The sequence below is a fragment of the Hibiscus syriacus genome, unplaced genomic scaffold (assembly GCF_006381635.1).
Source record: "Hibiscus syriacus cultivar Baekdansim isolate YM2019G1 unplaced genomic scaffold, ASM638163v2 tig00016004_pilon, whole genome shotgun sequence".
NCBI lineage: Eukaryota > Viridiplantae > Streptophyta > Magnoliopsida > Malvales > Malvaceae > Hibiscus > Hibiscus syriacus.
In genome coordinates this window covers 210954-279603 of record NW_024062379.1, presented here as the reverse complement: position 1 = coordinate 279603, position 68650 = coordinate 210954, and the positions used below count along the sequence as shown (strand labels likewise).

At 35.7% G+C, this 68650-nt stretch overlaps 1 pseudogene; it reads right to left on the bottom strand.

The window, feature by feature from the left end:
- Positions 1-11915: 11915 nt before the first annotated feature.
- Positions 11916-15022, bottom strand: LOC120208183 (annotated as a pseudogene).
- Positions 15023-68650: the final 53628 nt, after the last annotated feature.

Below are 68650 nucleotides of genomic sequence, written 5' to 3'. Positions count from 1 at the left end.
AACTTTGACCGGCAACTCACTGGTAGATCATATCAGCAAAAAAAATACAAACCCTGATCTCTTTTCCATAAGAGAATAACCTCAGTGATCGAAAATTCCTTATAATATACGATTTTGGCCAACTTTTTTTCGATTTGCCAAAATGACCAACAAAATCGCAACACGATCTCCAGTATCGCAAATCAATTTCCAGATTCGCAACGCGATTTTAGAAAATCACAATGCAAATATATAAATCGCAACGGGGTTCTGACTATCGCAACGCGATAATACATAATCGCAACGCGATTCTGACTATCGCAGCGCGATAATACATAATCGCAACGCGATTCTAACTATCGCAACGCGATAATACATAATCGCAACGCGATAATACATAATCGCAACTCGATTCTGACTATCGCAACACGATTCTGACTATCGTAACGTGATTCTGACTGTCGCAACACTGAATTTCAAATTCGCAACAGGTTTTAGTTTCGCAACACAAATGTTTTGGGTATATAACTACGCAGCAGCAGCAACTCATAACCTAAATCCCTAAATCACAACTCATTCCATATCCATCTATCACTCTCTCCGGCGACATCCGTTCCTATATCCAACGACATCCTTCCCCATCCGGCAACAAGTTTTAGTTTCGCAGCTCGTTTGTTTAGTAAATTAATTTACAATAATGAAATCATTTAATGTTGATCACGTTTAGATAGATTTTTGTTTTGGAGGGTCATGGGAGAATGTTCATGGTGTTTTACAATATATGCCTTTACCCATGAATCTTCAACTAAAACTGTCATTAAAAAAGTTAACTTATGAAACTCTAATGTTACGTGTTGCAAATAAATTGAATTTAGAGCCCCTAAGTGGATTTAGGCTATCTTATCAGAAAAAAGGTAAAGTTTATTTGTTAACCGACAATGAAGATGTTGAACGATTCATTTATTACATTAGTGTTTCGCAAGATGATGTTACATTGTATGTTGTTGAACCTAGAAGTAGTGAAGTTGGGTCAGTAGCGGGTAGTAATCAACTAAGTTTTTCAACCCCAGTTTTGGTGCTCAAAATTTAATGGTTCCACCATAATTTCATCACCAAGCAAATTTTGTTTCATCACATTTCTAATACCAATCACAATCTCAAAACCCACAGAAAAAATTTCGGTTTTCGTATTGATCAGTTAGACGATGATGAGCCAACAGAAAAATTGTGAGTACTAGTCAGTATTCGAAATTTGATCTTGGTCAATACCCGGACTTTGATCTTGGTCAATACTTGGATTTTGATGATGTTTCAGAAGAAGAAACAGACCCTGCGTGTAATGATTTTGATATTGGTCAATATCCGAATTTTGATGATGAAACAGCCACTGTCGAGGAAGATGTTGTTGATGATAATGAGGAGGAAGTTACGACTATGAATGAACATGTTGAACATCCATTCTGTAATTCATATAACCCTGAAGAAGAAAAAGAAGAAGAAGAAATCCCCGAAGAAAAGTCCCCGAAGAAAATGCCACGGGAGTATAACTGGAATATGCCAGAATTACTTCAGATACCGGAAGAAGAGTTAGTAAAGATAACAGTTGATTGTTACACAAAAATTATTCGTATCAAGAAAGATGATTTTTTGATACAAAGGAAGACTTGAAGATAGCTTTGTATACGAAATGTGTGGAAGATGGCTATCAACTAAAAGTTAACAAATCAAGAAAAGATCGTTTCAAAACAAGGTGTATGATTGACAAAAACTGTACGTGGCGTATGATTGCAAAGAGGATAAAAGATTGCGAAATGTTTCAAGTTAGGACTTTTATTGATAAACATACACGTTCAAGAACCCAAGTTTTTCTTCACCATAGACAGGCAAACAAAAAGGTGTTGGGTGGTTTTCTAGCTGAGTTAATGTTTTTGAATGGCAGGGTATATCGGGGACATGAAATTATGACTGACATGAATGCTCGGTTCAAGATTAGTATCTCATATTCTCAAGCTTGGAGAGCCAAATGTTATGCCTTGGAATTGTTGAGGGGGTCGCCAGAAGCATCGTTTGCCCAACTGTCGGCTTATTGTCACAATTTAAAGCTGAAAAATCCTGGGTCAGTAACTCATATCAAAACAGATAGAGATGGATGCTTTGAGTTACTGTTTATCGCCATTGGTGATGCGGTTAGTAAATCAATGTAATTTGTTGACTCATTTTTGTTAGTTACATGCATTTCACATTTAAATGATTATATTTTTTGTGTATATTATTTTGTAGATTCGTTTGTTTATTACTTGCATGCGCCCAGTTATTATAGTTGGCGGAGAACATTTGAAAGGTCGATACCTTAGAGTAAACTTATTAGCAGTAGTCATGGATGCTAATAATGGGATATTGCCAATAGCTTACGGGGTTGGCAAATCTGAAACCTCTGATTCATTGACATGGTTTATGGGGCATCTTAGGGATTGCATAGGTCCTATTAGCAATCTGACAATCATATCCGATAGGGCAAACTCAATTGACAACGCTATTAGAAGGTGTTTCCCAGATGTTTTTCATGGATTTTGTGGTGTCCATTTGTATAGAAATCTAAAATCAAGGTCTGCTGGTATAAAAAATCACAAATGGACATACTGGAAGGCTGTAAAAGCTTATCGGGAAGTGGATTTTAATAAGCATATAAATTGTTTAAGATGTGTTTTGCCTCAGTGTGCTCAAACACTAGAAGATGTCGGGTTTGAAAGATGGTCAAGAGTACATCAACTTGGAGTAAGATATGGTTTCATGACGTCTAATAGTGCAGAATCAATCAACGCTCTAAGTCGTCATTCCCGAAAATTACCCATTACTATGTTAATGGAGTTTTTTCGAGCCTCTATTCAACAGTGGTACTATAAGAAAAGAAACCATGCATGTATTATTTCTTTAAATTCGTAACTTATCATATATTTTACTAAGTATTATTTATTTAAATTTACAGGAACATTGGAACATCGTGTTACACCATGGACTCAAAAAAAGATAACGAAACGTGTTGTGAAGTCAACGTCATGGAGAGTTGAACCATGTTCAAACACTTTGTTTGAAGTACTGGATAATAACTTAAATGGGCTTGTCGATCTAAATGCAAAGACGTGTAGTTGTATGAAATGGAAAACATCTGGTTATCCGTGTGGCCATGTTATAAAAGTTGCTCCTCATCTAAACCAAGATGATTCAAGCGCATACGCTATGGATTGCTACACTACAGAAGTATATCGACAGACATGCCAAGATTATCTACCCTATTCCACATCCTTCTGAGTGGGAAATACCAGATGACTTACAAACATTTTTGCCACCAGCCATGGATAGAAGGCTACCTGGCCGACCAAAAAGTCATGATCGTATACCGTCTAAGGGTGAAGAGAAGAAGAGATCGACATGTAGTCGGTGCAAGGAAAGTGGTCATACAAGGTTGACATGTGGATCACCAGTGCCATCACAATCATCTTTTACTCTACCAAAATATGGATCCTCATCAAAATCCAAAGCTCATATGCTGTCAAGCAAAAGGCAATCAAAATCACAATCAAAATCAAAATCCCAATCACAACCGGCTTCACCTTTTGGGACTATTAACTTAGGTGATTTTTAAATGAAAACGTTGTATTATGTGTATTTTATGTGCAAACTTTTAACATTTTCAGTTAGGCATGTATTAGTAACTTGAGTTTGAACATTTCTATGATCTGTTCAGTTGTTATCAATTATTACACATTCATTTGAATATCGCAACGCGAATTTGACTATTATGTGTATTTTATGTATATACTTTTAACATTTTCAGTTAGGCATGTATTAGTAACTTGAGTTTGAACATTGCTATGTTCTGTTCAGTTGTTATCACTTGTTACACATTCATTTGAATATCGCAACGTGAATTTGACTATCGCAACGCGAATATGACTATCGCAACGCAAAAATCGCAACGCGAATTTAACTATCGCAACGCGAATTTGACTATCGCAACGCGAATTTGACTATCGCAACGTGAATTTGATTATCGCAATGGGAATTTGACTATCGTAACGAGAAAATTGCAAAGCGTATTAGACTATCGCAACGCGAATTGACTTTCGCGTTGCGATTTTGGCTTTCGCATTGCGATTTTGACTTTCACATTGCTATTTTGAGTTTAGTGTTGCGAAAGGGTATCTTCAATAGGTCTTTTTCCTTCAATATGATGCAGATTGAAATCAACAAATCAACTTTTACATTTCAATCAATTAAACAAGCACAAATAAGAATTATTTACACATCAATTAAACAAATCAACTTTTAAAAATCAACTTTTACAAATCAATTAAACAAGCAAAAAATAATAATAATTCTTATTTTCCTCATCAATTAAACAAATCTGACTTTTAAGAATCAATTAAACAATAAAAAAAAGTGTACCCCAGACAGTTGTTTATGCACCCATACATCAATTTCACGCATCTCACTTCAGGATTAACCTGCAGAAACCAAACATTTGCTCAAACAACACTTTCTACACATCTAAAACCAACAAACAACAAATTATTGAATTCTAGGTACTTAACAACACTTGCATTTGACTTACCAATTGTTTATGGACACTTTCATAACGCGGATGCAGGTAGGCAGCGTCTCGCATATATCACTCTAGCCATAAAATGCCGAAACCACAAGCCTACTTCACCTCTATCTCTATCGGTAGGAGGTAGAAACTGTGTACTTCCTGTCATCAAACGCTCCAAGCACATGCATACAAGAGGAACACAATCCCCTGTGGCTTCCTGCGTTTGTTGTGGCGCGGTCTCGTCTATGATAACTGTAACATTCTTTGGCTTCTTGTTTCCAGAATAAGTCCAATAATTAATCGCATCCAAGAATTTAGCCAAATGAGAACTCCATCCCTTAATAATATCTCTCAAATCAGACAATGATATGTAATTTATCATGCTGTCATATACTATTATCTTCAGGGATGGGAGCTGAGGCTCGACGAGAAGCCAATGAGTACGTTCCAAAATAGGGATAAACACCTGCAATCATAAGTAATAATTCAATTGCGCACTTATTTATGAACACCTTTAAAATATTTAAAAAATAAATACTAACCTTATCGACCTCCTACCATGCAGGATAAAGTTTAGCTTGTCCATTAGCCAACACATATGATTCCTGTCGTTGATTCTTCAAGTGAACTACGTGAAAAAACGTCGGCATAATTGTATATCACATATTTTTTTTTCCTCATTTTCCTTATCATTAGAAGACATGACACCCATGCATCAATATGTTGTTTTACAAAAAAAAGACATATATTAGTGAATTACATAAATTTAAAAAAAAATTAATCAAAATGAAATATAAGAAAAATATAAGACTTACCCCCCATCGAAATAGCCTTTTCTTCAACCCCTAATAACACACCCCACCAAGACCGATCAATCAACAAATGCATATCATCGTTGAGTTTGTATATGTCAGCGTAACACCCCTGGCTCCGCTCATGTAGATAAAAATCAACTGCGGTCTTAGCCCAAAGGGTATTATCCAGAATTGTTTCCGGTAGTTTTCTCCTCTCCACTTCATCTGCCGGAATGGTATTGGACGGTAACTCATACGAAAGCCAACAGTCATCCATCATGTCCAACACGTGAGAGGGTTTCTCAATAATTCAACATATTACGCCGTGTGAATCGGGCTCTTGAATGGTAGGAGGGACCTCTTCAACGATGACAAGGGCCTCTTGAACGGTGAGAGGGGACTCTTGAGGAATGATAGGGGCCTCTTGAACGATAGGAGAGACCGCTTGAACGATGATAGGTGAGTCGGGCTTCTTCTTACGGAGTCTTCGCACTATTGGGGTGAACGGACCTGTCGTGCAAGAAAAACCCGACGTAAAGCATCCACCTTATCGAGCCGCTAAAAATAAATTAATACATAAATCAGTAAATAAACAGACATAATATTAAACAGTGAAAACAAAGAAAAATATTTTTCAAACTTGCACGGTATTCACCCAAGTCATTATTCTATCATAGTTCACAAAATGCATCAGATAACATTCTAGAAGTAAGCACTTATATAAACATTTAAAAGGACAACATATAGGTTTAGTGCATGTTCAAGGACAACATAAAGAGTAGTAGTTTATTCTTGAAACTTAAATTTGCAACACTGTGAAGTTAGTATTTGTCTTTGTCTTTTGGTTGAAGTAATGCAATCCATTCAAGTTTCAATTTGCAGAAGAAGAATAGTTTCTGAAACTTAATCGCAACACGAAATTTAAAATTGCAACGCGAAAATGACTATCGCAATGCGGAAATGACTATCGCAACGCGAATTTGACTATCGCAACAAGATAGTCGCAATGCGAAATAAAAATCGCAACGAGAAACTAAATTCGCGTTGCGATTTTCATTTTCGCATTGAGATTTTCACGTTGCTATTTTTATTTCACATTGCGATTATCCTATTGCGATAGTTAAATTTGCATTGCGATAGTCATTTCCGCGTTGCGATTTTAAGTTTCGTGTTGCGACTATTCTTCTTCTGCAAATTGAAACTTGAATGGATTGCATTACTTCAACCAAAAGACAAAACAAAGACAAATACTAACTTCACAGGGTTATTTTAGAACTGTTTAGCAGTATTGACAACAATCGAATGAATTTACTAAGCAATCTAAGTGAAATGGTTAATCTAAGTGAAATTACGAGTAAATCAAGTTACATATGAAAAATCTTAAACTTACCTCGTTGCGTAGAGTATGAACCTCATTATGCAACGATGCTACCATCTCACGTAGAGTCGCTACCTCACCACGTAAAGTAGATACCTCATCACGCCATGCACCATTGTCATCGCGTAAAGTACCGACCTCCTCACGCAAGGCATTGACCTCATCACATAACTCCCCTAACTCATCCCGTGGAGGTGGAGAACAGGGAGATAAATGTCGTGACATATTTGCCGGTCGCCTATCATGTGGTGATGGTAGAGAAGAGGCTCGATGATGTGACAGAATAGGTGATGGCTCTCGTTGTAGAGGTGTATAGTGTGGTCGATCAGGTGATGGCTCTGGGTGAGGTGATGGCTATAGAAGTGAAGGTTGCTCATCATCCGTGTCATCAAAAAAATGCTTACTAGCTTGCCACCAACCAGTTAAACGTGTCAGCCTCTGTAATGGAGTGTTGGCCTCCTAACAATATAAAAGCTCAAACAAAGTTAAACGTGTACTAGTAATAACTTGTTTATATATGGTAGTATTTGTGTTAACTTACATCATTTATTGTCGTATACCGTAGTAACTCTTCCCAAATCAACAGCCGTTGTTTCCTCTTCCAGAAAATAACCCTAGGAATATCATTTGAAGTTTTTAATGCATATCTCTGCCTAAAAAGCCGGCATGCAAAAGTACTAAAAGGCATACTCGGACAACATCGACGTCATCCATCCGAGTAAAACCATCTTTCTTATTAAATAATCTCGTCAAGTCGTCGACGTGTAAATTCGGCTTCTCCATTGACAGCTCAGGAAAAACCTGGGATAACCATGATGGTCGGGTAATATGACTAGTGTATCGACCTACATCATCGTGTCCGAAGCGTAGACCAGTGATTAAGCAAAACTCCTCCCGCCCAAAATACATATACGCCGATGGAAAATGAAATCATATATCTTCATTACCATGTTTTATACTCTCGGGTAGATCGCTAGTCATGGTCTAAAGCCACAAATGGGTCAAAATAGCATCTCCACCCGGATGTTGTACTTTCAGCCATGGCCCGAAGTAAGTATCCTCAAACAATTTTCTTTGTACAGGTGAAAGCTTCGACGCAATTTGTAGTGACTAGGCTTATTTTATTCCTTAAGGTCAATTGAGCCAAAAAAAAGTTCTACAAAAACAATAAACATACCAAGTTAGATATACCAAAAACTACACTGTGAAGATATACAAAAAACAATAATAAATATAAAGAGTAGTAGTAGTTTATTCTTGAAAATTAAAATTGTAACACTGTGAATTTCGTATTTGTCTTTGCTTTTTGGTTGAAGTAATGCAATTCATTCAAGTTTCAATTTGCAGAAGAAGAATAGTTTCTGAAACTTAAAATCGCAACACGAAAATGAAAATCGCAACACGAAAATGACTATCGCAACGCGAAATGAAAATCGCGTTGCGATTTTGTCGTTGCGATTTTCATTTCGCGTTGCGATCCTCGGTTTCAAATAGTCATTGTCTAAAATTGCAACTTGAATGAATTGCATTACTTCAACCAAAAGATAAAACAAAGACAAATACTAACTTCACAGGGTTAAAGACTAAACAGTTTAGCAGTATTGGCAGCAATCGAATGAATTTAATAAGCAACCTAAGTGAAATGGTTAATCTATTATTGAAATTACCAGTAAACTTATCATCAATTTCAATATGAAAAACCTAATAATAATGCAAAAATTTCAAAATAAAAATAATTAAAAAAACTAACCCTCGGTGGTTGATTTGGTTGATTTTCCATTTCTGATCGTGAATGATTGTGAGGGTGGCTCTGAGAGATGGAGATAGACGGATTTTACCGAAGATGGGGACGGATTTCGTCGGCGATGGGGACGAATGTCGTCGTAGAGAGTGAGAGATGGAGATGGGACTGAGTTGTGATTTAGGGTTTTAGGTTAAGAGTTGCGATAACAGGATATATTAATATTTGTGTTTGGAATTTGAAAATAAAATACGTGTTGCGATACTAATGGTGCTTTGAAAATCGCATTACGATTTTGTATTATCGCGTTGTGATAGTCAGAATCGCGTTGCGATAGTCAAAATCGCGTTGCGAATCTGGAAACTGATTTGCGATACTGGAGATCGCGTTGCGATTTTGTTGGTCATTTTGGCAAATCAAAAAATGTTGGTCAAAATCGTATATTATAAGGAATTTTCGGTCACTGAGGTTATTTTCTCTTTCCATAATTTACACAACCCTAAAATCTCATACCATGATTTTCGTCAGTCTAGTAAGTGGTTATCGTTGAACAAGCTCCTTTATTTGGTTGTTTTTATTTTTCTTTTTGTAGCAGCTTGTTTAGGGTTTAGAAAGGAGAAAATGATAAAATAAGTGAGTTAGGGTTCCTTTAAATAAGAGACTTTACCCAAAGTTTTTTTATGTGGCATTGTGAGGTGACATTATGTATATCCAACATGGCAAAATGAAAATCATGAAAAATACATGTCATGTGTGTCGTTAATTTTTTAACGACGCGTGGTTTGATTGAATGCATTTAAATAGTTGGGTGACATAATTGAAAATTTTAAAAATGGTGGCCAAAATGTAAAGGGCCAATAGTTAGGTAGTCATTGATATTGTTTTCACTTAAAAATTAATAGTGATGTTGATGTGTCACCATAAGATAGTATCATGTAATCATTGGAAAAATTAAAACATGTTACATTAATAGCATTGTTAATTATTTTAACGACGGGTGACCAAAATGAAATCAAAATGTAATATTAAGTATGATTTTAAAAAACAATAGTTGAGTGACCAAAATGAAACAAAAGTGATAGTTAAAGTACTAAACATTTAGTTTACCCAAAAGTAAAAGATAAGGAGAAAAAGATTAGTTTTATATAAAAGTGTTTATATGTTAGTTTTAAATTTTATTATACTTATAATTTTTTAATTAATAAAGGTATTTATATTAAAAATCTCATTTAATTTATTCAAAATTAACATTTAAAAATTATAAAAAAAACAATTTAATGAAAATTTTATAAAAAATTACCTTTAGTATCTGGATTGTACATCACCTGACACTTCCAATAGGACTGAATATAATAATCATTTTGTGCACAAGTGAATTTTTCAGTATCTGAACAACCTAGATATAATACACTTTGTAAGGTTTTTAAGATATAGGTCGAACTGACATCATTTTATCCAATTGAATCGAAGAATATTTTAAAATATACCTTTGGCTTAATGAAAAAGATAAATGTTTAAATTATAATCTTTGTTCATTTTAGGTGTATAAAGTATTATCTTTAAAGCATATTTTGATAGTTAGATGATTATTTTATAATTTTTAATAATTAGAAGACTCAATAAAGTAATTCTTTATAATCATAGAACTATTTTATAACTTCTAATAGTTGAGAGACTCAACAAAACAATGCCCTATAGTCAAAAAACAATTTTTATACTTTACCCTAAGTTTTATATACTTTAAGTGGTATAATAGAGTAATTGTGTGTCACAATTTTTTTTTTTAAATAATGACGTTCAAAATTATTTTTCAGAAAGGATGTTATAATTTTGTGCTCGGGTCAAGGCTGCAACATTTGTTGAGGAGTTTCAACAACATAAATTATCAAAGTAAAATACTTTATTTTTTTTATGATCATATATATATATATATATATTCATAGAACTCTTATTTATATTTGATATGCAAACTTTATTTTAAAATACTTAATTTTGTATTTTATTAAGTGATGAAACTTCCATTTGTAATAACTGTTACGTTCAATTTGTTATTGTTAAACTATTTTATAAATTATTAATGAAAATATGATGATTTTAAAGTAAAAATGATGTGAAGGATGAAAATAGAGTCAATTTATTAATAAATTCAATCTAATAATAAATACTATAATAAAGTCAACACAAATAAATAATATGAAGGATGAAAATAAAAAAGAATGGAGAATTTATTAATCAAATAATTAAAATATATAATCATCTTCTTACTTTGAATTTTAACCAGCAAAGAACAAATGTTTATAAGAAAATCACAATTAGCTTGCAAGGCTTACACTAACACAAAGGCAGCAACTCTACTGAAGCAAACAAATAAATAAGCAAAAAAATCAAAGTTCTATCAGAATTTTCAAGCATCAACCAAGATCAAGAAATCAGAGAAAGATGGTGATTTTTACTCCATGTGTAAATGTTTCTATGGTTCAGCTGAGGCCAACAATTTAAGCTCCAAGTGTTACAAATCAGAGTTGTTGAAGCCAGAGCTGTCCAAATCGGCCAAAACGAATGACCCTACTACTAGTTCAGAAGCACAAACCGTATCTATTCGGTCTGCTGGATCTGTTACAGTTGATTCTGCGCCGTTTGTTTCTAGTCCTTCAAAACTCAACATCAGGTGTGAAAGCTGCAACAAGAAGCTTGGTTTGATTGGTTTTACATGTCGGTGCTGGTGCGGCAAAGTTTTCTGTCACCTTCATCGTTACCCCACAGAACATTCCTGCAACTATGATTTCAAGAAGGCTGATCAAGTTTTAGCTAAAGAATACACAGTCATAAAGGGTGACAAAATGAAATCCAGGATGAAACTCTTTCTCACTCTTGTATAAATGGCCAGCTTCGTTTTCCATGATCTTGCTTCTTGCAGCAAGTATTAAACTATTACTATTCTATTCAATGGGATATCAAATTTAGATGCTAATATATCTAGTTTGTGGTTAGAAATAGGTCAAGATTAAATCTAATGAGGAAAGGATGAATATGCACAATAGTTAACCAAACTAGAGGTCACCATTCAAAGCAAACCGATCCAAACTGCATGATAGTTGGCTTCAAGATAAGCATGTCAAAGAACACAATGTCCATCTTTATGAATTAATTGCTGATAAAAATGAAAAAAAAATCTTTGACATTCAACAATTCAAGAAACTTCTTTATTTTCATCATGATGTCAAATTATCCCTATACATCAAAGTTTATAAACATGATAGATATTGAGCAAAGCATTATTATTACCAGCTAAAGAGTAATCTCTCTATTGCTAGTAGTTAAAGCCTGGTTCGTACTCCAGACATGCATTGCTGTTTCTTCAGAAAAAGCAGACATACAAGGTAGAGTTTGAGGTCGTTGATACATGAGAAAAGGAGCAAGGGAAGTCTCCTTAAAATAAAGAGCCATGTTCACTAACAATACTGTTGAATAACATATTTACAAGATCAGCAAACAACCATAGAGCAGTCACTTTGAATTGAGCATTGCAAAATAATAACCAATTCCTATAGCTGTAAAACCAAAGGGGAACTAACCTCTTGTGTGCTCAAAACTTTTCATGCATAGTACATTTGACCTCCATGATCAGAAAAATTACCAACTTCCTTTCAAGGGACAGTTCAAAACTCAAAAAAACAGTTTCCACTGCAGCATCTTTCCTAGTAAATACCAAAAAATCAACGCCTCCTTGCAAGAGAATTATAGTGCATTTTCAACAAATCATCAAGTAAGACCAGGGACCAGCCATTATCCTTTTGGGCATAAACCTGTTGACCATTACACTTATGTTACCGAAGCCATATATCTGTTGACCATTATGCATCCTGCCAGGCTTGGGATTGAATAGTAACTCATGTTGCTGTGCATAGGCCTCAACTACTTCCTTCAAACTCATCTCAGGAACACCATCCATCTGGGCAGCAGTGCCCAGGCCAGCTGCAGCAGGCTGTTGTGCATGAGCAGCTGCTCTCTGATGAGCCTCAAACTGCCTCTGCTCGCGCACCTTGAGATATGTAACATTCTCCCTCAAACCAGGCTGCTCTACTGGTACATTGTCAGCAGCCTGAACCATCATCTCAAGACCACAATTAAGTTGATTACGTATACTTTCATTAGCCAAAAGCTCCTGTGGCAGAAGTGCCTTCCAACCCATGTACCAATTTTTGATCTCGTCAAAGTCGGGTTTTGAACACAACCAGTGATACAAAACCTGCAGCCACTTTACAAAGAAAAGCTTCTCCATCAAATCAACCATAAGGTGAATAGGAAGCGCAGAGGCCCAAGACATAACCCAATAAAACTGATAAAGCTTCTGATCTGCAGGGTTTATCTGGAACTCCAGCAAAGCAATCTGCAACTTTGGGACTATATATTGGCGCATAAGTTGTTCCCAACTCACTGAATCAAATACAGTCTTCCAAGGCGATAGTATAGCATAAGCAGAAGGATCACTTGGGTGCCAAGCATCAAGAACAATACTTAACTTCATACGTATGGTTTGATACAGACCCTCCAACTTTGGCCCCAACATTGGCAACCAAGGATGAACCCAAACATGGATTGGAACAGTTTCCTTACGTGGGTTCCATGAGTCAGCTGCTCTTGACAATTTAGGCATTACCACAGTATCCAATAAGGTTTGAAGAATAGATGATGGCACCAGCTTTTCCCATGATTCCAAAAATCCAAGCATTGGTTCAGGGTTCCTAGGCTCTCACGTGTTGATGCCAGATATTCTCAAGGCTGGTAAAACAACTTCAGAGATCAACTAAGAATAAGGTGTTGTTACATCCTCCCAAATGTTGTAAGCACCCTCTATTTGCAGTAAGTCCTTCCATGCTGATATCACCTCCATCCTGTACAGTAGATTTGCTAGAGGATCCCAACCCTGAAACATCCTTATAAACAGGGGCAAGGCTAATGAACATGCAATGCACGACAAGTTACACAGTTTGTAATCATCAGCATAGTTACTCTGCAAATTCCTAAAACTACTTGCAAGGGACTCCAAAGTTAATTTGCCAGATGAGCTCTCTTCCTCAATCTGGTCCAGCACACTAGTAATTTGCTCCATATTAGACAAATGTTGCTTCTGACGCAAAACATCAATCTCCAATTTTTCCTTCTCCTTCTGTAAGCTCAATGCTGTCTCTTTTTCATTCCTTAAATCCCTATCAATCTTTTGAATATCAAGCTCTGCCAAGTCAACAATTAACTTCAAGTTATGCTGCAACTCGGGCATCGGAACATCATTCTCTCTTGCCTTCTCTTCAGCATCTAGATTCTCCAAGTTGGTCAAAACTCTAACCTGTGGTCCCTTCATATCAATCACCTTTTGAACAATTTCAACGCTCTCTTCTTGTTTCTTTGCTAACAACTCCTCCACTGTAATTTACTCCTCCTTCTTCCTCCCTTTTGCATTCTTTGACCAAAGCCTCTCCTTCACTTTCCCAACAGGTTGCTGACTCACACTGTTCTTCTCTTCCAATTGCTGCAACTCTGATAACTTAGCCTCCTTAAAATCATTAAACCCCATTTCCATATTCTTAGGCCTCATCTTTGCTTCAATGGGAGCAACAATCCCTTGCTCATTCTTCCCAAGACCACCTCCTTTATACCCCATTTTCTCAAGCAACTTCATCCCAATACCCTTTGTTTGCTTCTCAAAAGACCCAACATCCCCACTACCAACTCCAACCTCCCTTCTCCCTCCTAAGCTTTTCTTCTCCATTTTCAACCTCTCCCTCTGTTTCTCTCTCCTTTGTGCCCCTTCTTTTATCTTCCTCCCAAAGGCAGTAGGCAAAAAACTTGAATCATCATCCTCATCACCACCAACATTAACATCACTTTTTCTCAAAGTATCATTACCACTAAATCCTAAACCTACGCCAGAACCCAACCCAGGCCAGTTATCATTCTCATTCTCATCAGGAACATTGTTATCATTCTCTACGTTAGAATTCTTATCAATTTCTTGGGTAGGCATTACGGTACCTGTAGACACAAAGTTGACAGGCTTCGTCAAGTCAGCTTTTTTCCCGAATTCCTTCCTTCTCTTCCTTGATGAAGAATAACCATTGTCTTCATCGTCAGAATCAGATGCAAAAACACCGTACAGAACATCATCTTTAGTCTGAGTCCGCTTTTCCTTTCGCTTTTTATAGTAGAATTCACCGTCAATCCATCGCCCATCTTCGAAATCGTTCTCCATCCCAAACCTTTCCATCTCTTGATATTCATCCATTTTTTCCTCAACTTTATCAAATTCTGAAACAAAAAGACAGAATTTTACAGATGAAAGGAGGGAAAAGCACAAATTGTAAGATTATTAAAATTTGAATGTAAAAACACGAATTTTAAAGCGAGATTAATAGTAGCAAAAGACGAGAATCTAAGTACCTGGAAATCTCAGCAAGAGGGGAGATTCGAAGGTGGGTTGAAATCGATGTGGTAATTCAATTTATACGAACTGGAAAAATACGGGGGAAATTGCAAATAAAAGGGAATTGAGAGGAGAATAGGATTTCTAGGGTTTAGAGTTGGATTTTTTTATTTTTCAGAAGCCCCTTAATTGGGTGTTTCGGTCGGTCCAACTTTTCCGGTTTAAATTTGGGCTAACCTTCCGTTTATCTAAACGGTTGGCCCAATTATTTAAACATTTTTTCTTGACAAATCCAATTATTTAAACATTATTTTACAAAGGGTTAAGTCCATTTTATCCACTATAAGTAGCTTTTCTCAATCATTAGTTTCTTGAACACTTTTTCTATATAAACCACAAATCTGGGCAACTTTTTTAACTTTTACTTTTAAATTTGATTTTTTTCTTGTGATTTGTGTTACATCAATATAATTTAGGATAAATTGCACTAGATAGCACCGAACTTTAGGTGTTGTATCATTTATACTACTAAACTTTTAATTTTATCAATTATAACACTGAACTTTTATTTTGTTTCAATTATACCACTAGTTCGTTAAATTGTTAACAAACAGATCAGAATGACGTCATTTTGGTGAGGTGTCTATGTCTGCAGTCGTCCGCTGCATCATTGTGTCTTTAACGATGTAACGTTTTTGTGATATAATTAAAACGAAAATCACAATTTAATTCTATAATTAGAAAAATTGAAAGTTCAGTGGAATAAATTATACAATGCTAATGTTTTACCATTGCAGAGAATCTCCACAAAAAAAGGAAGACGTTTTTCACAAGAAGCTCTTTCATACATTGCAAAGAATCTCTTTCATGTCATATTGTTTATTAATTGAGACACACATATTTCATCCCATCAAGCAGGGAGATAGTGGGATATATAGTTCCCTGAAGAGGAACATTTTATGTAGATAAAATTAGGTGGTTAATGTAGAAACATCAGCAAAAAGGGAAATCGCTTTTCACAAGAAACTCTTTCACACATGGAAAAGAATCTTTTCCATGTCATAGTGTCTTTTAATTTGAGACACCAGTGTCTTATCCCATCAACCAGAAAGATAATGGAGGTGAATAGTTCCCTGTAGAGGAACATTATATGTAGATGAAATTATGTGGTTAATGTAGAGAATTTTTGCAAAAAAAAAAAAATAAAGACATTTTTCACAAGAAGCTCTTTCACACATGGCAGAGAACCTCTATCATGTCATAGTATCTATTAATTTGAGACACTAGTGTCTCATTGCATGAACCAGGGAAATAGTGAGATAAATAGTTCCCCGGTAAAGAAATATTATCCATTGTGAAATCAAGTGGTTAATGTAGAGAATCTCAATAGAGAAGAAAAGATACTTTTCACAAGAAGCTCTTTCACACATGGCAGAGAATCTTTGTTATGTCATAGTGTTTATTAATTTAAGACACCAGTGTCTCATCCCATAAAATATGGAGGTAGTAGGATAAATAGTTCCCCACAGAGGAATATTATCTATAGATGAAATTTGGTGGTTAATGCAAATAATTTCTGCAAAAAAGGTGTTTTTCATAAGAAATTCTTTCATACATGACAGAGAATTTTTCACGTCATAGTGTCTCATTTCTTAAATTACATGTTAATATGATATATATATATATATATATATATATATATATATATATTTCTTCTATTCATTTTAAAAGTTACACTCTCAAAAACTCTACATTTATCCTCTTGAAATCTAAAACTCTTAAACTCTCTACATCTTGCTCTCGTTTCTTAAAGTCTAGGTCATCTTTTTTATGTTGTTTATTATGATGGTCAAATTTGTGAATTTGAAATGAGAGTTGTTTTTGTATATTACAATATCTTTTAAGAGAAATATCACTCTTGAGGAGTTGATCACGAAAACTTCCTTAAAAGCTCATGTTATAAATAATCTAACTCTCTTCCCTTTAATATAAATTTCCTACTAAACTTATCCTATGAACATATACAACATTCGAGCTTTCCAACGATGATGACATTTCTATGGTGGTTAATGCTCACAACAAAAATTCAAAAGCTCTTAGAGAGATATATGAAAAATTTGTTGAAGTGATTGTGGTTCGTGGTATGCCATTATCTTCTCACTATGGGTTAACTGATCAAGTTGCTCAAGTTGACAGACCAAATCAAATATTCCATAATGATTTCACATAATTAATGGTGAATTTTGATCGTGGGATGCCATCTAGCTCAGTATAGATACATTCATCAGTTATTGCTTATGATCTCTACGGAGGTGGGTCACGAATAATCTATACACAAACATCTCTTTAAGTTCAAGGGGAAGGCATTCATCTGCCAACTTCTTCTACCTCTATATCGAAATGCTATCCACTCAACAGTCCATTCAGAATCTATATGGAAATACGACTTCAAGTTTAAGGGAAGGGCATTCATTTGCTAACTTCTTTGACCTCAGTATCAAAATGTCATCTACTCAATAGTCCATTCAGAATCCATATGGCAATATGGCTTCAAGTTTAAGGGGAAGACATTAACCTGCCAAATTTTTTGAACTCAACATAAAAATTCATCTACTCAACATTCTATTGATTTGGTGTCAAAGGAAACAAATGGTTATTCATCTCTAGAAGAACCACTTTGTGAGCCAAGTTCTGATGGTGTTGAAATAGTAGTAATCGTCGAACTAGAATCTCCTCAGTTTAACATAGACTCTGATGATGGTTCGAATGAAGTTCCCATAAATATAACACAAAGCGAACCTCCAATACATTATGGTATAGTGGACTTTAATGCAATGTGTCAACCATAATTTCTTGATATGCCTAATATTAGAGGCTATAGAATTAACTAATCTGTCAATGATGATGAGTTATATATTGCAATGGATTTCCCCTCTAAAGAGTTCACAATGAATGCAATGAAGAATTACAATATTCGTAATTCATTTCACTCCAAAGTCAAATAAGCCACCCACGAAAAGTATGTTTGTCACTATGTCTAGTATGATTACAGATGTAACTAGATGGTTCGTGTATCAAAAAGAAAGAGGAAGAACAACATATGAGAAATAAAGATACAATAATCCTGGTACATGTTGTGCAAGAGGGATCATTCGTGACCATCTTAACTTAGATTCTATACAATCACAATATGGCTACGTTGTCTCATAGAGAAAAGCATGGAGTGCAAAAGACAAGGCCATTATAAAATTGTTCAGCAAGTGGGATGCTTCTTACAATAAGCTACTAAGTTGGTTTAATGTAATGCAAAGACTCAATTATAGGATAATAGTTGATTTCAAAACTCGCTCGCTATATGAGAATGGTAGAATGGTCCAGGGAAAATGCCAATTCTACCATGTTTTTTGAAATTACCCATAGTGCATTAATGTAGTCCAATACTGTAAACCGATTTTCCAAATTGATAGTACCTTTTTGAATGAAAAATACGAGTAAGTTTTATTACTGGTAGTTGTACAAGATGGTAACCACAATATTATTTCTGTTATATTTGCCCTTGTTGATGGGGAAAATACAGAGTCTTGGGTCATTTTCCTAAAAAAAACTTATGTTTACATGTTGTCAAGAAAGATGGTATATGCATCATTTCGTATCAAAGAGTTGTGATTAAAGCAACAATGAACTCTTTGGGTAGAATGTGGAAACCTCCACATGTCCAACACTGTTATTTTATTTGACATATTGCATCAAACTACCATGGTTAAGAAGAATGATGAACGAAAACTACTTATATACATAAATATGCTACATTTTTTCAATTTCATGTCTCATTCATCTTCATTTTTTTTATTTGTAACTAACTAGTATATATAACTTAGGCTACGAAATCTTACCCCAAAGGTTCAAGTATATGCCATAAGAGTTGCAAGCCAAAAAATGAACTCGGCTTTAAGTACATCAGACTTATCGAGAAAAAATATGGACAAATGCATACGATAGGGAGTTTCGATATGGTCATATGACCACCAACTTGACTGAGGCTATCAATTCAACTTTAAAAGGAGTGCATCATTTACTTTTATTTGTACAAGTTAAAATGATATATTTTTGTTTGGTAAGTTTTTTGCAAAGCTCGGGGGACAAACGTTTACTTGGAAGCAAAAATGTAATATTTATCACCCAAGGTTAGTGGTAGATCTATATAAGAAAGTTGTATCCTCAAATTGAAGTCGGTTTCTTGTACTCGTGAATTATTTCGTGTACCATATATGCCACGATCTCTTGAAGTGACTGAATTTAACTCTTTTAGAGTGAATCTTCAAGAAATGTGGTGTGATTGTGGCTTTTTTTAATCTTTAGAGTATCCATACTCCTATGTCATAGCGGTTTTTACACGCTCCCAAATGGACTATAAACGTTATGTTGATCTCATATATCAACTTTCACAAATTTTAAAGGTATATGAATTTGAGTTCCCCTGATAGGTAATGAAAAAGATTCAAACTTTCCTTACAATTCAACCATATTCGATTTTATTAGGGGAACCAGGTCGTCCAAAATCTACTCGAATTCATTGTGATATGGATATTCGAGAGAAGATCGGAGAACCAAAAGACGTGGGTATTGTCAGGAATCATGATTTTAAAAAAATAAATTAATCATTCACATTTCAAATAGGTAGAACAATCAGATAAATAGTATACAGAACACAAGGAATACACCTCGCAAAAAGGGATCAGTCAGGGAATCTATTGAGCACCTGTCTTGCCACGTTCTACAGCAGTGCTCGAACCTAAATCATAATGCAACATAGTTACTATCGACGTAACATTTTAACCTAAGTATTCATAAGGTTCATGGATCATACGAGTAATCACTGGCTCAAGGGTCGAACGGATTGAGAGAACTGGGTCGAGTTGTCGAACGGTCGAGAGAGTCACGGGTACCTTCAATAAATAATATCTTAAATCGACCATTTCCTTAATTTAATTATTCTTAAATAAAATACTTAAAAACATTTTCATGTTCGGGTTTAATGCTCATTTCAGAGGCTTTCGGGTTTGAATTTGGACAAACATACTTCAGATTTGGATTCAAGACGTCGAAAAATAAAAAAAAATATGACTTTGTAAAAAATTTGACTTTTTGGTCAAAGTCAAAGCTAATGATGGGTTAAGATCAAAGTCAACGATCAACGGGTTTTTGAATAGGGGTAACAATAATGAGTGGCTAGGGATTTATGGTTTGGGAAAAATTTAGGGATTTTAGGTTTTTGAATCTGAATGGGGAGATGGTTGAGTATTTACAATCTGACAAAAAATATTAAAAATTATTTTAATTATTTAAAACCCCAAACAACAACCTAACCTAGATGGTAGAGGTATAGGCTCCCTGATATTACAGTACACGAGTTTAGCATCCTACAACTCCCATTTTTTTAATTCCTTGATTTTTATTCATATGTGGTCATTATTAAGTGGAAAATTCGAGCTTAAAACCTTGAATTATTGATAGCTTACAAACTAACCCCTAATTCTTCAAAAAAAAATTGATTTAGCCCCTAAAATTAAATAATTAAATTAAATATATCGTTTGATTAAAAATTAGGGGTGTGACAACTCTCCCCCAAAGAAAATTTCATCCTTGAAATTTACCTGAAGCAAATAGATGTGGGAATTGAGTCTTCATTGATTCCTCTGTCTCACAGGTAGCTTCTGCAGGACTACGGTTAATCCATTGGAGCTTTACCATTGGTATGCGCTTGCTCCTTAGTACTCTCTCATCTCGATCCAAAAACTGAATAGGCTCCTCATCATAGGATAAATTTGGACTAAACTGAACATCCTCTATCTGAATAATGTGACTAGGGTTAGGACGATAAAGCCTCAACATGGACACACAAAATACATAATGAGTACGACTGAGCTGGGGAGGCAACTTAAGCTGATATGCAACAGGTTCGACTCTCTTCAATATACAATATGACCCAATAAATATTGGACTCAATTTACCTTTGCACCAAAATCTCAACACTTTTTCCAAGGAGATACCTTTTTGAAGGCTTGATCTCCAAATCTCAGTCTGTCAAATGCCTCTCTCAGATGGTCATGGATCAATCTGATGGTGTCCTCAGTCTCTCAAACTAACTTTAGCCCCAAAGTATTTTTATCACACAACTCAGCCCAATAAATCAGGGTGCGACATCTACGCCCATACAGTACCTTGTACGGTAACATACGAATGCTAGTATGGTAGCTATTATTGTAAGCAAACTCAACCAAGGGAAAAATGTCCTCCCAACTACCACGAAAATCAATCACACAACCCCGCAACATGTCCTCCAGAACCTGGATCACCTTATCAGATTGACCATTAGTATGCATGTGAAAAGCTATACTTAAATTTAGTCTAGTACCTAGAGCCTCATATAGTGCTTTCTAGAATCTCGAAATAAATCTCAGATTTCGATAAAAAAGATAGATAACGAAACACCATGCAACCTGACGATCTCTAAGATATACAATCTACCCAACTTTTCCAAAGAATAATTAACCTATACAGGAATAAAGTGAGCTGACTTTTTGAGTCTATCAACTATAACCTGACACAATTCTTTTTAAAAGGAGTGAAAGGCAGACCAATAACAAAATCCATCATAATACGCCCCTACTTCCACTCGGGGATCTTGATAGGTTGTAACATACCTGACGAATGTTGATGTTATATCTTCACCTGCTGACAAGTCAGTCATCTAGCCACATAATCAGAGATATCTTTCTTCATGCCGACCCAACGGTATCTCTCTTTCAAATTTTGATACATCTTATCTCCACTGGAGTGCATAACATAAGGGTTACTATGAGCCTCACTGAGGATATCCTGTCTCAACTCTCATCATCAGGCACACAATACCGACCCTTGAAGCATAAAACTCCATCCCGGTCAAAAGCATAATCTGAGGTAGAACCTTACTCAACTTGCTCAGTAATGGGGAGAAAATAACTATCAAGAATATGCTTTTAAATCAAAGCATCCACAACAACATTAGCTTTACCCGAATGACAGTCAATATCACAATCATAATTCTTTAGAAGCTCAAGCAAAGGACGATGCCTTAGATTAAGTTTTTTTTCTGGGTCAGAAGATACTTCAAACTCTTGTGATCAGTAAAAATGTAATACTTCTCTCCATACAGATAGTGTCTCCAGATCTTCAAAGCAAAGATCACATCTGCCAACTCTAGATTATGGGTCGGGTAATTACACTCATGCGACCTCAGCTGACAGGACGCATAAGCGAGTACCCTCCCCTCCTGCATCAGAACACAACCAAGTCCAGAGTGTGAAGCATCACTATAAACTGTAATTTCTTTCCCGGGCTTAGGTTGAGTTAACATTAGAGCTTGAGGCAAAGATGTTTTTAATTTCTCAAAACTCTTCTTCTATGCATCACCCCATTCAAATGGAATATTCTTCCTCAACAGTTTCGTCAAAGGGGCGGCAATGATCGAGAAGCCCTAGTCAAAATGTCAATTATACCCAGTTAGGCCCAACAAACTAAAAATCTCGGAGACATTCTTGGGTCGCTTCCAACTCACGATGGCCTCAATCTTACTCGGATTAACCTGAATACCTCTCATAGAAATAATATTCCTAAGAAATGACACATTCTGAAGCTAGAATTCACACTTGCTTTGCTTCACATATAGACAGTGCTCTCTCAGTGTCTTCAGAACAATCATCAAATGCTCATCATGCTCTACCTCAGTTCGAGAATAAACCAGAACATCATAAATGAAAACTGTAGACACCCATTTTCGTCCGAAACATTATGGGTTTTTTATAGTATATAATATATATAAAATAATTTCAAATGTAGTTTTTGAAAGTATATAATATATGTTTTGAAAACGTATTTTTGAAAACGTATAATAAATGGTTTGGAAAACATTTTTTGAAAACATATAATATATAGTTTTTTTAAAAAATAGTTTTGAAAACGTATAATATATAGTTTTTAAAATATCTTTGAAAACGTATAATATATAGTTTTTAAAAAAATAGTTTTGAAAACGTATAATATATAGTTCTTAAAAAATATTTTTGAAAACATATAATATATATTTTTTTAAATATTTTTGAAAACGTATAATATATAGCTTTTAAAACTACTGTTGAAAACGTATAATATATAATTTTTTTAAATATTTTTGAAAACATATAGTATATTATTTTTAAAATAGTTTTTATAGTTTTTAAAATAAATATAGTATACATATTATATATATATATATTATTTATTATATTATATTATATTATTGTTATTAATATTATTTTTCTTTTTTTTAGGGTCCAATAAGTACAAAAATCCAATAGTCTAGCAGAGGTCCAGCAAGGAGCCTTACCGGGTAAGCCTGACCCAACAAACCCGGTTAGGGGGCCTGAATCAACCCAAAAAATGATTTAGGGTTTTATATAAACTAAGGGGCGTCACAGTTGATCTTGGGCCGTTGGATCTGTAACCAATCCAACAACCAAGATCAAGTCACAAGATTTGCCAAACGCTCGGGAATGACCTCGGAACAACTTCCGGGCAACTCGATGAACCAGAATCCGACCAAACCAGACCAAATCAGTGGTCGGACTTCAAGGAAGCAAACAACAATTAAATCAAATGAATCTCAAAGAAGCATGCAACAGCCAAATGGAATCAAGTAATAGCAAAACCGAGAGTAAGTAACCCCCGTGATTCTCAGCAAACATGAGTAACAACCCAAACGAGTTGGTAGTTGGGAGATAACCCAGAAGTGCTCGGTAAAAACTGAGATATCCGGATCCACAAGGTCTACAAGGCTATAAAAGCCTCCGGCTGAGCCACAAGAAATGCAAGTAAAAAAATATATACAAGAAGCAACCAAACCAAAAAGTCGAACAAAAAAATTAACAAAAACATTTTCCTTCGAAATTGTCAAGAGTACGTCGAGGAAAAAGAAGGTTCGCCGGGAAAGCGAAAAGTTATCGAAAAAGGTAAAACCAAGCCTTTTGACTTAGATCTACGCCGATGAGAGCGATTTTAGGGAATTTGGGTTGTGGTTTTGGGTTCACTAGGGCGAGAGGAATATTTTGGTGTGGTTTGATTTTTTTAGGCCACCGGGGGAGGTTGCCGACGGGGCAGAGCGGCAGCGGTTCTAGTCACCGTAAAAGGTGACCGACCATAGGCCGATTGGTTTTGGGGGAGAGGACTTGAGAGGTTTTTGGGATTTTATTTTTGGAATGATGTAAAAATTATTTTTTTGGGTTTTAGGGTATTTATAATCGGAGGACTAGAGTGTAATTACAAGATAGTTTAATTATTTCTGGAGTCCCTGATACTTTGATGTGTAATTCATTTTAGTCACCTGTTATAAATTGGCCCTTGAATTTTGAATATTTCGATTTAATCATTGATTATATTTCTCATTTTTTTGCAATTTAATCCCCCAATTTTGATCTTTTAAATTTTTATCTATTTCTTTTTTTATTCTCTTTCAATTTTGACATGTTCTTCATTTTTTTATATTTCATTTTAACGTTTTTTTCTCCTTTTAATGTTTTTTATATTTTATTTCTTTTAAAATTTAATACTTTCTTCATTTTATTTTATTTTATTTTTCTCTTTTAACATTTTTGTTAATTTGTTAATTTAACCTTTTTTTCTTCTTTGATTTATTGAATATTTATTTATTTTATAATCTAACGTTTTTTTTACTTTCTAAGGGAAATTTGTATCGACCAAAGGTAAATAATTTGAATCAAATCTTTAAATTTCAATTTAACTTTTAATTTTCCTAATTAAGATAACCGAGAAATTAAATTGGTACCGAAAGGGCAGTACAAGGGTGCTAATCCTTCCTTGACTGTAATCGGCTCCCGAATCCGACCTATTTCTGGTAAAACGCAGATCATGTAAGATAATAAATTAAGGTGTCCGTCAACCTAATTAATTAAGTAAATGATCGGTGGTGTCTCTGACATGTTTTATTTAAGTCAAAGCCCGATACCGGGCCCACCCGAAGGACAATTACGATAGCTTGACGACTCCACTGGGGACAAGTAAGTGAGTGAGGCCAAAATTAATTTCCGGTTGTCTTTTTAAGTGAAAATTGTGAGTTTAAATTTTAATTTATCTATTCTATCCTTATTATTTATCTTTGATTATTTTTTTCAAATAAATAGTTGTACTAATGTTTTTTCAATGATTTCAGCTTTTTAAAATTTCTCTCAGGCTCTATACCCGAGCTCCAAACCTTTTTGTAAGTGGAGGTGAAAGCGACACCTTCGTGAGAATTTATTCTCCGTACAAGCCTTACAAGTAACCTTCGGGATTCATACACCTTATGTCTTCGTGGGAATTTATTCTCCGTACAAATATAAGGGAATGTGTCCTCTCGAGTTTAACTCGGTTCACATAAGCTTGTAATGGGCTTAGGACTGAGGGTCTGGCAAGCCCAATGGAGCACCAACAAGCAGAACTCGGGTACCTTTTTTAGAACCTAAATCGGGAGACTATAAGAAATTAGAGCCCACCCCAAAACTCCATTTCAAAACCTAGGATGCTTGAGTTATTTCCTATTTTATTTTCTATTCAAAGTATTCAAATTAGAAAAATATGCATTTAGGGCTGGCTCAAAAATTAACATGCGGGATAGAAATCATGTCCGAGTAAGAATAAAAGTATGCGGGGTAGGAATTTTTACTTTCCTTATTATTTTGATTGCTATTTTTATCTTACTAATTTGTTTTCCTTTCATTTTTTGTTTTCTTTTATTTTTTCATTCTTATCGTTTTAAAGAGGTGATTGATCCACAAATTTTTTTTAGTTAAACACAAATAATTTACATTAATGGACAAAGGGGTTGTAATACAAGAGTTGAAAAATGCAGTGGTCTAGCTATGGTCAGAGAAGACTCAGAAGGAAAAGGGAGATAGTCTGTAAGACAACTATGTATCAAATCGGGTTGGTTATGCTTCTGCAGCCTAAGCAAATGATGTTCAAGAATTCTAGAGCATTTGGGACAGTTGGAAAAATGACCAGAAACAGAAATTCTGCCAGTGGTATGGTGATATCACGCTTTTACTCTATGTCAAGATATATTAGCCCCTAATTCGAGCCTTAGTGCAATTCTAGAATCCGGGGTACATCTTTTTTACACATAATCAAGAAGAGATAGTGCCCACAATCGAAGAGTATACTACTTTACTACATTGTGAAGGAATCAGAATGGATTGGGTCTACACCAAGAACATCAAAAGCCAACCTTTTAAGACTGGGTTGGCAAAGGTTGCAGGGGTAGATGAAAAGTGGGTAACTGACTGGATTCAACACAGGGGTAAAGGAGAGGGAATTGCTTGGACCCATATCAAGAAACTAATGAAGAATTATCTAGATGAATGGAAGGCGGTAAACCTTTTCGTAATAGGTATCTACGACTTGGTTATCTTCCCAAATAATTTGGGATACATCGAGGCGGTTGTGGTGGAACTATTAAAACAACTACCGAAGCGAGTGAACCCTGCACTAGTAATATTAGCTGAAACTTTTCGTTCACTCAACCATTATAGAAAGATTGGGGGAGGAAGATTTATAGGGTGCACACAGCTTCTTCAGGTCTGGATCTATAGTCACTTCTAGAAGACTATCAAGATTTCTTATCGCCGATTCAGCACCATTACTCTCTTTGGGGGAATTCCTTACGCTAAAATGGCAAGAAGGCATCCCAAAAGAAAAATGGGTAAAAGTATTCACACACCTTAAAGATAAGGACATTGTCTGGAGAGCCCCTTGGTTAACCCATAATGATATCCTTTATCGATGTGGAGACTAGAAATCATAATGTTACTTGGATTATATGAGGAGTTGGATATTATACACTTTTGGAACTTTGACAGTATGAGGCATGCTAGTTTGTCCCAACTACACATGAAATATTTTGATCAAATTTGCATACCATGAGGGGAACTACAAGAAGAAGGTTAAAGATATAGCTAAGTCATGGAAGAAGATATTCCGTATGAATGTCGTGACTGTTAAAGACATTCTTACTCTAGATTATTTGGAATGGCGGAAGTTAAGAAATAATGCCATTATTCCCATACCAGATCATGAAGATACTCGGACCATGAAAGAGCATCTTAAACCAGTTGCCTCCGAATTGGAGATAGCAAAGAAAGAATTCGAAGCTGAAAAGGAGGAGCTGAAATAAAGGCTAAGATAACTCGAGGCTGAAAGATTTTAATGGAAGTTAGATACTGATTCTCAAAAGGACTGGGCATACAAGTTAAAAAAAGAACATAAGAAAGTCTATTTTGAGTTGGAAGATTTTAGAAAGGGATATTAGGAGCAAGTCCAGAACAATTCCAGTCTGAAAAGATCTTCCGAATACTGGAAAGGTGAAGCCAGCTGTCTGAAAAGGAAGTTTGAAGGACAAGTTAAAAAAAATACACTGAAAGAACAATTTAAGACTTCCCAAAGACGTTTGTTAGAAAGCCAACACCAGAACAAACGGTTGAAGAATAAGGTAGTTGATCTGGAGAGGAATCTTCAAAGAAAACAAGAACAAGATGGCAAAACCATAGATGAGTTGGAGGCCATTGTGGACAAGTTTAAGAAATAAGCAAGTGAGCTTTAAATAGTTTCCTTTGATGGAGGATTTCAATGGCGTTTTCATTGGGAGCAAGCTCAACAAAGGGTGAAAGCCAGAGATATGGTCATCCGAGACTTCTTAGAGCAAGTATAGAAAGTGGTACATCACTTGCACAGTTTGGCGAGAGAAACTGGAGTAGTCCGACAAGGTATTCAGTCGGTGACAGATGAAAGAAGAAGACTTGTTAACCTGTTAAAAGCTGTTCGGGGTCTATAGAACTTAGTTAGAATGTACCTTTGAGATGTTTTTAGTCTCTTAAGAAATAACACTTTTTCTCAATAAAGATTATTTTATAATAACAAATGCATTTTTGGATTAGTGCCTCGAAAATTTCATGCATCCTGCATTTTTACATACTTTGCATTTGTTATTTTTTCTCTTCATTTCTTTATATTCACATTAACTAACAGAAAATGTCTCGTCGAAAAAGGAATAAACACTGGACATACCATGTAATACCCCAAAAATTTAGATAATGACCAAAATGAAAATTTTGAAAGTTCTATGGTTAAAGTATAAAACTTGGGAAAAGTTTGAGGAATTAAGGGATAAATTTACTAAAAAGAATTTTATTCCATAAATAGATGGTTTACTCTTGAGAGTGGAGTTTTATAGAAATCATAATTTTTGGATTTGGAATTTTAGTAAAGAAAAACTAGAAAGGGTTAAAGCCGATAAGGAATCGGTAATTCGAATCGAGTTGGAATTTTACGAAAATTTGAAGGATGTTATAAAATGGTTGGAAATATTATTTTAATATTTTGGATCAGTGAAATTTGGTTTTGAATTGTGCAATTTTTCAGATTTAATCGAAACAGTGGAATTTAGTGACCAAAATGCAATTTTTGAAAATTCAAGGGGTATTTTGGAAATAAAAGTCAAAATAATTCATATTTGACTTTGTAATATGATAAGGATCAGATGTCATGGTTTTATGGTGAATTTGAAGATTCATTAAGGGCAAAAATGGAATTTCCTATGGCGTTGAATAAAAAATTCTATGAAATATTATTAAGCATGTATTAGATCTATTATAGGATTAGAATATCAAATATGGTGGAGCATCTTCAGCTTCTTCTTCATCCAAGACCGACACCTCCAAGCTTGCAAGGTAGGTATTTTTGTTTTGAATTTGAAGCAATCTTGTTGAGAAATACACTTCGATGTGATTAGGAAAAATATTTTGCGTTCAATTCTCTGTGTTTTGACATGAATATTACTAGGGTTCATGTTCAAGTTTATCTTGAGTTGATGAAGGGGATGTTGATTCTTGTGTTTTATGGGTTATGAAGAGTTAAGTGATTTTAAAGAATTGGTTGTAAGAATTGATTAAGAACCTAAGGATGAGGTTTAAGAAAATAGTTTAGATTTTGAGATTGACAGTGGGTTTGAAAATTCACCAGAATTTATATAAAAATAATTTGGAGGTTATTTTTATATATTATGTTCATATATCGATCTAGTTTTGTTTAAAACAAATGGGGATCAATTTCAAGGTGTATAAAAAAGGATATGAATTTTTAACCAAGGAAAGGTCAGAAAAATCGGACAGCAGATTCTGCAAAACAGATTCTGTTGATCAACTTTGAAAATTCACCATAAACTGTACAAAATGAATTAGAAGAATTTATTTATATGGATATATTCTTATTCAAGTCTAGTTTTCAATGGAAGAAACGTAATTAAATTCCGTGTGTATATCAATACAGAATACTGATTCTTTAAAGGAAGTGTGAGTTGTCTGAATTCTGGAAAATTGATGGGTTATTGTGTAAATGTTATATAATTGATGTACTATGCTGAAAATTGTTGTTTGAGAATTGAAATGAGTGTTAGATCTGAAATAGGACTATTTTGGAAGTTGAAAAGGTTTGTGATTTAAGTATAACATTTGCATAGTTGGGGGTACTTAAATGAAATTATGCTTTTGTGAAAGTATTTGAATGGGAATATATTTCAATGCTGGAATTATTGGTATTAAGACGCTAAGTGATAAAATGGTGAAAGACCATTTTGTATAAATTGGAAAATTTGGTTCCAAGGTTAAAATGAAATATTAAGAGTTAAGTATTTTGATAGATAATGAGTTTCAAATATTATGGAGTTGTTATGGGATATGTTTATGTTAGTACAATAATAACATATATATCATTATGAATTTGTTATTTATACAGATCGTGATTGATTTGTGATAGAAGCAAGTCAAGTATAAAGAGGGTTTATTATGGACAAACATATTTTGAAAATTATAAAGTGTCAAGGTGAGTGCATTTAATTATGTACATACAAGTAGTAATAGTTAAAATAACATAATTTATTGATGTATGTATAGTGATTACCAAATGACACTTTGTGTGCTAAAATGATAAGGAAATCATACTGAGTGTATAGATTTCCCCATGGAGCACTGAGTGTGCTAAATGATAAGGAAATTATATTGAAAATATGGATTTCCATATAGGGCATTTTATGTGCTAAAAAGGTAAGGGAATCATACTGAGTGTATAGATTTCCATATGGAGCACTGAGTGTGCTAAATGATAAGAAAATCATATTGAAAATATGGATTTCCATATAGGGCATTTTATGTGCTAAAATGGTAAGGGAATCATACTGAGTGTATAGATTTCCATATGGAGCACTGAGTGTGCTAAATGATAAGGAAATCATATTGAAAATATGGATTTCCAGATAGGGCATTTTATGTGCTAAAATGGTAAGGGAATCATATTGAGTGTATGGATTTCTAGATAAAGCACTAAGGGTGCTACAAAGATAAGAAAATCATACTAATGGTATAGATTTTCACATAGGACTTTTCATGTGCTAAAATGGTAACAAAATCATACTAATGGTATGAATTTTTGAATAGGGCACTTTGCATGCTAAAATGAAAGGGGAAGCATACTAAGCGTATGATTTTCCAGATAGAGCACTGAGAGTGCTAATATTAAAAGGAAATTACATGAATTGTATGAATTTTCTATAGAATGTATGGATTCCAATGGTGATTGATAAATGAGGTTAATGGTATGTATATTGGTAAAATAAGCTTGCGAGCTTATGGAATAAATGGTAAGTATGTTGGTAAAATAGGCTTACGAGCTTATGGAATAATGGTAAGTATGTTGGTAAAATAGGCTTACAAGCTTATGGAATAAAGGGTAAGTATATTGGTAAAATAGGCTTACGAGCTTATGGAATAAATGGTAAGTATGTTGGTAAAATAGGCTTACGAGCTTATGGAATAATGGTAAGTATATTGGTAAAATAGGCTTACGAGCTTATGGAATAAAGGGTAAGTATATTGGTAAAATAAGCTTACGAGCTTATGGAATAAATGGTAAGTATGTTGGTAAAATAGGCTTACGAGCTTATGGAATAATGGTAAGTATATTGGTAAAATAGGCTTACGAGCTTATGGAATAAAGGGTAAGTATATTGGTAAAATAGGCTTACGAGCTTATGGAATAAATGGTAAGTATGTTGGTAAAATAAGCTTATGAGCTTCTGGAATAAATGAAAGTATGTTGGTAAAACAAGTTTATGAGCTTATGGGATAAATGGTAAATTTGTTGATAAGAATGTTATATTATTTTGATCATGGTAAAATATTGGATATGCAAATAACATGATTTTATGTAATTTTAAATTTGACATTGAAATTCATGGATGAATTGTATTGCACTGTTTATTGTTTTAATTGCCTCACTAAGTATATACTTAATGTGATGATTTTTACGTGTAGGTAAAAAGCCACTAGTAGAGTAAAGATTTCAGAACGACATCAAGCATCGAGAAATATATTTCAATATCAGTAAGACATCCTATGATGTAATTTGATTTAGATAGTGGCATGTAATTTGATAATGTTAAATTTGTTTTGTTGAATTAATTTGGAAACAAATTTGTAACTTGATAGTGATGAAAGGTTAATTTTTATAAGTTTTAAGTAATTTTCGGAAGTTACTATAGCAGTGCATCGATGCACATTTTAAGTTCGAATTTTTGGTACATCGATGCACTGTTCACGTCACTGTAGCTGCGTATCAGTAAACTGTTCACTGTTCACGGGTACTGTTCATCACTATTCATAAAAATCTTTCGAATTAAATTTGTTATAATGAAAAATACAATTATATGGAATGATATTTTTATAATATCAATTATCATTTTAAAGAAAATAAATTTTAATCACTTTTGAAGTGGAAAATGGTTTTAGAAATTCGGGTGACATCTATAATCTGTATAGGTATAATTATACGGGTTATGGGTGTTACATACCACGCCAAGAATTGGGCACACGTCATCCTCATAATACCCGTTCAAAGAAGAAGAAAATGGAAGCTAAGATTGCTCAACTCGAAGAGAACATGCTGAGGTTACAAAGGGAGATTAAAGAAAAATAAGTTAGAATAATCAAAGCACTTTGGAATCGATCACTAAAACCAATAATATTTGGCTGATCAAATCATCACAAAGTTATCCGACTTAAATCAGGCAAGTACTCTTGGGACAGGGACATCTGAAGGAGTAACTGTGCCACCTACCCCACAAGTGGTTATCTCACCGGGAATCCTACCAGAAATCAATGGGACTCATCCGCTGTAAAGCACAAGCCTCGTAACAAATTTGATTCTTCCTCCAAAATTTAAAGTCCCAGACTTCGAAAAGTTCGATGGGAATAGTTGCCCTTCATCTCACATTACCATGTTCTTTCGAAAGATGACAGGATACGTAGAAAATAACCAACTCCTGATTCACTACTTCTAGGAGAGTCTATCAGGTTCAACCATCCGGTGGTACAACTAGCTAAATCGATCTCATATCAGGACTTTAAGGATCTGGCTAAGTCATTCTTAGAACAATACAATCATGTAAACGATATGAGACCAGATCGAGTTATGTTTCAAAATATGGAGAAGAAGCATAATAAAAGTTTCAGACAATATGCACTGAGATGGAGGGATTTAGTTGTGCAAGTTCATATACATTTGGATGAGAAGGAAACCAGAAAACCCTTTGTGCAAATACTGAAGGCTCCTTACTTCGGGCACCTGGTTGCAATCATATCTGGAAATTTTTCTGACTTGGTTATGGCCGGGGAGATGATAGAAATAACCATAAAACAAGGCAAGATCGAAAGAGGGGAGTCAAGCAAGAAACCTCCTATGATGAAGAGGGATGGAGAGATCAACAACATCAATACCTACAACGCCAAAAAATGTGTTACAATCTCTAACCCAAAATCAACTGTAGATGTACCATCAGATACTTCTAAGAAAGATTTAAGGGAATCCAGGAAAGAAAGAGAATGAACATTTCGATCATATTCCCACGATGTACAAATAACTTTATCAGAAACTCTTTGACACTCATGTAGTGTCACCAAATCCAGTGGAACCTATGAAACCCCCATACCCCAGGTGGTATGATGAGAATGCACATTACGAATATCATGGCGGTGTTCCAGGGCACACAATTGAGAACTACCTCGTATTCAAAAGGATCGTGCAGAGAATGCGGAACAGGAATTGGATCCACTTCAACAACTCAGGAGCACCAAATGTTGCACAAAATTCTTTGCCTAATCATCAGGAGGCTGGGATTAATGCAGTCACTGAAAAGAAAGGTAGAAAAGTTAAAACCTGTGTTTCTGAAGTAAAGTCTCCTTTAGTTTGGCTGTGGAGACAAATGGTGAAGGCATGATTTCTTGCACCACATCTCAATGCAACAGAGGATACATGTAGTAGTTATTGTTGCTATCACAACGAAGAGGGACATGATATGCAGAAATGTCCAGAATTTAGAGCCTTGATCCAGGTGAAGATGGACAGAAAAGAGCTGAAATGTTATAAAGAGAACAAGCACACTCCAGAAGCAGACATCTGTGTAACTGGAGAACTATATGGTCAAGGATATGGCGCTAAGCACCCTTTGATAATCACCCCTAAGGTGAAGCCGATAGAGTAGGAACCAACGAAGGTAGTGATTGTAGAACCCATACCTTTTCCCTATAAAGATGATCGGTAAGTGCCTTGGAAATATGATTGCCAAGTGAGCACATTGAAAGAAGGTGCTGATGAAGTGGGGCATGCTGCTGGAAGTGTTATTCCCAGAAAGTTCATCCACCCCAGAGACCACTTAATCCATTTAAGGGAGACGAACTAGTGGTAAATAAACCTATTAAAGAGAAAAAAACAATCGAGTTTATGAAATTCCTAAAGCATAGTGAATACAGTGTTGTGGAATAACTACACTGTTTGCTAGCACGTATTTCAATGTTGGAACTATTACTGAATTCTGAGGCACATAGAGATGCATTACTGAAGGTCTTAAATCATACTTTTGTATCGTAAGACATACCATTCAATAAGCTGCACATACTGGTCAACAACATTCAGGCTGACAATCTTATCTCATTTTCTAATGAAGAGATCCTATCAGAGGAAGAGGTTGGGCTAAAGCATTGAACATTACAACTCACTGCAAGGGATATGCCTTGTTAAGTGTGTTAATAGAAAACGGGTATGCTCTGAATGTGATGCATCTGGTCACTTTAAAAAGACTACTAATGGATACCTCTAACATGTGAGCATGCTAGAGTGTGGTCCGAGCATTTGATGGGATAAAGAGGGAGGTAATCGGCAAGATTGAAGTACCCCTAACCATTGGACCACCACTTACAAAATCAAATTCTTGGTGATGACATTATGCCTTCCTACAACTACCTTTTAGGGAGGACATAGATACACCAAGCTGGGCCGGTGCCATCAACACTTCACTAGAAAGTGAAGTTCGTTATTGACGGAACCCTTATCATCATCAATGCTGAGGAAGATATAGTGGCAAGTGTGACCACTGATGCCCCATACATTGAGGTGGATAATGATGCTTTAGAATGTTCATTCCGTTCTTTGGAATTTTAAATGCCACATTCGTGGTTGAAGGTGGAAAGATTTCTAGACCTAGGTTCTCAGAATGCCCCAATATGGAGCTAAAACAAACCTTGGGAAAAAGTGTTGAGATAGGAAAATGATTTGGAAGACTTTTGCAGGGAAGAATTGATCTCGTTTTTCCTGTCATAAAGCTAGATCAATTTGGGCTAGGGTTTCAGCCCAATCTCCAACAGAAATGAAGAAAATTCAGAAGTGCCGAGAAAGAAGATTGGCAAGATTGACTGGGGATGAAATTCATTGGGAACCAATGATATTCCCTCCTCTTCAAGATACATTTAGAGATGGTGGCTATGTGTTTGAAATGACCTTACTAGGCTTGGAGGTTGCTTTGAAATACTTGAGCATCAATTCCATAACAACGAACAAAACTGAAGACATTGATAGATCCATAATCCATCCGTTACCATAGGGGTTCGTACTAACAACTGGACGACTGAAGAACTACTTGTGGTTTTCAAATTTACTTCAGAGTAATACTTAAACTTTCCATATTTGCCTATACCCAAGATAATAGGTGATCTTTTGTAAGGGTTAATAAATTATTTTTATTCATATTGAATAAAAGATGCAGTTTCTTTTTCGGAAAACATTTTTTTCCTTCATTTCCTTTTCTTTAGTATACCTTCCTCTCTCATATACACATTTCTCTTCTCCTTTCCCTTTCAGGTCCCCAGATATTAATGATGCAGACAATGATGATTCTAATCCGGAGGTAGATTTTGAACAACTCATTTGTATTCGGGAAATTGATGAATGTGACAATGAAGAAGAGTGCAACTTACATTCTGAATTATTAAGGATGGTGGAAAGAGAAGACAAACAAATATTTCCATATGAAGAGAAAATCAAAGTTTTGAATTTGGGCATAGAAGAGGAGAATAAGGAAGGTAAAATTGGCACAACACATTCATCTGAAGCAAGGCAAAGCCTAATAGACTTACATCAGGAGTACAAGGACGTGTTTGCATGGTCCTATCAAGACATTCCTGGGCTAGATACATATATGGTAGTCCACAAACTACCTATTAAGCTAGAATGCAAACCCGTCCAACAAAAACTAAGGCGGATGAGAATAGACATACTCCTTAAAATAAAAGAAGAATTCAAGAAGCAGTTCGATTCTGGCTTTCTTCAAGTGGTCAAATATCTGAAATGAGTGGATAACATAGTGCCGTTACAAAGAATGATGGAAATTATGTATGTGCGTCGATTACCGAGACCTCAATAAGGTAAATCATAAAGACAACTTCCCCTTGTCGATTACCAGATTAAAATGCAACTAGATGACAGGAAAAAAACCACATTCATCACAATGTGGGGAACTTTCTGCTACAAGGTGATGCCTTTCTAATTAAAGAATGCTGGGGCAACGTACCAAAGGGTTATAGTGACCATGTTTCATGACATGTTGCAAAAGGAAAATGAAGTTTATGTTGATGACATGGTTGTCAAAGCACAAAAAGAAGAAGAACATGTCGAGAATCTGAGAAAACTCTTCCAAAGGTTAAGAAAGTTCCAGTTGAGACTGAATCCCAACAAGTGTACATTCAGAGTAATATCTGGAAAGTTGTTAGTCTTCGTGGTTAGCAGGATAGGTATCGATATTGATCTGGATAAAGTCAAAGCCATCCAGAATTTACCTCACCCACAAGCACAAAGCGAAGTTCGAGGTTTTTTGGGTAGATTGAATTATATTGTGCGGTTCATATCTCAGTTGACCGACAAGTGCAACCCAATTTTCCACTATCTTCGAAAGAACAACTCTTGAACATGGGATGAGGACTTCCAGACTGTATTCGAGAAAATAAAAGAGTATTTATCTCGCACTCCTGTATTAATGACTCCCATCCTGGGCACACCTTATTCTTGTATTTGTCCATCTTTGAGATTTCAATGGGATATGTCCTGGGCCAACATGATAAGTCTGAAAGGAAAGAGAGAGCCATTTACTGCCTGAGCAAGAAGTTTACTGGTTGCGAGGTTAGATATTCACATATTGAAAAAACTTGTTGTGCTTTAGTCTAGGCTACACGAAGGCTCAGACAATATATGTTGTACCACACCACTTGGTTGATTTCCATGTTAGATCCACTAAAGTACATGATGGGTGTGCCTGCTCTCTCTAGAAAGTTAGCCTGATGGCAGATGTTATTATATAAATTTGATATTGAATATGTAAGCCAAAAGGCTATAAAAGAAAGTTTCATATCTAACTTCTTAGTAAGCAGAACCTTTAAAAACTATGAACCACTAGACTTCGAGTTCCCAGATGAAGATTTGATGGCCATATCTTTAGAAGAAGCAAGCACTTCCACATGTGACACCTAGAAAATTCATTTCAATGGTGCATCAAACGCGTTAGGGCATGGCATTGGAGCTATCCTGGTCTCACCCACATGAAATCATTATTCGTTCACAAGCAGATTGAACTTTGATTGCACTAACAACATGGTGGAGTATGAAGCTTGTGTTTTAAGGATTCGAGCTGTTATTGGACAGAATATAAAAACCTTACGGGTATATGGAGATTTTGTCCTAGTAATTTATCAGCTTCGAGGAGAGTGGGAGACAAAAGATGTAAAGCTGGTGGAATACAAAAAGCTCATTTGGATATACTTGAAGAGTTTGATGAAGTCACTTTCCATTACGTGCCTAGAGAAGAAAATCAAATGGTTGATGCCTTAGCTACCTTGGTAGCATCATTCAAGGCTGATGGGGAGTCTGACATGATGCCAATTGACATGCAGTCGTATAAGTACCCGACTCATTATTACCAAATGAAAGAGATAAAAGACACAAAGCTTTGGTACCATGACATTCTACAATACATTAAAAACCAAAGCTATCTAGTAGAAGCCATCGAAACTAATAAAAAACAATCAGAAGGATGGCGGTCGAATATGTTCTTGATGAGGAAGTTTTATACAAGAAAAGCCATGATAAAGTCTTGTTAAGATTTGTAGATGCAAAAGAGGAAAAAATTATCTTGGAAGAGGTACATGATGGAGCTTGCGGAACTCATACAAATGGATATATGATATCAAGAAAAATCATGAGATACGGATACTTCTGGTTCACATTGGAGGGCGACTGCATCAGCTATGCTAGAATATGTCATAAATGCCAAATCTATGGGGATAACATAAATTTTCCGCCTCACCCTCTTCATGTAATGATGACACCATGACCCTTTTCTATGTGGGGCATGGATGTCATTAGACAATTCACCCAAAAGCTTCAAATAATCATCGGTTCATTCTTGTAGCAATTGACTATTTGACCAAATGGGTAGAAGCTGTGTCATATGTCAGTGTCACTCAGTCCACTATTTACAAGTTCTTGAAAAAGGAGATCATATGTCAGTATGGTTTACCTAGAAGAATCATTACTGATATTGCAACAAACTTGAACAACAAGATGATGGATGATGCTTGTGAACAATTTAATATAAAGTATCACAACTCTATTGCTTATAGACCAAAGATGAATAGTGCGGTAGAAGCAACAAATAAAAAATATCAAGAAAAATAATGGAGAAAACGACTGATACATACAAAGATTGGCACGAGAAATTACCTTTTGCTTTGTTTGCTTACCGAACTTTGGTACGAACTTCGACTGGGGCAACCCCATTTTCCTTAGCATATAGGATGGAGGTAGTATTGCCCGTTGAGGTAGAGATCCCATCACTCTGGGTTTTTTCAGAAGTTAAATTGGATGATGCAGAATGGGTGCAAACTCAATATGATCAATTGAACCTAATAGAAGAAAAGAGGTTGAATGTTATTCACCATGGTCAACTCTACCAAAAACGAATGATTCGAGCACATAATAAAAAGGTGCACCTAAGAGTATTCTGTGTGGGAGATCTTGTACTAAAGAGGATTTGGCCAATTCAAAAAGACTTCAGAGGAAAATGGATGACAAATTGGGAAGGGCCTTATGTCATAAAAAAGGCCTTCTCCAGAGGAGCACTGATCTTGACTGAAATACACTGGCCGAAACTAACTTATCTCGTTAATTTGGATGAAGTCAAGAAATATTTCGCTTAGGGTGAAAACCCGAGAGTGCGCTCTAAATTGAAAAAAGAAAAAGAAAAACAAGAACAAAAAATAAGATGGGTCCAAGATGAAAACCCACAAAGTGCGTCTTGAGACCAATGATGGATCAAAGTTGAAAACCCAAAAGGGCGACTTGGATAATAGTCCAGGATTCGTGCATTGGAAAGGTCCCGGATCAAGGCAGTAAAGCATCACGGTTCCAAGTCTTCCGTAGACTTAGCTATTCGGAGGAACTTTGCACTTTCCTGAATGTAGTCACATCTTTGAAGTCCCCTTGACAAAATTTATACTCAAAAGTCATCTAACGGTGTGTCAGTTCAAAGGCATCCATATTATCGAGATCTATGGTATCTACTTGTATTTCTTTTATGTATTGACTTTTCATAATGTTTTCCATGTACTCTTTTTCCTTTTTCCTCATAAATAAATATGGTCATTTCTCTAAAAAATCAATTCCTTGCAAGAATCTTAGATTGAATTTAAATAGGAATGATTTATTCACTTTTTAAAAGATAATCGCATATTACTGTACAAAGATTTCCTGAAAATACAGGTGTTCGGAAGCTAATAAAGGTTCTTTCACCATACTCGAAAGAATGACTTGAATGCCAATAAAAAGGCATTGATTAAATCAAGACTAGAAGTAGAACTTCTTTTTTGCAAGTTCTCAGACTGCATATAAGATCAAAAGCCGTATAAGAGTCCAAAATCAAGGGTCAAAAATTCAAGATTGGAAAAAATCAAGAGTCATCCAAAATGACAGCAAGAGATTGAGATTTCTCTCTAAACCCTAAAATAACATATATTGCATATGCATTTTAGGCATACATAAGAACATTGCATCCATAGCATCGCATATACGCATAATTTTACAGATTTTTGTCGAAGTCAATTTTAAGAATACTGGACTCAAAAGAATCTTAAGATTAAAAACAATGTAGCCTATCCAAGTTAGATTTCAACTTCATAATGAAGGATATCTGGCTCAAGACAAATTTATTTAATTTGGACTCAACTTCTTGACGAAGGAGTCACCCACGATTTCAACTTCACAACGAAGGATATCGTGCCCAATAGATCGACTTAACTTCACAACAAATGAGTCATCTGAACAACAAGGAAATATCTACCAGCCTAATTTACAGTATATCTCAAGGCGAGAAGGGCTATCTATCAACTAAAAACTTCGAGTTCGATTCCATTCATCTCAAAGACATATCAACCGCATGGTAGTAAGAGGAACTACGTTTCAATCAAATTTTCAAACTGAGGTCTTTAAGCCAAGAAAAAGACCAAGGTTGACTACGATTTGGCAAAAACAAGCCACTTTCCCTTTCAGATTTTGAACTAGATTTCAACTTCAGATCGAAGGATATCATGCTCGAAACATCCAAGTTCAACTCAACTTCGGGACAAAGGAGTCACACGTATTTCAACTTAAAGCAGGGAGCCATGTTCTATTAGAATTTTCAAGTCAAATTTCAACTTTGCGACGAAAGATTTTCGATAAGAGAGTCAACAGACATTGAGTCAGATTTCAATCACAGAGAAAGATATCAGACTCACGGGAGTAAATTAACTTTTGGACCCTCTTCTTACCAAAATAAAAATTTGTGTCATTTTTATCTTTGTCCTATTTTTTTGTTACATGATAAATGGGCAAAGAGGGGCAGATGTAGACACCCATTTTCGTTGGGACATTAGGGCTTTTTTATATTATATAATATATATAAAATAATTTCAGATGTAGTTTTTTTGAAAGTATATAGTATATGTTTTGAAATCGTATTTTTGAAAACGTATAATATATAATTTTTAAAAAAATAGTTTTGAAAACGTATAATATATAGTTTTTAAAAAAATATTTTTGAAAATGTATAATATATAGTTCTTAAAAAATATTTTTGAAAATGTATAATATATAGTTTTTTAAATATTTTTGAAAATGTATACTATATAGGTTTTAAAAATACTTTTGAAAACGTATAATATATAGTTTTTAAAATATTTTTGAAAACATATAATATATAGTTTATAAAATAAATATAGCATACATATTATTTATTATTTTATTTATTATATTGTATATATTATTATATTATATTATATTGTTATTAATATTATTTTTCTTTTTTAGGGTCCAACAAGTCCAAAAATCCAACAGTCCAGCAAGGAGCCCAACCGGGTAAGCCTGACCCAGCAAACCCGGCTAGGGGTCTGACTCAACCCAAAAATAGATTTAGGGTTTTATATCAACTAAGGGGCACCGTAGTTGATATTGGGCCGTTGGATCTGCAACTAATCCAACGTCCAATATCAAGTCCCAAGATTTGCCAAACACTCGAGAACGACCTCAGAACAACTTCCGGGCGACCTGACGAACCAGAATCACACCAAACCAGACCAAATCAGTGGTCGGATTTCAAGGAAGCAAACAATAATTAAATCAAATGAATCTTAAAGAAGCATGAAACAACCAAATCGAAGCAAGTAACAATAAAACCGTGAGCAAGTAGCCCCCGTGATTCTCGGCAAACATGAGTAACAACTCAAACAAGTTTGATAGCTAGGACATAACCCTGAAGTGTTCGGTAAAAATCGAGATATATCAGAACCACAAGGTCGGATCCAAGGCTATAAAAGCCTCCGGCCAAGCCACAAGAAAGGTAAAATATATATATATATACAAGAAGCAACCAAACCAAAAAACTAAACAAAAGAATTAAAAAAACATTTTCCTTGGAAATCATCGAGAGTATGTCGAGGAAAAGAAACGGTCGCCGGTAAAGCGAAAAGTTATCGGAAAAGGTAAAACCCGAGCCTTTTGACCTAGATCTACGTCAGTGAGAGCGGTTTTAGGGAATTTTGGGTTGTGGTTTGGGTTCACTAAGGCAAGAGGAATATTTTGATGTAGTTTGAATTTTTTCGACCACCGGGGACAGTGGCTGGCGGGGCGGAGCAGTGGCAGTTCTAGTGACCGACCATAGGCCGATTGGTTTTGGGGGAGAGGATTTAAGAGGTTTTTGGGAGTTTTTTTAGAATGATGTAAAAATGATTTTTTTTGGTTTTGGGGTATTTATAATCGGAGGACTAGAGTGTAATTACAAGATATTTAAATTATTTTTGCAGTCCCTGATATTTTGATGTGTAATTCATTTTAGTCACTTGTTATAAATTCGCCCTTGAATTTGAATTATTTCGATTTAATCCTTGATTACATTTCTCAGTTTTTGCAATTTAACCCCTCCAATTTTGATCTTTTAAATTTTATCTTTTTCTTTTTATTTCCTTTTTTATTCTCTTTCAATTTTGACATGTTCTTCATTTTTTATATATTTCTTTTTAATGTTTTTTCTCCTTTTAATATTTTTTATATTTTATTTCTTTTAAAATTTAATACTTTCTTCATTTTATTTTATCTTTTAACATTTTTTTGTTAATTTCTTAATTTAACCTTTTTTTCTTCTTTGATTTATTGAATATTTATTTATTTATTTTATAATATAATGTTTTTTTTTTACTTTTTAAGGGAAATTTTTATCAATCAAAGGTAAGTAATTCGAATTGAATCTTTAAATTTGAATTTAACTTTTAATTTTCGCAATTAAGACAACCGAGAAATTAAATTAGTACCGAAAGGGAAGTAAAAGGGTGTTAATCCTTACTTGACTGTAATCGACTCCTGAATCCGACATATTTATAGTAAAACGCAGATCAGGTAAGATAGTAAATTAAGGTGTCTGGTTAACCTAATTAATTAAGTAAATGATGGATGGTGGCTCTGACATGTTTTATTTAAGTAGAAGCCTAATTTTGGGTCCATCCGAAGGACAGTTACGACAAAAACCACTACAAACTGATCTAAATAGGGTCAAAACACACAATTCATCACATCCATAAAAAACTACAGGAGCATTTGTCAAACCAAAAGGCGTCACTATGAACTCATAATGACCATATCTAGTGCGGATGGAAATTTTTGCAACATCTGAACCTTTTACCTTCAACTGATAATACCCGAGTGAAGATCAATCTTCAAAATTACAATAGCTCCATGTAGTTGATCTAATAAATCATCAATTCTGGCTAGTGGGTATTTGTTCTTAACCGTCAACTTGTTCAACTTCTGGTATCAATACATAGTCTGAGCGATCCATCATTCTTTTTCACAAACAAGATTGGAGCTCACCAAGGTGAGGCACTATATCTGATGAAACCTTGATCAAGTAATTCCTACAGTTGGACCTTTAACTCCTTGAGTTCTTTCAGGGCCATATGATATGGTGCCATAGAAATAGGTGTAGAACCCTGATAAGTCTCAATCTCAAACTTTATCTCTTTATATGGAGGTAACCCTGGAAACTCCTCAAGGAAGACATCGAGAAACTCGCTAACTATACGAATCTCCTCAATCTTGGATAAAGAGCCTTTAGTATTCAAAATATAGGCAATGAAAGTCTCATATCCCTTTTGGATCATCCAATTAATAGCTAAAGTAGATACTATATTGGAAAGATAACCTCGATGCTCACCAACAAACACTACAATCCAACCAATATAAGTCCTTAGAGTAGCTCTCTTGTACTCACAATCTAAATTGACCCGATGTTCATTCAACTAATCTATCCCAGAATCAAATCAAACTCCTCTAAAGGAAGCTCTATAAGGTCGGCAAGGAAAATTTCACCCTGAACCTCCAGAGGATAATGCCTGAATACCTTATTCACAACCATTGACTGTCCCAATGGACTCATAACAGTAACAACACTCTTAGCGTCCCTGATCAAAATCTGAAGTTCTCGGGATATAGAACTCGAAACATATGATTGAATGGATCTGTTGTCTAACAATGCAAAATATGGAACATATTAAATACTAAAAGTACATGCATTAGCCTCTGGTTTGTCTCTGTCATTCCGACATCTAGTGGATTTGTAACCCCCTCAGACCGATAAGGGTAACCCCGATCCAATCTGGAGTGCCACATTAGGGCCACCGGAGCGACCCACTGTAAAAATAGCAGAAAATTTTAAACTTTTTATTAAAACATGTAACTTATAAAATCATTTATCAGTATGCATAAATAAAACAGATTTTCTGACTCGTATATAAAAAACAAAATACAATTACATGCCCCCTAATCACTTGTACCATACTCTGCAAACAATGCCGGAATAACTTCCTTACTGAAGTCGATAGCTGCACTGGTACAATTCTTTTAACCTGCAATGTTGAGTAATAGAGTGAGCTTCGGAAAGATCAGTAATACAGAACTACCAGATGATGCTGAAGAACGTGAAGATATATATAAACATATATTTTCATATTGGTTAAGATATTTACAGATTTTTAGGCTGATCTGAGATCCCATTGATATCTCAGGTAGTAACAGATAATATTTAGTTCAAATGGAAATATTTCGGATGTCTAGGTACAGGAGATTAAAATAAGTTATCTAGTGTGTTCATGCAAAACTAGTAAAAAGAAACAGATCTTTTAAAACATATATATTTATATATACCCCCATCCGTCACGAACAAAATATGTAGGTTCCCTAGAACCATACAACCCTATCACGTCCAGTAAGGCACAGAGCACAAAGCCGAGGAACCTGCAAGTATTCTTCCTCCAACAATACCCCAAATAAAACATGTTCCATCCGTAAACGGATATATCAAAAATCAAAAACATAATTCAGGTCAAGTATCAAATCAGACTCCAGGTCAAGTATCAGATCAAAATTCAGGTCAAGTATCAGATCAGAATTCATGTCGAAAATCAGATAAAATATTCATGTGATTAGGGAACACACCAGAGTTTACAGATATTATTCAGAGGTACTGGATAATCTTATCAGGTAGATAAACGGATCTTCAGTTTACCAATATAATGTCAGAATTTAGAATCACTATGGGAAGGGTTCAATAACTGACGGAATCACCAATTATTTAGAATATGAATTATCAGGATCATATTTTATTCGAACATTTTTCAGAATTTATACGTAATCAGAAGGCTATTCAGAATCCTTTACAACTATGTCGATTGATCGGATAATAGAACAACTTGATACGAATAGTTCTCAGAACAAATGCTTGTCGACTGGTCAATTCATTGTCCTTCCAGGGTATTTACTCATTAATACCCCAAATTATTATCCATAGATCATCTTTGGAATCATCGTTGAATAGATCTTAAGGAAACTAATAGATATTGCAATGCTCTTTATTTCATTTCCACGCTTCCACGATATCATGAAATGCTAACGTGCTTGATTTGTAGTTCATTACCCATAAGAACATTACATAATGTAAGTTCATTAACGTTTCCAGACTTATCCAAATCACTTACTTAATCCTCATTCCTTAAGGTTACTTAATTCATTTAGTAGTGAAGTCTATTCTAATTACTTTAGGGTTTTCCATGGTAATCTAGACGTTTCTAAATTTCAGATACGTATTTTACTTACTTTCAGTTCAGTTCGATCTTCATGGTTTACTTGTCGAACAAATATCCAATTCTTAGTACTGAATGTAATCTAGAATTAAGCTGAGCTGAATACTTCCAAAATTATCAATGAACCCAACTTGAGAAGACGAACACCCATTCAAATGATACCTATGTCGTTCAGGTACTAACATATCATTAATGTTGGTCAACTCACTTAAACTGAATTCCATAACTTTTAAGGGTAGCTCAACACCCATGTTTATTTGGATTCCTTAGTTAATCCAAAATATTTACTTAGTCTAGACCATAAGGGCATTTTAGTCATTTTGGTGCTCAATATTTTCCATTCATTTCAAAGCTTGAGAATATCTATTTATTCATGGGCTTGGTGATATTCTTAAGTCATTTCCATTACAGGGGTATTTTGATCATTTTACAGATCTAGGGTATTTCAATCATATCTTTTCGTCTAGTCTTATTATTCAATTCAAACGTATCATCTTTTCCAGACCTTTTGAATAATTCTGACAAAAGAGCACCCTCAATAATTTATTCTTAACTCAGAGATTTTCAGGTCAGTTGCCTTTTCAGAAGTTACGAACATGTTATCAGGAATTTTCTGTACAAAGATGGATCTTAACAATTAAATCTGTAATTTATCGAGTTAAGTACAAATCCTCAAAGTACTTTCTTAGTCCGGGTCAACTCAGATTATTTTTACCTTTCAAGGGCATTTTCATAATTTCTTAACAAAATAGTTTTATTAGACCAATAAGTCTTTTTAGAGTTATTAATCAACTTCCAAGGATAATTCTTGTCATTATACAACATAGGGGTATTTTCGTAATTTTCCTAATCAAAGTATTCTCATAATTTATCATCCAAATACCTTTAATGAGATAAATTATAATCTACATATCCATGGCTGATTCCTTTATCACTTAATCCCTGAACATGTAATTTAATTCCAACTCTCATCCAATTTCTTATAATAGTCATCTGAGCCATATTCAGTTACCTACTTTCTTCCTTATTCGCATCGAGTGTAAAAATTAATTAACTATTCAGATAATCGAACATTTTCATTCATACATTTATCAATACCAACATGTTTCATAAAGCTTGAAAAGGTAGTAATGTATTACCTTAATTTCCTTGCCATACTGATCGACCATTTAAGTTCTATTAGAACGTCCTCGATCCTTAATTCAACTTCCAATAATTCCTCAAATACATAACAATATAAATTTCATCAAAAATGGGTCTTAATTTCCAAAAAAACGGATCGAATAAGTGATAAATCAGCGAAAACCAGCTTACGGGGTTCAAATTTGATGAAACGGTCTTCGGATTTGGATTTAGAACGTCGAAAAACATAATATATGACTTTTTAAAAATTTTGAATTTTCGGTTAAAGATAACGGGTTTGACTGGCAATTTCGAGGTTTTCGGGTCCGAATTTTGAAAAATGGACTGCGGAATCGGACTCAGGACATTGAGAAACGTCAGAATAGGTATACCCAGAAAAAGTCAACAGTCAATCAACGCCCGGTCAAAGTTCTGGTCAACGGTGGTCAACGTCGGTCAACGAGGTCAAAGGTCAACAGTTTTACACAAATATCACCCTAACAGAAATTAATTACATATTAGGCACCATTCTAAAAATATTTATAAAACTAGCACCCGAATATTTTCATTTACGGCCAGAACTTCCCCACGCGCAGGGGCAGCGCGTGCGACGCAGTGGAGTGTCCAAAAATTCTGGGAAAATTCTTAAAAATTATTTTAAGGCATTTTGAGACACTTACCAAGCTCGTTTCAAAATTTTGAACGGTGGAGAGCTTGATTTTTGAACATCGAAAAACTTTGACTTTTTCACCCCTCCACGCACAGGCGACGACGGAGAAACGGAGAACACCAATGGACTAGAAACGATGCAAGGAACACGATGGTGAGGGAAGTGTCGAAAAAGGATGGCCAGATCGACGTGAATTGATGGAAAACCAACGGAAATTGAGTTAAAACCAATGATACTTCCGACTGAAATTAACGACGAACGGCGCCGATTCACGACGAGAGGTTTAAGGGGATTTGTTCATCGGTCGACAACGCACACGATGGTGGTTTTGGTTCGTAAAACGGACGTCGGATGGTGAGTAGATCGGAGAGGAAATGAGGGTCAACAGGGAGGGAAAACTGGGAAAAATATGCAGAAACAATCGGGGAGAGAGTTTATAATTCTCTCTAAAATAAAAATGGTTAAATTAATAGTTTAGCCACTGAATTTCTTGCACCTTATAAAAGGATATTCTAACTTTGTGACTTTACAATTTAATCCTCAATTTTCTTCCTAAAATACCAATTAAATCCACCACTTTATAATTCTAAAATTTAGCCCCTAATTTGGGGTGTTACAATTCTCCCCTTCTTAGAAGAATTTCGTCCTCGAAATTCATTCATATCTCATAAATGCAGAAATGAAAATTCCATCATTTTTTCCATATCTTAAAGTAGCTTTTATAGAAATACGGGTCCTCCGCTAATCCTTAACTAGATAAGCATACTTTCTTATCAGAACCTTTCCTCATTTCATTAATAGAATCCGAACAAAAATTTCCTTGAAGAATCAATTCAGCCTTGGTAACGAAAATAGGCTCATGGAGCAGTAGCATATCCCAATTTCATTCTGGAGTCAGGTCAGAATATCTCACATAAGTAACTCTCACATGGCTCATGTGGTACTTTACAGAATTTAAATAGACGTTACTGATATTCCTTTATAAAACGATATAGTCCTAACGGATTAAAACTTATGTTTGCTCATTATAGATAGGGATTTAACCTTAGAGTTCCAGCTCAAAGAGGTACGATTGTAGTCTAGAGGCATGTACTGATCATATATATTTTTGAAATTCGACCGGCCAGTCTATCTTGAAAAAATTTAACTCAACCATAGCTCTGATACCACTAAATATAACCCTCTTAGACCGATAAGGATAACTCGATTTGATCTGGAGTACCACATTAGGGCCACCAGAGCGACCCATTGTAAAAATAGCAAAAAATTTAAATTTTTTATTAAAACATGTAACTTATAAAATGATTTATCAGAATGTAGAAATAAAACAGATTTTTAGACTCGTATATAAAACAAAATACAATTACATGCCCCCTAATCACATTTACCATACTCTGAAAACAACGCCGGAAAAACTCTCTTACTGAAGTCGATAGTTGCACTGGTACAATTCTTTTAACTTGCAATGTTGAGTAATAGAGTGAGCTTCGGAAAGCTCAGTAATACAAAACTACCAGATGATGCTTAAGAATGTGCAGATACAGATAAACATATATTTCCTTATTGGTTCAGATATTTACGGATTTTTAGGCTGAGCTGCGATCCCATTGATATCTCAGGTAGTAACAAATAATATTCAAATCAGATGGAAATATTCTGGACGTCTAGGTTCAGGAGATTAGAATAGGTTATCTAGTGTGTTCCTGCAAAACCAGTAAAAATATACAGATCTTTTAAAACATATATATATATATACATACCCCCATCCGTCACGAACAAAATGTATAGGTTCCCCAGAACTATACAACCCCGTCACGTCCAGTAACGCCCTGAGCACAAAGCCGAGGAACATGCAAGTATTCTTCCTCCAACAATACCCCCCAAATAAAACATGTTCCGTCCATAAACAGATATATCAAAAATCAAAACATAATTAAGGTCAAGTATCAAATCAGAATCCAGGTCAAGTATCAGATCAAAATCCAGGTCAAGTATCATATCAGAATTCATATCGAAAATCAGATAAAATATTCATGTGATTATGGAATACACCAGAGTTTACAGATATTATTCAGAGGTACTGGATAATCTTATCAGGCAGATAAACACGGATCTTCAGTTTACTAATATAATGTCAGAATTTAAAATCACTATAGGAAGGATTCAATAACTGATGGAATCATCAGTTATTTAGAATATGAATTATCAGGATCATATCTTTCGGTCATTTTTCAGAATTTATACGTAATCAGAAGGGTATTCAGAATCCTTTACAACTATGTCGATTGATCGGATAATAGAACAACTTGAGACGAATAGTTCTCAGAACAAATGCTTATCGACTGGTCAATTCATTGTCCTTCCATGGTATTGACTCATTACTACCCCAAATTATTGTCCATAGATCATCTTTGGAATCATCATTGAATAGATCTTAAGGAAACTAACAGATATTTCAATGCTCTTTATTTTATTTCCACGCTTCCACGATATCATGAAATGCTAACATACTTGATTTGTAGTTCATTACCCATAAGAACATTATATCACTTAAGTCCAGATGTTTTTGAATTTCATATACATATTGTACTTCATTTCATTTTAGTTCGGTCTTCATGGTTAACTTTTCGAACAAATATCAAAATCTTAGTACTGAATGCGATCTAGAATTAAGCTGAGCTAAATACTTCCAAAATTATCATCGAACCCAACTTGAGAAGACGAACACCCATTCAAATGATACCTATGTCGTTCAGGTACTAACATATCAGTAACGTTGGTCAACTCACTTAAACTGAATTCCATAACTTTTAAGGGTAGCTCAACACCCATGTTTTTTTGGATTCCTTAGTTAATCCAAAACATTTACTTAGTCTAGACCATAAGGGCAGTTTAGTCATTTTGGTGCTCAATATTTTTCCATTCATTTCAAAGCTTGAGAATATCTATTTATTCATGGGCTTGGTAATATTCTTAAGTCATTTCCATTACAAGGGTATGTAGGTCATTTTACAGATCTAGGGTATTTCAATTGTATCTTTCCGTCCGGTCTTATTATTCAATTCAAACGTATCATCTTTTCCAGACCTTTCGAATAATTCTGACAAAAGTGCACCCTTAATAATTTATTCTTAACTCAAAGATTTTCAGGGCATTTTCATAATTTCTTAACCAAATTGTTTATGTATTAACTCTTTACAAAAATAACTATAATTTAGAGATCCTATGGTTAATTTCTTTTCAGAACATTCTCGAATCTTGAAATAATTCCTTAACAGACTTCTAGTATCGTGCATAAATCCTCTTGGGGTTAAAAACCGGTTATCCGAATTTTCAATTAAAACTAACATTTCTTATGTACATCTATAGTTTTATCAGACCAATAAATCTTTTCAGAGTTATTAATCAACTTCCAGGGACAATTCTTGTCATTATACAACATAGGGGTATTTTCATAATTTTCCTAATCGAAGTATTCTCATAATTTATCATCTAAATATCTTTAATGAGATAAATTATAATCTATATATCTATGGTTGATTCCTTTATCACTTAATCCTAGAACTTTTAATTTAATTACAACTTTCCTCCATTTTCTTATAATAGTCATCTGAGCCATATTCAGTTACCTACTTTATACCTTATTCGTATCAAGTGTAAAAATTAATTAACTATTCAGATAATCCAACATTTTCATTCATGCATTTATCAATACCAACATGTTTCATAAAGCATGAAAAGGTAGTAATGTATTACCTCGATTTCCTTTCTATACTGATCGACCATTTAAATTCCATTAGAACGTCCTCGATCCTTAATTCAACTTCCAATAATTCCTCAAATACATAAAAATATAAATTTCATCAAAAATGGGTCTTAATTTTCGAAAAACGGATCGAATCAGTGATAAATCAGTGAAAACCAACTTACCGGGTTTGAATTTGACGAAACGGCCTTCAGATTCGGATTCAGAACATCAAAAAACTTAATATATGACTTTTCAAAAATTTTGAATTTTCGGTCAAAGTTAAAGTAATTAGTTTGACTAGCAATTTCGAGGCTTTCGGGTTCGAATTTTGAAAAACGAACTGCGGAATCAGACTTAGGACGTCGAAAAACGTCAGGATAAGTATACCCAGAAAAAGTCAACGGTCAATCAAAACCGATCAAAGTTCTGGTCAACGGTGGTCAACCCCGGTCAACGCGGTCAAAGGTCAACAGTTTTACACAAATATCACCCTAACAGAAATTAATTACATATTAGAGACCATTCTAAACATATTTACAAAATTAGCACCCCACTATTTTTATTTACGGCCAGAACTTCCCCACGCGTAAGGGCGACACGCGGGGCGCGTGCGATGCCGTGGAGTGTCAAAAAATTTTAGGAAAATTCTTTAAAACTATTTTAAGGCATTTTGAGACACTTACCAAGCTCGGTTCACAATTTTGAACGGCGGAGAGCTCTATTCCGAACATCGAATACTTTGACTTTCTCACCCCTCCACGCGCAGGCGATGACGGAGAAACGGAGAACACCGGTGGACTCGGAATGATGCAAGAAACACGATGATGCGGGATGTGTCGAAAACGAATGGCCGGATCGACATGAATCGATGAAAAACCAATGAAAATTGAGTTAAAATCGACGATACTTCCGACTAAAATTAACGACGAACGGCGCCGATTCACGACGAGAGGTTTGAGAGGATTTGTTCATCGGTCGATAACGAACATGATGGTGGTTTCGGTTCGTCCAACGGACGTCGGATGGTGAGTAGATTGGAGAGGAAATGAGGGTCAACGGGGAGGGAAAACTGGGAAAAATATACTGAAACAATCGGGGGAGAGAGTTTATAATTATCTCTAAAATAAAAAATGGTTAAATTAATAGTTTAGCCAGTGAATTTCATGCACCTTATAAAAGGATATTCTAACTTTGCGACTTTACAATTTAATCCTCAATTTTCTTCCCAAAATACCAATTAAATCCACCATTTTATAATTCTAAAATTTAGCCCCTAATTTGGGGTGTTACAGGCATACTCAAGAGCTGGTTGTCAAGCCTCAGATACAACTGGACCTTTATTCTACTGGAATGGGCTCTACTGTTAGTTCTATAAATATATCTGAAAGTCTTCCCCTAGCTATGACCTCTAATTGGGGTCTGAACAGAAGCCTGAGAATGTGCAGGTGCTGGAGTGGATGTCCATTCTGTAGAAGCTGGATGTGGGTAATTCTTCAAAAAATGACCACTAGACCCACAATAAAAACAAGCGCACGTCTTTTTTTGACACTCTCCTCCATGATGATTTATACAAAAATTGCAAATAGGCACCTAAAAAAAGCTCAATAAATCACCTTGAGTAACAGCTGGGGGTGGAGGTGTTGTAGGCTTAGAACCACTATGAATCCTCTGGGGAGTAGTAATACAAGTCATATTCCCAGACGTGCAGATGACTCAGTCAGACCAGAGGACCTCCTAGATCACTCTCAATATATTCAGTCACTAACAGGAGCTGCGACCTTAACCTCCTTAACATCTTTTGTTATGCCCATCAAAACATCAAATACCTTATCCTGATAGGTAACCACTTGTCTACGAAGATATGCCTAAGTCCCCGAGCAAACTTACAATACCTATCCCTCTAAGTAGGTACCAGACTAGAGCCACACTTTATCAACTTTAAGAATTCCATCTTGTACTCATAAACTGTCATATTTCTCTGTACTAGATCCTAAAACTGGTATCATCGCTAAGCCAAATAGCGTTCTCGAAGGAAACAATTATTGAAATGTTCTTTGAAAAAGTCCCATGTCATACGGTCAATAGGGACACTACTCACTACTGACTCCCATCAAGTGTGGGCATTCCCATCAAGCATCGAAACAACTTCTAAATACCTCTTCAATGATTCTAAGCCAAATTTCTCCATGCATCTCTCTGGTTCGTAGAGCCATCTTCAGCTTCAGTAGGAGCTCCCTAATCGGGCCTCCAAAAGTCCTGACCCCATTAGCAATCAAGGTGTGAGAAATCAGGACTTTAGGTGCGGTACCAGCAACTCTGACTGTACCCTGGATTAACTAAAGAAACTATCTACCGAGAGTCTCATCTAACACAACACTCGTAGGCTCATAATTAGATATTGGTGATCCCATAATAGGTGTCATCATATCAATACCAGGAGCAGACAACGGATATATAGTATAATCATCTATGGGGTCAGTCCTCGCCCACGGCCAGGTCGACAACCTCGTCTGGCACTCATGAGAAGGGTCTTAGGACCACTACATAATGCTCTTAAATATGCTATAGAAAAATGCAAGTTTACATATCATCACCAAGTAATAAAGTGAAAGTCCTTTTGGGACTTTGGAAGTCGAACCCACAGAGAGCATAAATGTTTACAATTTAGTTAGAAAACTAAGTATTTATTGAAATGGCATTCGATTAAAACAAGTATTAAAATAAAGAATATAATGGAAAAAGGAAGGGTCATGCTATAACATTGAGTTCAGCACAAAGTCAACTATAAGTTAGAGTAAGATGATAAAAGGGATTCTTTTCCAAGTTCATGCATTTAATTTAACTACAATGTATTTAGCATTTATTACCATTAATAGATTATTATTAATTAGCGCTAACTAAAACAAACAATCACTTGGTAATGATGCTAAACACTTGGCAGCATATATCTCAACATGCATTTGCTTCTCACAATACCAACCACAAAACTAGCATGCATGTCATTCAATTTATCTCTAAACAAAACAACAGCATACGTAAATAATGAAATCTCTTTACTATTCAAAAAGTGCAAGGAACAAAGTAGAAAATTAAAAAGCATTCACAAAGACAAAGTTTCCACCCAAACGACTAAGTTTAGAACAATTAACATCCACAAATACATAAATTCAACTATCTAGGACTTTTCTATCTCAGGTGAAGTAAGTAGCTGAAGTGATCTTGCTGATTGCCGATGTTACTCAATGAGGATTGATCCCCAGATGTTGTAGCACTTCCCAGCTGAGATGTTTTAGCATCCATGGAAAAAGGAACGAGAGATTTGAGTAAAAAATGAGAGAAAGAAAAGTTGATGATTAAATTAGCTAAAAATGTTCTTATTTATAGTTGGAGGAGGCCAAATCATCTCCAATGAGGGTTCTCCCCATAGTAGCAGTTGATTGGAGAGGGTAAATTTGTCTTATCTAGTTGTCCCGTTCCAAAAGGTTCTGCCCAACCTAGTGAGTCATCAGTTGTTGTAGCATATGTTTTCGTACTGCAACATTTACACCTTTTTTAAAAGAAAAATTTAGAAATTAGCCCAAGTTCAAAAAACTGTTAACAATGCAAAAATATATAGAAGACTAAACTAATCATAACACGTGTTTAAACATACTCAATTTCAGGCACCTCTAGTTCTAAAATTGCTACATCATCTATTATGGATGTGAGTTTATTTTAAAATGTTCTAAATTCTCTAAGTATTAAGAACATAAACCTAAGATAAAATTTTCTCCTATGTACCCTAATTTGAATAAGTTATAAAGCAAATACATAGTATTTCATTTTCTAACTTATTTCATCATTGGGTATCATCAAAATAAATCCTTGATTTCAACAGCTTAATCCATGGCAATTTTCGTGCAAAACTAAGCAATGTTATATTCAAACAAAATGCTAAGCAAAATGCTTAACAATATGCTATTAGTGCTAAAATCAAAACTATATGCAAACAAAATGACAAATGTACCAAACCAATGGATAACAACCCCAAACCTAAGCAGGGCATTGTTCTCAATGTAAAACAAGGAAAAAGAAATAAAATGTGACTTCCCTAGTTTGGCTTTCTTGGGTTCTAACGCATACTGGAAGTGGTGGAACGAATTCGCTTGGAAGTGACTTTGGCCTTCATCGAACCCTTTATTTTTATGCCGATGGACGTTGACGTGGCCTGGACTACAATATTATTGAGAATAATTAGGGGAACCTTCTTGACTAGTTCAGGCGTAATAGCATCGATTTGATGCTACAATATGGTCTCAAAAGGTAAACTCCAATATGGTGCTACAACAATAGGGGCATAGACTAGCTTCGATTTGATGGTCTCAAAAGATTTAAGAACTTCAACATCAACAAAAAAGTTATTGTTTTACTCCAGTAATGAACACAACGGTTTGGCAATTTGAGAGAAATCCTTAATGAATCTTCGATAAAATCCCGTATGCCCTAGAAATATTCTCACGACCTTTACATTCGAGGAATGAGGTAATTTCTCAATGACTTCTGCCTCGACCTTGTCCACTTCAATTCCATGTTGAGAAATGCGATGCCCCAACACTATGCCTTTGATTACGATGAAATGACATTTTTCCCAATTCAACACAAGATTGGTTTCTTCACATCTCTTCAAAAAGTAACTAAGTTAGCAAGGTATTGCTCAAAATCTTGCCCAAAAAATAGAAAAATCATCCATGAATATCTCCAAGCAATCTTCAATCATATCGAAGAATATTACCATCATACAGCTCTGAAATGTTGCTAGAGCATTGCACAGGCCGAACGAGATTCTTCTAAAAGAAAAAGTTCCATAAGGACAAGTGAAGGTTGTATTAACTTGATCTTCAAGAGCTATAGAAATCTGGTTGTAACCATTATACCCATGAAGGAAATAATAAAAGGCCTTTCCAATAAGTCTGTCCAACATTTGATCAATAAATGTCAGTAGGAAATGATTCTTCTTTGTATCTTTGTTCAACTTAAGGTAGTTCATATGAATTCTTCAACATATAGTTGTGCTCGTAGGAATCAACACATTCTTCTCGTCTGCTACCACGATCATGCCTCCTTCTTATGAACACATTGCACGGGTCTCACCCAATTACTATCAGAAATGAGATGTATAATCCCAGCATACATCCATTTGATGACTTCTTTACGAACAACTTCCTTCATAATTATGTTCAATTGTCTTTTCTGCTCAATAGAACTACTATTTGGATTCTCCAAAAAAATCTTTGTCTATGCAAAATGCTGGACTAATTCTCTTGATAACAAAAATGCTCCATGTAATTACCTTCTTAGGTTGCCTCAACACAGAAATCAGACTGTCAACTTGTGATGTTGTAAGCTTCCCCTACAACAATTACTGGCAGAGTATGATTTTCTCATAGAAAAACATATTGCAAATGCTCGGGAAAGGGTTTGAGCTCAAGTTTAGGTGATTCTTCTATAAACGTCTTTGGTGTTTGAATAGGTTGATCAGGAAGGTCCAATGACTCGAAGTGTTACATGAAACTTCCTTCCTCATTATCCTCAATGCTCCTACACATAAACATCAAAAGAATCAATTTTATTACACTCAATATTATCATCCATATAAGAAATATTTTTTAAGACATTGAAAGTAATGTATTCATCATTTAAGCGCATAGTGAGTTCTCTGTTTTCAACATCTATTAATGCTCACCCTATAGCTAGAAAGGGTCTTCCAAGGATAATGAGAAATTCTTTGCTAGCTTCACAATCGAGTATAATAAAGTCAGTAGGGAATATAAACTTATCTAGTCGATCCAATATATTCTCCACTATTATACTCGAATATAGGGTTGATCGATCGACAAGCTGTAGTGTCACAGTAGTTGGCCTTGTGTCTCCACTTCCAAATTTCCTGAAAATAGACAAGGGTATCAAGTTAATGTTGGCACCTAAGTCTCATAAAACTTTAACAACAAACTGGTCACCAATGCTATAGGGGATAGTAAAGCTCCCTGGGTCATTGAGGTTAGGCGGAATTCTTCTTGTGGCCATTACGCTGCAGTCTCCGCTTATTTGATAGTACTTCACGTATAAATTTAATGTAGTTGGAGTTTTACTCTAAAACATATATCAATGGAATGTTGATGGTTAATTGGCAGAGTACATCAATGAACACTTTAAATTGTTGATCTTATTTTGGTATTTTTGAAATGTTGGGGAAATAGAGGATGATGCCTTGGAGTTGATTGATTCTGGGTTGGCTGTGGCATCATGGGTATGACAGGAGGCACTGGTTGAGGTGATGCTATAGGCATTGATCCAGAATTTCTATTTTTTCCATCATCCTTTCCTGCAGCTTCTGGAATAGATGTGTCTTGTGCTACATTCTTATCATTGGTTTGTTTTTCATCATTTTTCTTCTATTTTCAGTAGTCGGTCTCCCAATATGGATTCCACTTTGAGTTGTAATGGCTTTGCAATTCTCATTACAATGAGCCTTCCCATGAGCTTTAGGGACTTTGGTATCGCTGGGTAGCGTCTCCGGCTGCCTATTGCTTAAAGCATTGGCCAGCTGGCCAACTTGATTCTCCAGCGCTCTTAATAATGATAACTAACTTTTAATTAAGGCTTCATTCCTTTAATGTGTTTCTTCATTTCTTGAAATTACTCCTTTAGTAGGGATTCAAGAGAAGTCAGGTTGGGTGTTTGATTGGAATTTTACCATTGATAATTTTGCCTTTTGCTAAGGTTGTAATGGTTGTTGTTACTGTGGCATTAGTGGTTTGTGGATTGTAATGTTATTGCTTGTTGCTAAAATTGGTTTGTAAAACATTCGGATTGGCAATGTTTTGGCTTATCCATGAAAAATTGGGGTGGTTACTGTATTTGGCATTGTATGAATTCGCATAAGCATAGGTATTATCACCTCTATTAAAATTTCTCACAAAATAAATAGACTTGGGGTTTTGTGGACATTCTTTATAATTATAAGCATCTCCACAAGAAACACAAAAAGGGGTAAAGACATTTTTTACCTCATACATACCACCTGACTTTTTGTAATTTCTTTACCATATCCGTTAATGTTGTGATTTGAGACACCGTTGAGTTTAGTGCGCCAGTTTCTAGTGCATCATTTTTACATTTTCCAATCATGTTCCTCATATTGGGGTATTGATAGTCGTTATTGGAAATCCTCTCTAATATATCATATGCTTCATTGCACGACTTGTCTAGCAGTGCTCCATTTGGTGAAACATTAAACACCATTAGCGTGCATATTCAACCCATTATAAAACATCGCCTTTTACGTCCAATGGGGAAATCCATGCAACAGACACTTTCAAAGTAATTCCTTAAACTGCTCCCAAACATCATATATATTATCATCTTCAAGTTGCTTGAAGGAGGTAAGGTCATTCTTTATCTTTGCGTTCATGTTAGGAGGATTGAAGCGTAGTAGAAATTTTTATGCAAGTTCATTCCAGGATGCTATAGCACCCGGTGGAAGTGAATTAAGCCAAGCTCTAGCTTTTTCGCGTAACCAATACAAAAATAGCTTCAACGCCTCTTCAGGGACTTCTTGTTGTATAAAGAAATCATACACCTCCGTGAATGGTCTAATGTGTGCTTTTGGATGTTCAGTGAACGATCCACTATATTGCCCCATAGACTGCAACATTTGGAACATCATATGTTTTAGCTCAAAATTGGCAGCTTGGATGGCTGGTCACACTATTCCATGGTGTAAATCATCTAGCATAGGTACAACATGTTCCCTAATCAGTCGGTTGCGATCATCCATAATGAAGTAATGTTGCTACTTAACTTCAATGTCATGTGACATTTCTCCTTTAGAATAATGCTACAGTGTTGGCAGGGTGTTGTCACCTCGTGGTTGGTCACCTATTTGAATTCGATTTCAATTAGCTTCTTGTATATTGTGTCTAAAGGTTCTCTCAATATCAAGATTGAATGGTACTAGGTCTTCACTATCAGACATACAATATAAAAAACATATTGAAAACTCCGTAAAAAGACACAATTTCCAATCTTATCACTTAAGTTATTGCTCGTATAAACAAAGTATGCACAACATTTTAGTTGCATTTAGTTACATATAGGTTATGTTAGCTTTTGGTGGATAAGTTTTACTTAGGCAAGATTTATTTGGTCTGACTAATGCTGCTGAGGAGAAAGGGTTGTTTGGATTGTGTTTATGCAGGAAACTTACAGAGGAAGAATATTTCAGTCGTGACAAAGTAACTTTGCAAAGGCCAATGAAACAGATAAGAACGTGAGGAGCAGATTTATCACGCCGAGGAAAGGTTTATCTGAAGAAGTCTGAAGTAGGTGTATGAAACCGCCTATGTCACATGCCAGTTGGATGCCCTACTTCACGTGCAAGCAAGCCTTAATTATTCTGACAGCCACCAACCGCCCTTCCTTTTTTAAGTCTGGGCGTTTAATAACGGCTATTTAAGAAAACTACAAAAGCATGCAAAGACCTAGGAGATCTTTCCTTATAAATAACCAGCCGTAGCTGCCAAAGAAAGGAGGTAAGAAAGAAGAGAGAAGAGCTTTACTCAAGGCGTGAGCGAGCAACTGCAGTGCTTTCTCACCGTTTCCCAACCAACCTTCCTTGGTGTCCTCTATAGCCGGACTGTAGCAGAGCAGTGATCAGGTCTCGAGAGATGCTGATCACCAAGGCAGGCGAGGTGCTAATCAGAATCGTCGTGACAGAGCCCCGAGTTTGGGAGTCGTTCTTCCTTTGTTCTTAAACTCTTTATCTATTTGGGGTTGTATTAAATGTTAAAACTTGGATGATTTTTGATAGCACCATGATTGTCTTACTTGGTGTTAAACTTTTTTTTGCCTGAACAATATTTTTTATGTTTTATGAATGATGAATTATGTTTTGCTTATGACTGTTTTGCTCATTGTTTAAATATTTTACATTACACTGTAAGAGCATCGAGAGATTGCATGGGTTTTGGTAAAAAATGTCTTAGCAATATAAGAGCATCAAGAGATAGCCTTTTGTCTATATAGTGATTCTTAAATTTGAGAGAATTAAGATAGATCCACATGAGCAATGAAATGAATCCGGGATGGTGAAGTTCTAACTTGTCTACCTTAGAGATAAGGAGTGAGTTTCAAATGACTAAAAAGGATAGATGCTAGAGTAGGATAGACAACGCCTATAGTTTACTCTGAGAGATATTGCTACAACAATAGTTTGACAAACCAAGGGTTATAGTTAATGCTGAGAAGTATTGCCATAGCAACCATCTAAGATTACCTAGTAATCATGTCGGGTAGCTTTAGCAAGTCATAATAATTCATTCTAGACTTAAAATAATTGTTGTCAATACAAAAGTTTAGCATAAGTGCTATTTGATAAGTCTGAATATGTGAGGTTGTTTGCATTATATTTAAACCAACACTTGTTTTATTTTATTCCAGCATTCTGCATACTTATTTTGCCTCGACCAAACTTTTCTGCAACCAATATATTACTTCTTGTTTTATTAATATCAGTTCTTAAGTTGACAACTTAGTAGGAATTAGTTTTTGACAATAGTTCTAGTTGTGGTAAAAATAAATTTTCAATTAAATCTCTGTGGAGGCGATACTCACTCACTAGTATACTACTTGCATCAATTGTGTATACTTGTACATATTTCTTTCCTTAGCATATACATTACAAGCGATCAAGTTTTTGGCGCCGTTGCCAGGGATTGGCAACTGACGAAATTTTTAGCCATAACAAGTTCTTTTTGTGTCACCTTATATTTATTCAGTCTAACATTGTTTATTATTTTCTTTTGTAGGTTTTTATTGTTACATGACCTTGAGATCTGCTGGTAAGCCTTTGGAACCATTCGACCCTAAAGTTGAGCAATTATTCAGACAAAGGTTGTGTGCCTAAAGAACCAGAGAATAATTAAACCAACTCCAAATGCAAAACAACATGGGAGATCTAAGACCTGATGCAACCATCAATCTTCAAGTTGCAAGGCCAGAGCGATACGATATCATTTGAACCCGATTCTCGATGAACTGAATTCAGGCATAGTGGCACCTGAAATACAAGCCACTCATTTTGAACTTAAATCGGTGATGTTTAACATGCTAAACTCTATTAGATAATTTGATGGTTCACCCAATGAGGATGCTAGGCAACATGTTTGTGCTTTCCTTGAAGTATGTGATTCATTTCAACAACAAGGAGTACATGAAGATGTTCTTAAATTGAAACTTTTCCCTTACTCCCTATGCGATAGCGCAAGAGCCTGGCTCAGTGGAGTTTCTTCCGGCTCAATGGAGTAATGGGAAGATTTATGCAAAAGTTTCTTACTGCGATATAATCCGCCCAATATGAATACACAACTTCACAATGACATTGCGACTTTTCTCCAAGGAGATGATGAATCAATGTACGAATGTTGGGATAGATACAAAAGTCTACTTCGCAAATGTGATAACCATGGGTTTCACGATTGGAGGCAAGTGGTGATGTTTTACAACGGAGTTAATGCACCAACTTGAATGATACTAGATGCCTCAACAAATGGCACCTTACTGGATAAATCACCCGATGAAGCTTTTGATGTCCTCGATAGGATATCAAATAATGATTATCAATTTCCAAATACAAGATTGGGAACAGGCAAAAAACATCTGGAGCATATGAATTAGATGGTAAGGATTCGATAGCCGCTCAACTTTCTGCCATAACCAATATGTTTAAAAATTTGCAACATCCTAATGAGGTAAGAGAAGTCAAGGTGTCCAATAACACATGCATATTTTGTCACGGCAACCATCATGAGAGTGAATGTTCGGAAAACCATGAGTCAACCAATTTTATGGGAAACTACAATCGGAGCAATAATAACCCCTATTCAAACACGTACAATCCTGTTTTGAGATAACACCCAAGTTTTCAATAGAGTAATCAAGGGAACAATAACAATCAAGCAGCAAATTACAGGCCACATCAAAATATTTATGACCATCAACATTTTCAGAATCAGCATCATCATCAGCCCTGGCAAAACAATAAAGGTATAACTTCTTCCTCTAATACTAATTTCAATACTAACTCCTTGGAGTTATCATTACAGGAATTTATTACCTCGACAAAAGATTTCATGACCTCTAATAAAGACCTTGATGCACGAACATTTTGCAACAATTAAAAATCAAGGAAATTTGTTACAAATCCAAGCAACACATTTTCAAAGCCATAGTTCATCTCTAAGAGCATTGGAGAATCAAGTGGGACAAATTGCTACAACATTACATTCTCGCCCACAAGGAAATCTCCCTAGTGATACTGTTCCCTCAATAGTTGAAGAAGCATGATGAGGACATGCAATTCAAAAAATTTGTTGATGTTCTAGATCAGTTGTGTATTAACGTGCCCTTACTTGAAGCCATCGAACAAATGCCTTCATATGCCAAGTTTTTTAAAGACATTGTTACAAAGAAACGGAAGATAGAATGTGTTGCCACGACAACAGAAATCTGTTCGGCAGTAAGCAAACTCCCACCAAAACAAAAAGCCCTGGCAGCTTTATAATACCATGATCAATTGGTAATAATTCATAGGACGAGCCCTTGTTGATCTGGGATCAAGTGTAAACTTGATATCGAAGTCCATATTCATTAAAATAGAAGGGCATCATGCCTGTCCAACCTCAGTTATCCTACAGCTGGCCGATCGGTCTTATGTACGGCCTGAGGGCATAATAGAAGACGACATAGTGAATGTGGATAAATTTGTATTTCCAGTGGATTTTCTCATCTTGGATTGTGAAGCCGATGAAAACGGCCCGATCATTCTGGGATGACCCTTGTTAGCTACTGGAAGAATCCTAATAGATTGTGAAAGGGAGAGTTCACAATGCGAGTAGGAGAGCAAAGCGTCACCATCAATGTATTCAACTCCATAAAATATGTGGATGATTCAGAGGAGTGCCAATGCATTAGAGAAGTAGAGGAAAAGACAATCCTTGAATCTCTAAGACTCGATGAATACAACGCTTTGTACCATGACCCTACAATCGAGATGTACAGACAAGACATTTTTGGCTCAGGCAAATTATTTTCAGAAGACGATTCTGAAAATTATGGCCCTGACAATGGAAAACTGAACAATGAACGCCCTGAAAATGACACAAATGCAGGATACGAAGGGAATACAAAGGATAAACCAAGGCTTCTTCATAATAAATCAAGTATGAGATTCGAACCCTTAGATTATGATGAAGTTAAGTCTCAAGAGTCACCCTTACAACATGCACCGAAACTGGAACTTAAAGCATTTTACTGCTTCCTCGATGGATACTCTGGGTATAACCAAATAGCCATAGCACTGAAGGATCAAGAGAAAACCACTTTCACATGCCCATATGGTACATATGCATTTAGACGAATGTCATTTTGATTGTGTAACACTCCAACTACATTCCAAAGATGCATGATGGCAATCTTTTCAGATGGAAGAATGTACAAAAATATTTATGGACGATTTCTCCGTCTCGCGTGATGATTTTGACTGATGTCTCGGTAATCTATCCAAGGTACTGAAACGATGTGAAGAAGCTAACCTAGTGCTGAATTGGGAGAAATGCCATTTTATGGAAACCGAAGGAATAGTGTTGGGTCACAAAATTTCATGCCGAGGCATTGAAGTCGATAAAGCCAAGGTGGACGTGATTGCAAATCTTCCCCCACCCACCAACGTGCGAGGTGTACACAATTTCCTTAGACATGCAGGCTTCTACAGACGGTTCATAAAAGATTTTTCTCAAATCTCTAAACCCTTATGTCTTTTACTTCAATAAAATTACCCATTTGAATTTACTAATGATTGTTTGAATGCCTTCACAGATTTGAAGAAAAAGCTTTCGGCAGCACTAATTATTATCCCACCAGATTGGAATGAACCATTTGAGCTCATGTATGAAGCTAGTGACTATGGAGTCAGAGCAGTGCTAGGGCGACAAAAAAGTAAAATCTTTCATGTTATATACTATGTGAGTCGTACTCTTAATGATGCACAAGTAAACTATACCACAACTGAAAAAGAACTCTTAGCAATAGTATTTGCATTCGATAAGTTTAGGCCATATCTAATAGGCACTAAGGTAATTTTGCATACAGATCACTCTTCCATTAAATATCTGATTAATGAAAAAGATGTAAAGCCTAGACTAATTCGGTGGATATTATTACTACAAGAGTTCAATTTAGAGATCAAGGACAGAAAAGGTATAGAAAATCAAGTGGCAGACCATTTGTCTAGGCTAGATAACAAACTTGATTGTCCTGACATAACATAAATTAAAGAGGATTTCCCTGATGAGAAAATATTATTTGTCACGGCTGCACCATGGTATGCTGACATAGTTAACTTTCTTGTTAGTGGTATTATTCCCCCTAATTTATCTAACCAGAGCGGAAAGAAGTTTCAACATGATGTGCGGCATTACTACTGGGTTGAACCATTTCTATGCAAGCAATGTGGAGACCAAATATTCCGAAGATGCATTCCATAAGAAAAAAAAAGATATTCTACACCAATGCCACTCGTCACCATATAGAGGTCACTTTGAAGGAATGAGAACATCATCGAAAGTGCTTCAGTCTGGATTTTATTGGCCAACCTTGTTCAAATATACGCATGAATTCTATAAGTCATGTGATAGATGCCAACGAACAGGAAACATATCGAAGCGACATGAAATGCCATGGCAAAATATTCTACAAATTGAACTCTTTGACGTATGGGGAATAGACTTCATGGGACCTTTTCCCACATCAGTTAGAGATTTGTACATTCTCTTGGCATTAGATTAAGTATCCAAATGGGTTGAAGCCATCACAACACCTAAAAATGATTCCAAAATGATGTTAAAATTTTTGCACAAAAATATATTCACCCGATTTGGAACACCACGAGCTATCATCAACGATGAAGGCACACATTTCGACAACAAACTGATTACTAATGCACTAAAATGATATGGAGTACGACATAAGATCGCTATGGCGTATCACCCTCAAACGAATGGACAAGCCAAAGTGTCTAACCGTGAAATTAAATAGATCCTTGAGAAAGTGGTCAACCCAAGTAGAAAGGACTGGACGCTGAAGCTAGATGAAGCACTATGGGTTTATCGTTCAATATTCAAGACATCATTGGGAATGTCACCGTTCAAACTGGTTTAATGAATAGAATGTCATCTTCCTGTTAAACTAGAACATAAAGCCTATTGGGCCATCAAAAAGTTAAACATGGATGCTCAACTTGCTGGAGAAAGAAGACTCTTGGAACTGAACGAAGATGGATGAATTCAGAGCACACGCATACGAGAATGACTGGCTATACAAGGAAAAAACAAAACGATGACATGACAGAAAAATATTTCCGAGGCAATTTTATTCTGGACAACAAGTACTACTCTACAATTCACGTCTTAAGTTATTTACAGACAAGTTTACATCACGATGGTCAGGACCATTCATTATACACCAAGTCCATGACAATGGAGCAATTGAAATCTAGAACCAAAACAATGGTTCCATCTTCAAGGTGAAAGGGCAGAGACTCAAGGAGTACAAAGGAGCCCCAGTCATACGCGACAAACCGGCATCGTTGGCACATGATGCCCAAGAGTTTGCTTTACTTATTTAAACAAAATTCGTTGCCTAGGCAACGAAAATTTAAATCTTGTACATAAATAAATTAAGTTATTTTCTGCTTTCATTATCCGTTTTATTTTATTTTCTTTATTTATTATAGGCATACAAAAAACACGTGGCAGCATGGGGAGTTGGAGCATGCATGAAAAGAAAGGAAACCCTAGGATGCATGGTTTTGGTGACAGAATAAAGGGGGAAAGAGATTTTTCCCCCACTTGATGTCCAATCATATATTTCTCATTGAATGTAAAAATATTTTCCCTCATGTAAGGACAAATCTACCTCGAAACCACCCATTACTTTACAAAAAAACTGCCCAACTTCTTCTTCTTCATCGTGCCTTACTATCTCTACCAAACAAGAAAAATTTTCTTTCTCTCAACGAAATCCTCCCCATCGCCACCAATGATTTCACCAAACCAACAAGATCAAGGAAATCCCCAGCCTTAACACATAGTTTTGAACGTTTCCAAACAGCTGAAGCGGAAGCACGCTTCAAAATCCTATAGAAACTACAAGTATATTTGGAAGATGGATTCGTCTTTCTAGCTGAGGATGAGGAGCCATCCCAACTCATTTGAACCAGAGGTGATGGATATGATAAAGAAATACAACTGAGAGAAGTTAGCTTGCCATCCCAAAGCTATAGCACCAGCGATGGTGAGGGAGTTCTACGCCCACCTCAAGGACCCATCAAACCACACGGTGTACGTCCGAGGGAAGCTCATTTGATTTTGTCCTTCAGCACTCAACAGATACTTTAAGTTGGGGAAAGTGGAGGAGCAACACAAGTGATTCGTGGCTGAAGTGGATCAAGAAACGTACAGTAGAGTCCTGGAAGATTTATGCTTTGGGTGGGCCAAGTTTGAAGGAAATGCCCCAACGAGTAAGAGAGTCGATTGCCGAGCCCTCAAACCGATCATGAAATTATAGAACCACTTTCTCAAGGGCAAGCTTATGCCCACGTCTCACAACACCACTGTACTCGTGAAAAGATTGATGCTCTTGCACTCGATCATATACAGGAGGAAGATTGACGTTGGCAAACTCATCTTTGAGCAAATTCACGAGTGTGCCAAGAGGAACCAGGGAAATCTATTGTTTCCCAACTTGATTACCACACTGTGCAGGAAAAAGAAGGTCCCCGAGGAGCCCTTTGAGGATTTCATTAAATCCAAGGATGGTATCACCAAGAAGAAGGTACCCGAGTTGATGAGTTTCGATGACAACTCCCCGCGGAAGGCTTAGAGTGGGGAGAAAAATAGGTTGTTGCGGCTAGAATGGTCGTTGTGGTTACGCACACGCAAGAAACGCATGAAAAGATCGGGTGCCTAGAGGATCACATGGAGATATATCTTGAGTATGTCAAGGAAAGGGACATGTAGCTCAACGCCTTCCTCAAAGAGTTTTTCCCGAACACAAACATAAATCTGCCACCCTTCCCTAGCGTCATCCTCAAATACACTGCTGGTGGCAGCACATTCCATGCCTCGACATCGAATATCCCTCCAGAGGTTCCCCAAGAGTACCAACTGATGTGTCACCACTAGCAACCCATGTCTCGCCTGTACCAGAGGAAGGCCAAGGTGACACAGAAGAGTTCCTCAGCTCCTCATCTTTCTCCACCTCCGATAGCAGCGAAGATACCCCACCCAACTTCTTCTCAGATGAAGATTTCACTCTAGCACCGAAACAACTGACTCCTACTGCCGAGCAACCAACTCCAACACGAGCCTCGACCAGCAAGAAGCGCTACAAGAGAACGACATGCCATATACTTTAGTTGTATCCCTCGACGATAGCAGTAATAGACTCAGGGTTTGAGAGCCTATCCCCTTTCAAACGACGCCAAACGAGGGCGTCCAATCAAGCCACCCCACGACAGTTAGTTTCTATTTTAGCTTTAGTTTTTTTTTTGCATTCGCATATAATATCATGTAGTTTTATTTTTCATGCATTGAGGATAATGCATCCCTCAAGTTTGGGGGAGGTATTGTGCCATATTTTTCCATACTTTGTTTAAAAGCAATTGATGATGATTGGTTGAAAATCTTGGTTGTCAAGACATAAGTAGGTTAAGATTATTGTTAAAAATGAATTAGGGATGCCAAATGATGAATGCATAATTGATTGCCTAGGCCAGAATTATTGTAAGACTCTAAGAAAGAACCAACCCTTGGCCTGATTCTTTGAAATTTACAAACACGATTGTAGGTTGTCCCTGCTTAAGGTAATCTGCAAAATTTTTAGGAAAGAACTTTCTATTCTCCGAGACTTCAAAAATATTTTAAGGGTAAAGTGAAGCTCCCTAGTGTTTAAAAACTTGAAAACAAAAAGGAACACTCCTCTGTACAAAGGCATAAACAGTTACAAGTAGCCAAGGCATATGAGTGAATGAAAGTAGTCACAAGATGACTTTGCCCAACTAGCTTGGGGTAGAAGGTATGCTCCCTTTCACCTAGAGTGTGGGACGATAGGTGTGATGAGCCAACTCCCCTATGAAAAATAAATAAATTAATTAATAAATAAATAAATAAAAGTTGATAAATAACTAGGAGTATAAACTAAGCCTGACAAATAATTTGATGCCTTGACAATCCAGAAGTGCTTACTTTAAGTTTTCTAATTACCTTTATGCATAGACTGGTTACAATCACGCACACACAATAGCAAGGAATCTTGACTAGGGAGGGGGCTTGATTGATATGATTGTCGAACATGTTGAGGCCAAACGTTTTTGCTGAGGGATGAAATCTCAAACCATATTATTTTCTTAACATTACTTTGCCATGACAATTTTAATTTTCTTCTAGTTATTATACATTGCTTGAGGTTAAGCAATAGCTTAAGTTTGGGGGTGTGATAACTCCGTAAAAGACTCAATTTCTAGTCTTTTCACTTAAGTTATTGCTCGTCTAAACAAAGTATGCACAACATTTTAGTTGCATTTAGTTGCATATAGGTTATGTTATCTTGTGGTGGATAAGTTTTTCTTAGGTAAGATTTATTTGGTCTGACTGATGATTGGATTGTGTTTGTACAAGTAACTTATAGAGGAAGAATATTTCAGTCATGACAACGTAACTTTGAAAAGGCTAATGGAACAGATGAGAACGTGAGGAACAAATTTATCTCGTCAAGGCAAGGTTTATCTGAAGAAGTCTGAAGTAGGTGTGACAAAACCGCCTATGTCACATGCCATCTGGATGACCTACTTCACGTGGAAGAAAGCCTTAAGTATTCTGACAGCCACCAGCTGTCTTTCCTTTTTTAAGTCTTGGCATTTAATAACGGCTATTTAAGGAAACTCCAAAAGCATGC